We start from the raw sequence: 65808 nt of genomic DNA, 5'->3' as shown, positions 1-65808 counted from the left end.
TGGTCGGCTTCGATCGCCACCTTTACGTTTTTGGTGGTGCGGCAGATTCGGCTCTGTCCAACGACCTCCACTGCTACGACCTAGACACGCAAACGTGGAACGTCATCTTACCGTCCACCGACAGCCAGGTAGACAACCCGTCTACCTTTGCGAATATATTTTTCTTCGATACACACGGATTTTTCATCTCATATATAATACGTGTTGTATATTAGGTACCACCTGGTCGGCTCTTCCACGCTGCCGCCGTCATCGGAGAGGCAATGTTAATTTTTGGAGGAACTGTGGACAACAATATACGTTCCGCCGAGATGTACCGCTTCCAGTTCTCGTCGTATCCCAAGTGCACGTTGCACGACGATTTCGGCAGATTGCTCAATATTCGTCTCTTTTGCGACGTGGAGTTCATCGTAGGCGAGATGGAGACCAAAATACCAGCGCACATAGCTATGGTGGCGGCACGTTCACAATTTCTCCGGGCGCGCATTCGACAAGCTCGTGAGAAAAGGGACAAGCATCTGGAACAAGTGTTCGGTAACGCTGACGTAGCCATCAAAGTTCCGCCTTTGGAGGTAAATGATTTGATTGAAATATTGAATTATAATATCACATGTTATTCATTTTACTTTATGAAAATATAAAAATTTAGGAAGAACGAAAAAGAGATATATTATAATTAATATCAATATATATAAATGTCAGGGTTGAGTAAGATAATTATTTTTTTAAACTGAAGTTAAATTAAAGTTAATGGCTTATAAAATTAATTTAGTTACTTTAGTTAAAAGTGAACAAAAAACTACCTCAGTTAAAAGTTAAGTTAAAATTAAATTAACTTAAGTTAAATCAAAAGTTAATTTTTAAAAATATATTAAATTTTAAAATGTTATTACTTAAAAATTTTTTAATTTAATATTTTATTTATTATTTTTTAAAAATTTATATAAAATAAATAATGAAATAACAAAAATTTTGTTTTTTATATAGGAATGTATTTTTTTCTTTGTAATTATAATTGATATGACAAAAATCAAAACTAATAGTACTTTTATTTATTTCATAATACTTGTAAGAATGAAATACATCATAGAATAATGCTCTAATTAAAATTTAATTGTCCAATGTTTAAGATTTTATAGAATTTTATAGAAAAAAATAATAGCATTCAAAGATGAAAAAAATTTTTAATTTAAGAAAAGTTAATAAGTTTAAATTTAAAAATAACTAGTTTAAGTTAAAAATTAACTCATTTAAAATTAACTAAGCTAAGTTAAACTAAGTTAAAAGTTATTAACTTTTTAACTTTTTTATTTAACTTTTAACTAATTAACTAGTTACTACTCAACCCCTTGATATAAATATACATATATTTATACATATATGTAAATTATTACAAAAATATAATTGATCACGAAAATATATTTATAAAATTTTACTAGTTTTTACTTGTAGGCTTTGATGTGTCTATTGATTGTAAAACTTTTGAAAAACATGATACTTTTTGTTAATTCTTTGTGACATCAATTAAAAAGAATTAAAAAAAAAAATATATAATTAACGACTTTATAAAACCACTAAATTTGTATTATTATTTCGTAGGTGATATTGAAAGATGCCGTCCCGGAAGCCTTTGAAATGGTACTAAACTACATTTATACCGATCACATCGATCCCACTAAGAGGCCGGACGACAAAGTCGAGGATCCGCAGAGTAATCGCGTCGTACTTCTTATGATGGACGTGTATCGTCTCGCCGTGCAATTTAATATGGAACGCTTGGAACAGCTGTGCGTTAATTATCTCGAAGCGACCATAAGTCACGCTAACGTCTTGGAGGCCTTGCGCAACGCCGTGCATTTGAAGCTATATTTTATAAAAGAGTTTTGCCTCAGTTTCGTCGTCAAGGAGAATAATTACAATTTAATCGTAATGAGCCAAGAATTTGAGACTCTCGATCAGCCGCTAATGGTGGAAATTATTAGGAGACGGCAGATGCCGCAAGCTAGAACTTTCACAAAGTTTGAATACGAATCTGTTACTGGTATATATCTTTCATAATTTATATGTTTACATACTTTTACAGAATATTAATTATTATATAATTAATTAAGTTTCCTCGCTAGGAACCAGTCTAGAGCAAGACATGGAAGCGTTTTTGAAGAACGTCGGTCGGGAATTTTGTGACATCACGTTGATGCTAGACGATATGCCAATAACGGCGCATAAGGCCATCCTCGCGGCGCGATGTAGCTATTTTGAAGCAATGTTTCGATCCTTTATGCCTGAAAATAATATGGTGAATGTAAGTTTGGACAAATTATTATATTTTTATAGAGATATACTGCTGATATTTTAAACAATGAAAGAAGAGACTATATGTAGAGAATATTTTACAGTGCAATTAATAATAAAATATGCAATGTTATTTTTTATATAGATACAAATCGGAGAGATGATACCGTCGTTAGAATCTTTTTACTCGTTGCTGAGGTACATTTATTATGCGGATGTTTTGATGCCTCCTGAAGACTCCCTATATCTGTTTACTGCGCCAGTGTTTTACGGCTTTACGAACAACCGGCTTCAAGCGTTTTGCAAACAGAATCTTGAGATGAATGTTACTTTTGAGAATGTTATACAAATTTTAGAGGCAGCCGACAGGATACAAGCTACTGATATGAAGAAATATGCTCTGAATCTGATAGTTCATCACTTTAGCAAGGTAAAAAAATATTTTATAAAAAGATTTATAAAAAATTTATATTTTATAAAAATATAAACAATATGCATGTATCTATATAACAAAGTATCACTTTTATATAGGTTGCAAGGCTTCCAAGATTAAGGCAATTGAGCCGCGAGCTTTTGCTGGATATTCTCGAAGCATTGGCCGACGAACGTAGCGAGGCTAGAACGTGTCAAGATATGACGAATGATTGCTGACGGATTTCTACTTCAGATCGTCGTCCATGTAACTGGGATTTATCATCGCCGTGCAGTTTCCAGGTGAATACAAAAAATCTTATATTTAAAGAAAAAGTTTTCATTTTTATTTTCAGTATTGCCGAGTTTTGTCTCTATGAAATAACATGTAATACGAATAATGAAAATATTAAAAATATAGACACAATAAAACATACAAATTATATATGTTTAAATAAATTTCCATTTTAGGAATTGTGCCGGGTGAATTTCATTCTCATAGGACGAACGATTCTGTTCGTCGGTAACTGTTATCTCGATCATACAGCTAAATCGTGCTTGACATCAGACATACAGACTCTGCTGCCGTTGTCGATGACTACATCGTCTGCTTCGATTCATGAATCGTCCACTACGTGCAATGCCGATCATCCAGACACGTCGTCTCGTTGTAGCGACGACAGGAGGCAACACCAGTCTACCATTACTCGTCGCTGTTCCGTCAGTTGCAATGTATTGAGGCGCACTGTCGTCGCACTATCGGACTTCGGCCTTAGAAAGTTATTCCCATAATCGAGATTGTAACATTAAACGAAATGGCAATGACTTTTACCATGTTAGAACTGCTTGATATAAAATTGTGCGTTGTGCGAAAGATCTTGATGTATGATATTAATATAATGACTGTATAGTGTCTCTATGTGATGTAACGGAATATTAAATACATCATATGATACGTATACAAGATGAGAGGGGGGAAAAATATATTTTCCATAGGTAGATATTTTAATGGTAACATTTGGATAATGATGTATATTATTATACATGTTTTCTTAATTAGCGATTGTTATGATACTGATTTAATTGTACAGAGAGTTAAAATATGGATGTGAAAACAGAAAAATAAAAATAAGAAAAGTTCGCGAAAAACTAAATAATAAAAACACGTGTACAATTTTTTTATTAGGAGCAATATTTGAGTTTTTTAACATAAGAATTTACAAGGCTTTAAAGTTTAATCAAGTATAAACTATAATTAAATAACCATCTGTCTAAATTTTCTGCTTCTGAGTTCTTTCTGTGTATCATATAATTATATATTGTTCTGAAAGATCGCCATGAAATCGTAATTTTTAATTTGGATTTGTCACTTCAATTCTTACTCGATTAAATAAATGTATATATTATGCGAAAAATACGTTTCGAGATCTATCATCGCAAAATATGTATAATTACAAATTAATTGTAAAAACTCATTAATAATTTTATTAGTTTTCTTATATATATCGATCGCGTGTAGAGAAGGATCTTTTTATAAATAATGCGCGTAACTATATACATATATTTATATTCATTTATTTTGTGTGTTCGCGAATATTAAATTTGATTTCATTAAATATAACACATAGTGAATTATATGTAGCTGCAAAAAAAATCTATATTTTATTTTATCCCTTTCTAAAAAAAGGCATGTTATTAACATTGTTGTCGCTTTTCTGCGATACTAATTGGCTGTCTCGATTCGCGTTGTGACATTTAACTTTTTAATTTATGTACACATTTATATATATATATATATATACATTTATGTACACATTTATATATATATACATACATTTATGTACACATTTGTATATATATACATTTATGTACGCATTTATATATATATACATTTATGTCCACATTTATATTTTTATTGCATTTGTATTTAGATTATTTTAAGCATATCAATCATATTATTTCCTAGATCATTTTGTTAAAAACTTTATAATTATATATAGAATGTTCTATAACTTAATTGCGCAAACTTTTACTTTTTCGAAAAAAAATAATATAATTATTCTTTACATTATTTTTTAATTATTATTCTTATTTTTATCTGTTTAAATAATGCATAAAATATATAAAATAATAATAATGTAAAAATATATAACAAATAATATAAAGTAATAATGTAAAAATATATATATATATGTATAACTATAGAACAGACTGCACTATCTCTGCAGTAATATGTGTCATTTATGTCCGAAAAATCGTCTGAGTTAATAGGGGAATATAATTTGCAAAGAGGTAGTGTCGATAGTGCAGCAATAAATATATTCGAAAAATCATCCGCGTTAATAGGAGAATATAATTTGCAAAGAGGTAGTGCGGCAATAAATGTCTTTTAATATGTCCGAAAAATCGTCTGAGTTAATAGGAATACATGTTATGCAAAGAGGTTGTTCGAAGTAACGTCGGTAATGAAGGTTGGTAAATTATCGACGTTATTATCGATAAATTAGCAACTTTTATTACCGACGTTACTTCGATCTACCTCTTTGCATAATATGTATTCCTATTAACTCAAATGATTTTTCGGACCTGAAAAGACACATATTGCTACACTATACTTCTTCGCAAAATATGTTCCCCTATTAACTCAGACGATTTTTCGAGCGCAATAAGACATATTATTGCTCGTTAAATCTCTTCGCAAAATATAATCTATTAATTTAGATGAATTATCGAAGATATTAAAAGACTCATATTATTGCACGTTAATTGCATTAATAATTATCTGTAAATTAATAACAAAAATATATGAAAACTGATTTTTCTCGCAGATTCTGCCACTGAATAAGCGCAAGAGTCCTGAGATTATAAATCAAATAAATAAATAAAAATCGCTAATCGACAAGCCGTTAAATGAAAAATAGAATTAGTAAGAAATTAGTAGAATTAATGATGTTTTATTATTATTAAATGTATATTTTTCTGTTTTCTGTACAATTTATTGTAATCACGGTCTTGCATAAATAAAAATAAATTAAATTATATATTACAATAAAAAAATATAAATAATAAAAATAAATAATAGATATATATTTATATTATAAATAAAATATAAAATACATTATTATATTATTTTTTACGTATTATTAATCAATAATAATTTTAATAAATCGTATATTGGATTTCTCGCGCATGCGCGTGAAATTTATATCACATATTCATATATATATTGAATTTTAGAAAATATATTTATTAAATATAAAATATTTATTTCAGGTAACAATATATTTTCTAATATAAGATAATCAGAAATATCAGAACAATGGAATTATAAAAAATTAGTCACTCCCATTATATTTTCTAAAATTCTAGAATAATAATCTTAGAAAAAGTTATTTAATTTTGAAAACAAGCAATAGAAATATTTTTCTTCTAATATAATATTTTATATTTAATAATATAATATTTTATATAATATTTATATAATATATAATATAATATAATTTTATATTTATGATCACACTTATATTTTGTATTTCTTAGATATTTTATGTATCTATTTTGCTTGGAATCCAACTAAGATAATCGAGTTGAGTTGCAGCTTGATACTCTCCTTCACTAAATTGTGCGATGCTCATTGACAAATAAATCCTGACTGCTGTACACCTTCACCAGGGTAGAGATTATGTCAGACACCTTCTGCACTGTTTTAACTGAAAATACAAATTCTATATTTAATACTGACGCTATACAAAACTGAAGCCAGCCAGTACAACACACAGCTGCTTTTATAACGCGACTAATGAAATTTCGCGGTTTACTGGGATTAACGTTGTAAAATAAAACATTACATCATAGATATTACTATAATTATTATAATTATTATTATAAATTATATGAGATTAATAAAAAGAGAGAGATAAAAACGTTCACATACGTTTTCTAATGAAATCTATTATGACTTGTCAAATGTTGTCGCATGTTTTTTTAATTAGATGATTCTTGATACGAATATAAATTAATGATATGTGAGTGCAATTTCCTACGAGTCTCTCCAATAATTTCAGATCAACTAGTTTTCTATTAATTGATATATCTGATTTAAGACATATATTTCTGTATATATCTCATAAGTATTAGATCACAAAGTGATTATATTAAGATAAATATTTACCTTGAGAAGAGTTGTCTGAATTGCAGAATACATTAAAGGCAACTTTATAGATCTGGTCTATAGTACAATCGTGACACAATAGTAATTGGTTCAACAATGTAGCTCTGACAATGAGCTTGAATTGTGTCTCCATATCATTTTTGGTGCTTTGCGAATCCGTAGCCACATCCTTGTTCTTCTTATATATTCCAACATTTTTAGAACAAGTAGAAACTCCGTAAACATAATGTACAGATCGTCCACAGCATGCTTGAACAATTCCCTGTTGGCTGTATTCTGTATTCTCGAATTTTTCCCAGAACGCTGATGCCACATACCAATAAATGTATTGCTCTATAATTCCATATAATGAATAATAATGTTTTCGACGAATTATGACAGCTTTAAAATTCTCTCATCTTCGGCAAGATTCGCAAACTCTTCCTCAGTGCCTTCTTCTTCAGTCTGCGAAAGAGAAAATAATAAATTTTCAAAATAAAAAAATAGTCATTAAGTATTTAATCAAAACAATTGTGTCTAAATCCAGTTAAAAGAAAAGCGAAAATTGTTAATATATATTAATTACATGCAGCAGCTTCCTGGAAAAGCACGTTCTATGTGAACAAAATTAATAAATTGCAATTAAAAATCCCAAACAGAAGAAAGAAATGTTTTTGTTAATGCATAAAAGTAAAATTATATACTGATAAATATAAATATGCACATTTTATTTTTAATTTACGAATTTATCACATAAAATTGTGCATTACTGTAAAGTTCCACTGATCTCTTTGTAAAACATATTCTTCTAACTCAGAAATGAATTTTCAAGCATATTAAAAGATACATTACTGCGTTTGCACTATTCACATTTTTTCGCAAAATCTTCTAATAACTTTAATGTGTATTTTCGAAGATATCTAAAGGTGCACATTATTGCTTGTGTAAAGTGCATTACTTACTTCTTCGCGAAATGAGAGTATGAAAAGACGCGTATTACTGCACGTCAACAGCATTATCTGTAAATTAATAGAATATATGAAAATTAATTATATCTAAATATAAATATCTTAATAAATTTCCAAAGTTTGAAAATTGTATATAATAATAATCTTAATAAAATTGTATATAATAAAAAAAAACTTAATAAATTTCCAAAGAAATGAAAATTAATTTTATATATAAATATTATATATCTAAATAAATTTCCAAGTTTTCATATAAATATTAAAAATCATATATATGCATAATCATAAATGTACATACATATTCATATATATGCATAAACATAAATGTACATACATATTCATATATATGCATAAACATAAATGTACATACATATTCATATATATGCATAATCATAAATGTACATACATATTCATATATATGCATAAACATAAATGTACATACATATTCATATATATGCATAATCATAAATGTACATACATATTCATATATATGCATAAACATAAATGTACATACATATTCATATATATGCATAATCATAAATGTACATACATATTCATATATATGCATAAACATAAATGTACATACATATTCATATATATGCATAATCATAAATGTACATACATATTCATATATATGCATAAACATAAATGTACATACATATTCATATATATGCATAATCATAAATGTACATACATATTCATATATATGCATAAACATAAATGTACATACATATTCATATATATGCATAAACATAAATGTACATACATATTCATATATATGCATAATCATAAATGTACATACATATTCATATATATGCATAATCATAAATGTACATACATATTCATATATATGCATAATCATAAATGTACATACATATTCATATATATGCATAATCATAAATGTACATACATATTCATATATATGCATAAACATAAATGTACATACATATTCATATATATGCATAAACATAAATGTACATACATATTCATATATATGCATAAACATAAATGTACATACATATTCATATATATGCATAAACATAAATGTACATACATATTCATATATATGCATAAACATAAATGTACATACATATTCATATATATGCATAAACATAAATGTACATACATATTCATATATATGCATAAACATAAATGTACATACATATTCATATATATGCATAAACATAAATGTACATACATATTCATATATATGCATAATCATAAATGTACATACATATTCATATATATGCATAATCATAAATGTACATACATATTCATATATATGCATAATCATAAATGTACATACATATTCATATATATGCATAATCATAAATGTACATACATATTCATATATATGCATAAACATAAATGTACATACATATTCATATATATGCATAAACATAAATGTACATACATATTCATATATATGCATAAACATAAATGTACATACATATTCATATATATGCATAAACATAAATGTACATACATATTCATATATATGCATAATCATAAATGTACATACATATTCATATATATGCATAATCATAAATGTACATACATATTCATATATATGCATAATCATAAATGTACATACATATTCATATATATGCATAATCATAAATGTACATACATATTCATATATATGCATAATCATAAATGTACATACATATTCATATATATGCATAATCATAAATGTACATACATATTCATATATATGCATAATCATAAATGTACATACATATTCATATATATGCATAAACATAAATGTACATACATATTCATATATATGCATAATCATAAATGTACATACATATTCATATATATGCATAATCATAAATGTACATACATATTCATATATATGCATAATCATAAATGTACATACATATTCATATATATGCATAAACATAAATGTACATACATATTCATATATATGCATAAACATAAATGTACATACATATTCATATATATGCATAAACATAAATGTACATACATATTCATATATATGCATAAACATAAATGTACATACATATTCATATATATGCATAAACATAAATGTACATACATATTCATATATATGCATAAACATAAATGTACATACATATTCATATATATGCATAAACATAAATGTACATACATATTCATATATATGCATAAACATAAATGTACATACATATTCATATATATGCATAAACATAAATGTACATACATATTCATATATATGCATAATCATAAATGTACATACATATTCATATATATGCATAATCATAAATGTACATACATATTCATATATATGCATAATCATAAATGTACATACATATTCATATATATGCATAATCATAAATGTACATACATATTCATATATATGCATAATCATAAATGTACATACATATTCATATATATGCATAATCATAAATGTACATACATATTCATATATATGCATAAACATAAATGTACATACATATTCATATATATGCATAAACATAAATGTACATACATATTCATATATATGCATAAACATAAATGTACATACATATTCATATATATGCATAAACATAAATGTACATACATATTCATATATATGCATAATCATAAATGTACATACATATTCATATATATGCATAATCATAAATGTACATACATATTCATATATATGCATAATCATAAATGTACATACATATTCATATATATGCATAATCATAAATGTACATACATATTCATATATATGCATAATCATAAATGTACATACATATTCATATATATGCATAATCATAAATGTACATACATATTCATATATATGCATAATCATAAATGTACATACATATTCATATATATGCATAATCATAAATGTACATACATATTCATATATATGCATAATCATAAATGTACATACTATTCATATATATGCATAAACATAAATGTACATACATATTCATATATATGCATAAACATAAATGTACATACATATTCCAGATGCGTACTACCTTTGAATATGGAAAATTCATAATAATATGAATAACCCTGGGCTCTAAATCTAATAACACAGCTCGTGGTACGTAATGCTCATCATCTGCTTGATAAAAAAAGACATCCTTTCTATCCGTTCCCTCTATTGCATAATCTTCCAGGATTCCTTCTGGGCTGATTCCATGCTCTGTGCATAATCTCTTCCAAAACTCAAATCCAACTATAAATAAAATGTATAAAAATATATAAATTTTATTCTAAGAAAGAAAATATATAGGTTTTATTACAAATTATAATAAAAGAGAAATTTTAAGTTTGTAAAATTGAGGCATAATGTAAAAAAAAGACGATAAAGATATTCGTTATTTTCATATTTGCAAGTGTTTGGAAATATCATAGCATTTGTATCAAAAAATTATAAAACGTATGAAAAGGATTTATATTATATGAGACAAAATAACATGTAATACTTTGATTGCCACATTGGCCAAGCTGCAAAGTTATCACCTCGCTTGGCATTTTAACGTTCTAACAATTCAAATATAAATCACTTTATTTCAAATATAAATCACTTTATTTTCTTGATGAAAAAACCACACACAACTGTACAGGCTGCTTTCAGCAGAAGAAATGGCTCAGTGAGTGCTTTACGTTATGCTTTCAGCGGTTTACTGTTTCTACTGATCATTGTTATTGTTTTTTTCTTTTGACCTTTTAAAATAAATGCTTTCAGTCTCTACAGACTATCTCGCACTTTTATTACTAGAATATTACAAAACACGCGTTAATATTACAAAACATTTGTTTCTTTATGGTATTATTTAAATAAATTGCAATTAAAAATCCCAAACTTAAAAGAAAGAAATGTTTTTGTCAATGCATAAAAGTAAAATTATATACTGATAAATATAAATATGCACATTTTATTTTTAAGTTACGAATTTATCACATAAAATTTTGCATTACTGTAAAGTTCCACTGATCTCTTTGTAAAACTTTTATTCTTCTAACTCAGAAATAAATTTTCAAGCATATTAAAAGATACATTACTGCGTTTGCACTATTCACATTTTTTCGCAAAATCTTCTAATAACTTTAATGTGTATTTTCGAAGATATCTAAAGGTGCACATTATTGCTTGTGTAAAGTGCATTACTTACTTCTTCGCGAAATATATTTTCCGAATAATTCAGACGAACTTTTGAGAGTATGAAAAGACGCGTATTACTGCACGTCAACAGCATTATCTGTAAATTAATAGAATATATGAAAATTAATTATATCTAAATATAAATATCTTAATAAATTTCCAAAGTTTGAAAATTGTATATAATAATAATCTTAATAAAATGGTATATAATACAAAAAAAACTTAATAAATATTTCCAAAGAAATGAAAATTAATTTTATATCTAAATATTATATATCTAAATAAATTTCCAAGTTTTCATATAAATATTAAAAATACATTTTTAAAATACTTATCTTTATTTTATATAATTGATACTGTGCTATATAAATTGTTTTACTTTCTATTCTTTTTTTTACATAAATAATACTTTGTAGAAAAATTTTACATAATACTTCAAACAGAGATATACTTGTTTGAAAAATGAATACTTACGCATAAAATGAATACTTAAATAACTTTCATCATAAGGATCTTCTGGATCTCCTAAAGATCATTTTTGAATATGAACATTATGGGTTCCAATAATACTGAACAACTCAAGTTGAAACAAGCTCAAAGATGCTATTAAGCATTCATCGCCCACCTGTCGCATAAGTTTCGGTACAGTTTTATATATAAATTTGTATATTAGGGAAGAAAAAATATATATAACTCTTTTTATAAGAAAAGTGAAAAGAAAGATACCTGTATTCTTCCCTGTTTGTTGTTTTGGCTTTTTAACAATAAATGTTTTCTCCTACATACATTTAAATCCACATGACAGAAATATATCTTTATTTGAGAGATCCAAAAGCAACTCATCCTCCAATTTTTTAATTTGATTTGCACAATTTGTATGGAAACAGATTTTTGTAAAAGCCAGAAAAATGTCTGTGTGACATCTGCACTGCCATAATTCATATGTACATGTGTATCCTTAGGAGAAATTGCATCTTCCATATATGATATCTTCTGCGTTTCAACACCTATCATAAATCCAAACATGCAATCAAACAGTGCATCTACATGATCTTATCAATAATATAAATGTAATAGATTATATTTTAATTTTCAAATTATTTGTTTAAATATAACAGTTGATTAACAGAATTGTAAAGTGCTTGTGATATACCTGCAGCAGAGACTCGCTCGTGCGATCGCGACCACGATGTTGGTACACGATTTCGCGACGCGATCGGATTTATATGATAATTAAGCACTTAAAAACACTAAATTCACGCTCGTACTGTCGCGGATCGGCGATGAGCGCGCAAAGGTTGATCGCGCGTGCGAACAATCGAAAGTATACCTAGCAACAGCAATACTGACGTCGAGTGTCGGACTGCCGGACTGGCACTGCCAGTTACGGGACGCGCAACGCGCACACGTCACACGTTGCGACAAGATGGCCGAGTCGTAGTGGTGGGGGTCCAGCGTAAGTATGGCGCGCAACACGTGACACGTGCGACAAGATGGCCGAGTCCCAAATCGTAGTGGTGGGGGTCCACCGTAAGTATGGCGCGCAACACGTGACACGTGCGACAAGATGGCCGAGTCCCAAATCGTAGTGGTGGGGGTCCACCGTAAGTATGGCGCGCAACACGTGACACGTGCGACAAGATGGCCGAGTCCCAAATCGTAGTGGTGGGGGTCCAGCGTAAGAATGGCGTGCGCGCTCGGAGCTCGGCTTGGCTCGGCGTTCGGCGGTATATTATTATTTTAAAATTTATTTAGCAAATTAACGCTTTAATCAGCTAATTTCTTGTGAGAAAATATTAATCGTATTTAAACAAACTTTATAATTATTATTTTAATATACCATTTTTTTTAAACATAAAACCGAAGAATGGCAAGCGCGAGTTGTGTTGTTCTAATATATAATAAATATCTCGATATATTAAAAAATAGAAAAGAGAAATATAAATAAGAGTAAATTACTAATTTATTATTTTTTTATTACCCGTTCAAGAGCGGGTAAAATTAAAATATTATTTTTTAAATAAATTTAGAATTTTTCTCAATACAAGTATCATTCGAGCGTTTTATCATAGTTTTCGCCATTTTATTGCATTCTGCAAAAATAATGAAATGTCATTAATAAAATTAAAACGTTGATCACGAACAACCGAAAATGCATCTAACAACAAACAGGCTTGTGCCAGTTACGAAACGCGCAGCACGCCAAGGCCAAGGTCGTAGTGGTAGAAATCTCGGCGTACGTGCGAACTTTTTCGGCATAACATATTATTATTTTAATTTTTATAACATATATATACTTATATATATTATAATTAAAAAATGTAATTAGCAGATTGACGCTTTAATCAGCTGATTTCTGTATAAAATATTACTAAAGCGTTAATTTGCTAATTAAATTTCAAAGTAATAATATATGTTATAAAAATTAAAATAATAATAAAATGGTGTAAATAATATGTTATAATGCATTATCTGCAATTAATGTTTTTTGACAGATATCAGCTGATAACTGTCAAAGATATTTTAATCGAGTTTAACATATTAAAATATATAATTTAAAACAACACAAGTGCGCGATATGCGCGCGCCATTTCCTAGATTTTATATAAAAAGAATGATATTTTTATATAAAGTTTGTTTAACATTTTTTGTCATAAATCAGCAAATTAAAGCGTTAAAGGCGCAGACTTTTATTATGTCTATTAAATAAAAATATTTGCACGCTTGTATATGATTGGTATTAAAATAATCTGCGAACAATGTACTATCGAAAAAAACAAGCGATGAATTATTGGTTCTTTATATTAAATAAATATGAGCCAGCAAATTCCTTCATATCATATACATAATATAAGTCTGCGCCGTGTGGGGTTTGCGGCTACAAACTATCGATTTTTAATATATGTAACTGAGCTAAAAATTTATCGTCCGTTTTTTTTTAATACTACATTGTATGCAGATTACTTTTATACACCAAACAAATTCGAACCTACAAATTTTTTCGTTTAATACACATAATAAAAGTCTGCATTTATACATATAGCGTCCACGGCAATAAAGTATCGATTTTAAATATTATAAACTAAGCCAAAAATTAATCGTGTGTTTTTTTAAATAATATGTTATATACAGATTACTTTCATATATAACAGATTCCAGCGTACAAATTTTTTCGTTTAATACACATAATATAAGTCTGCGCTATATTGGGTCCGCGGAAATAAAGTATCGATTTTTAATACTTTAAACTAAGCCAAAAATTAATCGTGTGTTTTTTTAAATAATATGTTATATACAGATTACTTTTACATCTAATAGATTTGAGCCTACAAATTTTTTTGTTTAATACACATAATGAAAGACTGCGTTATATAGCGTCCGCGGCAATAAAGTATCGATTTTAAATATTATAAACAGAGCCAACAATTATACAGATTACTTTCGTATCAAACAGATTACAGCGTACAAATTTTTTCGTTTAATACACATAAAAAAAGTCTGCGTTATATAGCGTCCGCGGCAATAAAGTATCGATTTTATATATTTTAAACAGAGCCAAAAATTAATCGTGTGTTATTTTTAATAGTATATTATATACAGATTATGGGGTCCGCGATGACAAAATTTCGATTTTCAATATATTTAAAGCGCGCCAAAAATTAATCGTATATACATTTCAAGAGTACATAGTTAGTAGATAATAATGGCATCATTAGTACAAGAGCCTACAAACATTTTGATATAAAATGCGTAAAATTAATATGCGACATATGGGGTCCGCGGTGACAAAATTTCGATTTTCAATATATTTATGGCGCGCCAAAAATTAATCGTATGTACATTTCAAGAGTACATAGTTAGCAGATAATTATGGTACCATTAGCACAAGAGCCTACAAACTTTTTGATATAAAATGCGTATAATTAATATGCGACGTATGGGGTCCGCGGTGACAAACTTTCGATTTTCAATATAATTATGGCGCGCCAAAAATTAATCGTATATACATTTCAAGAGTACATAGTTAGCAGATAATTATGATACCATTAGCACAAGAGCCTACAAACTTTTTGATATAAAATGCGTATAATTAATATGCGACGTATGGGGTCCGCGGTGACAAAATTTCGATTTTCAATAGATTTATGGCGCGCCAAAAATTAATCGTATATACATTTCAAGAGTACATAGTTAGCAGATAATTATGGTACCATTAGCACAAGAGCCTACAAACTTTTTGATATAAAATGCGTATAATTAATATGCGACGTATGGGGTCCGCGGTGACAAAATTTCGATTTTCAATAGATTTATGGCGCGCCAAAAATTAATCGTATATACATTTCAAGAGTACATAGTTAGCAGATAATTATGGTACCATTAGCACAAGAGCCTACAAACTTTTTGATATAAAATGCGTATAATTAATATGCGACGTATGGGGTCCGCGGTGACAAAATTTCGATTTTCAATAGATTTATGGCGCGCCAAAAATTAATCGTATATACATTTCAAGAGTACATAGTTAGCAGATAATTATGGTACCATTAGCACAAGAGCCTACAAACTTTTTGATATAAAATGCGTATAATTAATATGCGACGTATGGGGTCCGCGGTGACAAACTTTCGATTTTCAATATAATTATGGCGCGCCAAAAATTAATCGTATATACATTTCAAGAGTACATAGTTAGCAGATAATTATGATACCATTAGCACAAGAGCCTACAAACTTTTTGATATAAAATGCGTATAATTAATATGCGACGAATGGGGTCCGCGGTGACAAAATTTCGATTTTCAATATATTTATGGCGCGCCAAAAATTAATCGTATATACATTTCAAGAGTACATAGTTAGTAGATAATTATGGTACCAAGAGCATAAGAGCCTACAAACTTTTTGATATAAAATGCCTAAAATTAATTTGCGACGTATCGGCCATAAGTCTGCGCTATATTGGGTCCGCGGCAATAAAGTATCGATTTTTAATACTCTAAGCCAAAAATTAATCGTGTGTTTTTTTAAATAATATATTATATACAGATTACTTTTATATCTAATAGATTTGAGCCTACAAATTTTTTTTGTTTAATACACATAATGAAAGTCTGCGTTATGTAGCGTCCGCGGCAATAAAGTATGGATTTTAAATATTATAAACAGAGCCAAAAATTAATCGTGTGTTTTTTTTAATAGTATATTATATACAGATTACTTTCGTATCAAACAGATTACAGCGTACAAATTGTTTCGTTTAATACACATAATAAAAGTCTGCGTTATATAGCGTCCGCGGCAATAAAGTATCGATTTTATATATTACAAACAGAGCCAAAAATTAATCGTGTGTTTTTTTTAATAGTATATTATATACAGATTACTTTCGTATCAAACAGATTACAGCGTACAAATTTTTTCGTTTAATACACATAATAAAAGTCTGCGTTATATAGCGTCCGCGGCAATAAAGTATCGATTTTATATATTATAAACAGAGCCAAAAATTAATCGTGTGTTTTTTTAATTAATATATTATATACAGATTACTTTTATATCTAATAGATTTGAGCCTACAAATTTTTTTGTTTAATACACATAATGAAAGTCTGCGTTATATAGCGTCCGCGGCAATAAAGTATGGATTTTAAATCCCCTTTCTAAAAAAGGCATGTTATTGACATTGTTGTCGCTTTTCCGCGATGCTGATTGGCTCTCTGTCGATTCGCGTTGTGTTATATTCGTAGCATCGAAAGGCTGTCATCGTGAGGGTTAGCAGTTAGCAGTTTGACAGTTAGTCCAAAATAAAATTAAATAAAATAATGACATGTTTTAAATAATATGTTATAATACTTTAAATTTTGATTAATATTTTTGCGGAAAAGAAGCAACAATATTTGCGAGAATCGAATTAATATGTCTTTTTTAGAAAAAGACTAGAATAACACAAGCGCGCGTTATGCCATTCCTTGATTTTATTAAAAAAAGTATGATGTATTTATATAAAGTTTGTTTAAACTTCATTAATATTTTTTTACAGAAATCAGATGATTAAAACATTACATTGCCAATTAAATTTTAAAATAAAAATGTTATAAAAATTAAAATAATATATAATTCCTTAAACTCGATTAATATTTTTAGACAGAAATCAGCTGATAGCTATTATAAATATTAATTGAGTTTAAGGAATTATATATTACATTATTTAAAACATATTATTTTAAATGTTATAACATATTATTATTTTAAAAATTAATTAGCAAATTAACGTTTTAATCAGCTGATTTCTGTAACAAAAATATTAATCGAGGATAAGATATTACAACATATTATTTACAATATATTGCTATTTTAATTTTTATAACATATTACTATTATAAAATTTAATTACCTTACTATATTAATATTTTTTAATATATTTATTTAATTAAGAAGTAGTATATTTATTAAGTTAAGAATAGAAGTGAGACATGAATACAAATTTACAATTAAGGTTTCGTAAATATAATTTTTAAAACAAAAATTATTTTCTTAATTAGAGTCACAAATATATTTCGTCCGACACTTTCCGATAATCTTGATATAATTCGAATTCCGAATGCGCAGTAGAAATGAGTTTCGACATATATTACCGCGATATATGCATGCAGTCACGCATAATTCGTAATAATGTGCAGACAATGTACTGTTAAAATGTATATAAGATTAATTTTTTGCACGTTTTGAAATATCGAAAATTAAAATTTTTAAGCCGCAAATCCCATACGGCGCAGATTTATATAACGCATATTAGACCAAAAAGGTAGTACGCTGGTATGCTTATGCTATATATACAAAGATAATCTGCAAACAATACACTATTGAAATATATATACGATGAATTTTTGGCTCGCCATAAAAAATTAGAAATCGATACTTTTTTACAGTTGACCCTATGCGACGCAATCTTATTCTATGTACATCAAGTTAAAACATTTGTACGCTGGTGTTTGTTTGGTACCAAATGATTCTGTAATCAATGTACTATTAAAATGTATAATCGATGAAATTTTGGCTCGTCTTAAAATATTAGAAATTGATACATTTTTGTCGCTGACCCTATGCGACGCATACCTATTATATGTATATCATATTAAAAAATTTGTACGCTGGTGTCTGCATGGTACCAAAAGATTCTGTAATCAATGTACTATTAAAATGTATAATCGATGAATTTCTGGCTCGTCTTAAAATATTAGAAATTGATACTTTTTTGCGGCTGACCCTATGCGACGCATATTTATTTTATGTTTACAATATTAAAAAATTTGTACGCTGGTGTCTGCATGGTACCAAAAGATTCTGCAATCAATGTACTATTAAAATGTATAATTGATGAATTTTTGGCTCGTCTTAAAATATTGGAAATCGATACTTTTTACCGCTGACCCTATGCGACGCAACCTTATTAAATGTATATCAAGTTAAAAAATTTGTACGCTGGTGTCTGTTTGGTACCAAATGATTCTGTAATCAATGTACTATTAAAATGTATAATCGATGAATTTTTGGCTCGACTGAAAATATTAGAAATCGATACTTTTTTACCGCTGACCCTATGCGACGCAACTTTATTTAATGTATATCAAGTTAAAAAATTTGTACGCTGGTGTCTGTTTGGTATCAAATGATTCTGTAATCAATGTACTATTAAAATGTATAATCGATGAATTTCTGGCTCGTCTTAAAATATTAGAAATTGATACTTTTTTGCGGCTGACCCTATGCGACGCATATTTATTTTATGTTTACAATATTAAAAAATTTGTACGCTGGTGTCTGCATGGTACCAAAAGATTCTGCAATCAATGTACTATTAAAATGTATAATTGATGAATTTTTGGCTCGTCTTAAAATATTGGAAATCGATACTTTTTACCGCTGACCCTATGCGACGCAACCTTATTAAATGTATATCAAGTTAAAAAATTTGTACGCTGGTGTCTGTTTGGTACCAAATGATTCTGTAATCAATGTACTATTAAAATGTATAATCGATGAATTTTTGGCTCGACTGAAAATATTAGAAATCGATACTTTTTTACCGCTGACCCTATGCGACGCAACTTTATTTAATGTATATCAAGTTAAAAAATTTGTACGCTGGTGTCTGTTTGGTATCAAATGATTCTGTAATCAATGTACTATTAAAATGTATAATCGATGAATTTTTGGCTCGTCTTAAAATATTAGAAATCGATACTTTTTTACCGCTGACCCTATGCAACGCAATCTTATTTTATGTATATCAAGTTAAAAAATTTGTACGCTGGTGTCTGTTTGGTACCAAATGATTCTGTAATCAATGTAGTATTAAAATGTATAATCGATGAATTTTTTGCTCGTCTTAAAATATTAGAAATCGATACTTTTTTACCGCTGACCCTATGCGACGCAACTTTATTTAATGTATATCAAGTTAAAAAATTTGTACGCTGGTGTCTGTTTGGTATCAAATGATTCTGTAATCAATGTACTATTAAAATGTATAATCGATGAAATTTTGGCTCGTCTTAAAATATTAGAAATTGATACATTTTTGTCGCTGACCCTATGCGACGCATACCTATTATATGTATATCATATTAAAAAATTTGTACGCTGGTGTCTGCATGGTACCAAAAGATTCTGTAATCAATGTACTATTAAAATGTATAATCGATGAATTTTTGGCTCGTCTTAAAATATTAGAAATCTATACTTTTTTACCGCTGACCCTATGCGAAGCAACCATATTTTATGTATATCAAGTTAAAAAATTTGTACGCTGGTGTCTGCATGGTACCCAAAGATTCTATAATCAATGTACTATTAAAATGTATAATCGATGAATTTTTGGCTCGTCTTAAAATATTGGAAATCGATACTTTTTACCGCTGACCCTATGCGACGCAACCTTATTTAATGTATATCAAGTTAAAAAATTTGTACGCTGGTGTCTGCTTGGTACCAAATGATTCTGTAATCAATGTACTATTAAAATGTATAATCGATGAATTTTTGGCTCGACTGAAAATATTAGAAATCGATACTTTTTTACAGCTGACCCTATGCGACGCAACTTTATTTAATGTATATCAAGTTAAAAAATTTGTACGCTGGTGTCTGTTTGGTATCAAATGATTCTGTAATCAATGTACTATTAAAATGTATAATCGATGAATTTTTGGCTCGTCTTAAGATATTAGAAATCGATACTTTTTTGACGCGGACCCTGTGCGACGCATACTTATTTTATGTTTATCGTATTAAAAAATTGGTACGCTGGTGTCTGCATGGTACCAAAAGATTCTGTAATCAATGTACTATTAAAATGTATAATCGATGAATTTTTGGCTCGTCTTAAAATATTGGAAATCAATACTTTTTACCCCTGACCCTATGCGACGCAACCTTATTTTATGTATATCAAGTTAAAAAATTTGTACGCTGGTGTCTGTTTGGTACCAAATGATTCTATAATCAATGTACTATTAAAATGTATAATCGATGAATTTTTGGCTCGTCTTAAAATATTGGAAATCGATACTTTTTACCGATGACCCTATGCGACGCAACCTTATTTTATGTATATCAAGTTAAAAAATTTGTACGCTGGTGTCTGTTTGGTACCAAAAGATTCTGTAATCAATGTGCTATTAAAATGTATAATCGATGAATTTTTGGCTCGTCTTAAAATATTAGAAATCTATACTTTTTTACCGCTGACCCTATGCGAAGCAACCATATTTTATGTATATCAAGTTAAAAAATTTGTACGCTGGTGTCTGCATGGTACCCAAAGATTCTATAATCAATGTACTATTAAAATGTATAATCGATGAATTTTTGGCTCGTCTTAAAATATTGGAAATCGATACTTTTTTGCGGCTGACCCTATGCGACGCATACTTATTTTATGTTTACTATATTAAAAAATTTGTACGCTGGTGTCTGCATGGTACCAAAAGATTCTGCAATCAATGTACTATTAAAATGTATAATTGATGAATTTTTGGCTCGTCTTAAAATATTGGAAATCGATACTTTTTACCGCTGACCCTATGCGACGCAACCTTATTTAATGTATATCAAGTTAAAAAATTTGTACGCTGGTGTCTGCTTGGTACCAAATGATTCTGTAATCAATGTACTATTAAAATGTATAATCGATGAATTTTTGGCTCGACTGAAAATATTAGAAATCGATACTTTTTTACAGCTGACCCTATGCGACGCAACTTTATTTAATGTATATCAAGTTAAAAAATTTGTACGCTGGTGTCTGTTTGGTATCAAATGATTCTGTAATCAATGTACTATTAAAATGTATAATCGATGAATTTTTGGCTCGTCTTAAGATATTAGAAATCGATACTTTTTTGACGCGGACCCTGTGCGACGCATACTTATTTTATGTTTATCGTATTAAAAAATTGGTACGCTGGTGTCTGCATGGTACCAAAAGATTCTGTAATCAATGTACTATTAAAATGTATAATCGATGAATTTTTGGCTCGTCTTAAAATATTGGAAATCAATACTTTTTACCCCTGACCCTATGCGACGCAACCTTATTTTATGTATATCAAGTTAAAAAATTTGTACGCTGGTGTCTGTTTGGTACCAAATGATTCTATAATCTATGTACTATTAAAATGTATAATCGATGAATTTTTGGCTCGTCTTAAAATATTGGAAATCGATACTTTTTACCGATGACCCTATGCGACGCAACCTTATTTTATGTATATCAAGTTAAAAAATTTGTACGCTGGTGTCTGTTTGGTACCAAAAGATTCTGTAATCAATGTGCTATTAAAATGTATAATCGATGAATTTTTGGCTCGTCTTAAAATATTAGAAATCTATACTTTTTTACCGCTGACCCTATGCGACGCAACCATATTTTATGTATATCAAGTTAAAAAATTTGTACGCTGGTGTCTGCATGGTACCCAAAGATTCTATAATCAATGTACTATTAAAATGTATAATCGATGAATTTTTGGCTCATCTTAAAATATTGGAAATCGATACTTTTTACCGCTGACCCTATGCGACGCAACCTTATTTTATGTATATCAAGTTAAAAAATTTGTACGCTGGTGTCTGTTTGGTACCAAATGATTCTGTAATCAATTTGCTATTAAAATGTATAATCGATGAAATTTTGGCTCGTCTTTAAATATTAGAAATCGATACTTTTTTACCGATGACCCTATGCGACGCAACATTATTTTATGTATATCAAGTTAAAAAATGTGTACGCTGGTGTCTGTTTGGTACCAAAAGATTCTGTAATCAATGTACTATTAAAATGTATAATCGATGAATTTTTGGCTCGTCTTAAAATATTGGAAATCGATACTTTTTTACCGCTGACCCTATGCGACGCATCCTTAATTTATGTATAGCAAATGAAAAAGTTTGTACGCTGGTGTCTGTTTGGTACCAAATGATTCTGTAATCAATGTGCTATTAAAATGTATAATCGATGAATTTTTGGCTCGTCTTAAAATATTGGAAATCGATACTTTTTTACCGCTGACCCTATGCGACGCATCCTTAATTTATGTATAGCAAATGAAAAAATTTGTACGCTGTTGTCTGCTTGGTACCAAAAGATTCTGTAATCAATGTACTATTAAAATGTATAATCGATGAATTATTGGCTCGTCTTAAAATATTGGAAATCGATACTTTTTCCGCTGACCCTATGCGACGCAACCTTATTTTATGTATAACAAGTTAAAAAATTTGTACGCTGGTGTCTGTTTGGTACCAAATGATTCTGTAATCAATGTGCTATTAAAATGTATAATCGATGAATTTTTGGCTCGTCTTAAAATATTAGAAATCGATACTTTTTTGACGCGGACCCTGTGCGACGCATACTTATTTTAAGTTTATCGTATTAAAAAATTTGTACGCTGGTGTCTGCATGGTACCAAAAGATTCTGTAATCAATGTACTATTAAAATGTATAATTGATGAATTTTTGGCTCGTCTTAAAATATTAGAAATCTATACTTTTTTACCGCTGACCCTATGCGACGCAACCATATTTTATGTATATCAAGTTAAAAAATTTGTACGCTGGTGTCTGCATGGTACCCAAAGATTCTATAATCAATGTACTATTAAAATGTATAATCGATGAATTTTTGGCTCGTCTTAAAATATTGGAAATCGATACTTTTTACCGCTGACCCTATGCGACGCAACTTTATTTAATGTATATCAAGTTAAAAAATTTGTACGCTGGTGTCTGTTTGGTATCAAATGATTCTGTAATCAATGTACTATTAAAATGTATAATCGATGAATTTTTGGCTCGTCTTAAGATATTAGAAATCGATACTTTTTTACCGCTGACCCTATGCGACGCAACCATATTTTATGTATATCAAGTTAAAAAATTTGTACGCTGGTGTCTGCATGGTACCCAAAGATTCTATAATCAATGTACTATTAAAATGTATAATCGATGAATTTTTGGCTCATCTTAAAATATTGGAAATCGATACTTTTTACCGCTGACCCTATGCGACGCAACCTTATTTTATGTATATCAAGTTAAAAAATTTGTACGCTGGTGTCTGTTTGGTACCAAATGATTCTGTAATCAATTTGCTATTAAAATGTATAATCGATGAAATTTTGGCTCGTCTTTAAATATTAGAAATCGATACTTTTTTACCGATGACCCTATGCGACGCAACATTATTTTATGTATATCAAGTTAAAAAATGTGTACGCTGGTGTCTGTTTGGTACCAAAAGATTCTGTAATCAATGTACTATTAAAATGTATAATCGATGAATTTTTGGCTCGTCTTAAAATATTGGAAATCGATACTTTTTTACCGCTGACCCTATGCGACGCATCCTTAATTTATGCATAGCAAATGAAAAAGTTTGTACGCTGGTGTCTGTTTGGTACCAAATGATTCTGTAATCAATGTGCTATTAAAATGTATAATCGATGAATTTTTGGCTCGTCTTAAAATATTGGAAATCGATACTTTTTTACCGCTGACCCTATGCGACGCATCCTTAATTTATGTATAGCAAATGAAAAAGTTTGTACGCTGTTGTCTGCTTGGTACCAAAAGATTCTGTAATCAATGTACTATTAAAATGTATAATCGATGAATTTTTGGCTCGTCTTAAAATATTGGAAATCGATACTTTTTCCGCTGACCCTATGCGACGCAACCTTATTTTATGTATATCAAGTTAAAAAATTTGTACGCTGGTGTCTGTTTGGTACCAAATGATTCTGTAATCAATGTGCTATTAAAATGTATAATCGATGAATTTTTGGCTCGTCTTAAAATATTAGAAATCGATACTTTTTTGACGCGGACCCTGTGCGACGCATACTTATTTTAAGTTTATCGTATTAAAAAATTTGTACGCTGGTGTCTGCATGGTACCAAAAGATTCTGTAATCAATGTACTATTAAAATGTATAATCGATGAATTTTTGGCTCGTCTTAAAATATTGGAAATCGATACTTTTTACCGCTGACCCTATGCGACGCAACCTTATTATATGTATATCAAGTTAAAAAATTTGTACGCTGGTGTCTGTTTGGTATCAAATGATTCTATAATCAATGTACTATTAAAATTTATAATCGATGAATTTTTGGCTCGTCTTAAAATATTAGAAATCAATACTTTTTTACCGCTGACCCTATGCGACGCAACCATATTTTATGTATATCAAGTTAAAAAATTTGTACGCTGGTGTCTGCATGGTACCCAAAGATTCTATAATCAATGTACTATTAAAATGTATAATCGATGAATTTTTGGCTCGTCTTAAAATATTGGAAATCGATACTTTTTACCGCTGACCCTATGCGACGCATCCTTAATTTATGTATAGCAAATGAAAAAGTTTGTACGCTGGTGTCTGTTTGGTACCAAATGATTCTGTAATCAATGTGCTATTAAAATGTATAATCGATGAATTTTTGGCTCGTCTTAAAATATTAGAAATCGAAACTTTTTACCGCTGACCCTATGCTACGCAACATTATTTTATGTTTATCGTATTAAAAAATTTGTACGCTGATGTCTGTTTGGTACCAAATGATTCTGTAATCAATGTGCTATTAAAATGTATAATCGATTAATTTTTGGCTCGTCTTAAAATATTAGAAATCGATACTTTTTTACCGCTGACCCTATGCGACGCAACCTTATTTTATGTATATCAAGTTAAAAAATTTGTACGCTGGTGTCTGCTTGGTACCAAATAATTCTGTAATCAATGTACTAATAAAATGTATAATCGATGAATTTTTGGCTCGTCTTAAAATAGTAGAAATTGATACTTTTTTGACGCGGAACCTGTGCGACGCATCCTTATTTTATGTATAGCAAATGAAAAAGTTTGTACGCTGTTGTCTGCTTGGTACCAAATGATTCTGTAATCAATGTACTATTAAAATGTATAATCGATGAATTTTTGGCTCGACTGAAAATATTAGAAATCGATACTTTTTTACCGCTGACCCTATGCGACGCAACTTTATTTAATGTATATCAAGTTAAAAAATTTGTACGCTGGTGTCTGTTTGGTATCAAATGATTCTGTAATCAATGTACTATTAAAATGTATAATCGATGAATTTTTGGCTCGTCTTAAAATATTAGAAATCGATTCTTTTTTACCGCTGACCCTATGCAACGCAATCTTATTTTATGTATATCAAGTTAAAAAATTTGTACGCTGGTGTCTGTTTGGTACCAAATGATTCTGTAATCAATGTAGTATTAAAATGTATAATCGATGAATTTTTTGCTCGTCTTAAAATATTAGAAATCGATACTTTTTTACCGCTGACCCTATGCGACGAAACTTTATTTAATGTATATCAAGTTAAAAAATTTGTACGCTGGTGTCTGTTTGGTATCAAATGATTCTGTAATCAATGTACTATTAAAATGTATAATCGATGAAATTTTGGCTCGTCTTAAAATATTAGAAATTGATACATTTTTGTCGCTGACCCTATGCGACGCATACCTATTATATGTATATCATATTAAAAAATTTGTACGCTGGTGTCTGCATGGTACCAAAAGATTCTGTAATCAATGTACTATTAAAATGTATAATCGATGAATTTTTGGCTCGTCTTAAAATATTAGAAATCTATACTTTTTTACCGCTGACCCTATGCGAAGCAACCATATTTTATGTATATCAAGTTAAAAAATTTGTACGCTGGTGTCTGCATGGTACCCAAAGATTCTATAATCAATGTACTATTAAAATGTATAATCGATGAATTTTTGGCTCGTCTTAAAATATTGGAAATCGATACTTTTTACCGCTGACCCTATGCGACGCAACCTTATTTAATGTATATCAAGTTAAAAAATTTGTACGCTGGTGTCTGCTTGGTACCAAATGATTCTGTAATCAATGTACTATTAAAATGTATAATCGATGAATTTTTGGCTCGACTGAAAATATTAGAAATCGATACTTTTTTACAGCTGACCCTATGCGACGCAACTTTATTTAATGTATATCAAGTTAAAAAATTTGTACGCTGGTGTCTGTTTGGTATCAAATGATTCTGTAATCAATGTACTATTAAAATGTATAATCGATGAATTTTTGGCTCGTCTTAAGATATTAGAAATCGATACTTTTTTGACGGGGACCCTGTGCGACGCATACTTATTTTATGTTTATCGTATTAAAAAATTGGTACGCTGGTGTCTGCATGGTACCAAAAGATTCTGTAATCAATGTACTATTAAAATGTATAATCGATGAATTTTTGGCTCGTCTTAAAATATTGGAAATCAATACTTTTTACCCCTGACCCTATGCGACGCAACCTTATTTTATGTATATCAAGTTAAAAAATTTGTACGCTGGTGTCTGTTTGGTACCAAATGATTCTATAATCAATGTACTATTAAAATGTATAATCGATGAATTTTTGGCTCGTCTTAAAATATTGGAAATCGATACTTTTTACCGATGACCCTATGCGACGCAACCTTATTTTATGTATATCAAGTTAAAAAATTTGTACGCTGGTGTCTGTTTGGTACCAAAAGATTCTGTAATCAATGTGCTATTAAAATGTATAATCGATGAATTTTTGGCTCGTCTTAAAATATTAGAAATCTATACTTTTTTACCGCTGACCCTATGCGAAGCAACCATATTTTATGTATATCAAGTTAAAAAATTTGTACGCTGGTGTCTGCATGGTACCCAAAGATTCTATAATCAATGTACTATTAAAATGTATAATCGATGAATTTTTGGCTCGTCTTAAAATATTGGAAATCGATACTTTTTTGCGGCTGACCCTATGCGACGCATACTTATTTTATGTTTACTATATTAAAAAATTTGTACGCTGGTGTCTGCATGGTACCAAAAGATTCTGCAATCAATGTACTATTAAAATGTATAATTGATGAATTTTTGGCTCGTCTTAAAATATTGGAAATCGATACTTTTTACCGCTGACCCTATGCGACGCAACCTTATTTAATGTATATCAAGTTAAAAAATTTGTACGCTGGTGTCTGCTTGGTACCAAATGATTCTGTAATCAATGTACTATTAAAATGTATAATCGATGAATTTTTGGCTCGACTGAAAATATTAGAAATCGATACTTTTTTACAGCTGACCCTATGCGACGCAACTTTATTTAATGTATATCAAGTTAAAAAATTTGTACGCTGGTGTCTGTTTGGTATCAAATGATTCTGTAATCAATGTACTATTAAAATGTATAATCGATGAATTTTTGGCTCGTCTTAAGATATTAGAAATCGATACTTTTTTACCGCTGACCCTATGCGACGCAACCATATTTTATGTATATCAAGTTAAAAAATTTGTACGCTGGTGTCTGCATGGTACCCAAAGATTCTATAATCAATGTACTATTAAAATGTATAATCGATGAATTTTTGGCTCGTCTTAAAATATTGGAAATCGATACTTTTTACCGCTGACCCTATGCGACGCAACTTTATTTAATGTATATCAAGTTAAAAAATTTGTACGCTGGTGTCTGTTTGGTATCAAATGATTCTGTAATCAATGTACTATTAAAATGTATAATCGATGAATTTTTGGCTCGTCTTAAGATATTAGAAATCGATACTTTTTTACCGCTGACCCTATGCGACGCAACCATATTTTATGTATATCAAGTTAAAAAATTTGTACGCTGGTGTCTGCATGGTACCCAAAGATTCTATAATCAATGTACTATTAAAATGTATAATCGATGAATTTTTGGCTCGTCTTAAAATATTGGAAATCGATACTTTTTTACCGCTGACCCTATGCGACGCATCCTTAATTTATGTATAGCAAATGAAAAAGTTTGTACGCTGTTGTCTGCTTGGTACCAAAAGATTCTGTAATCAATGTACTATTAAAATGTATAATCGATGAATTTTTGGCTCGTCTTAAAATATTGGAAATCGATACTTTTTCCGCTGACCCTATGCGACGCAACCTTATTTTATGTATATCAAGTTAAAAAATTTGTACGCTGGTGTCTGTTTGGTACCAAATGATTCTGTAATCAATGTGCTATTAAAATGTATAATCGATGAATTTTTGGCTCGTCTTAAAATATTAGAAATCGATACTTTTTTGACGCGGACCCTGTGCGACGCATACTTATTTTAAGTTTATCGTATTAAAAAATTTGTACGCTGGTGTCTGCATGGTACCAAAAGATTCTGTAATCAATGTACTATTAAAATGTATAATCGATGAATTTTTGGCTCGTCTTAAAATATTGGAAATCGATACTTTTTACCGCTGACCCTATGCGACGCAACCTTATTATATGTATATCAAGTTAAAAAATTTGTACGCTGGTGTCTGTTTGGTATCAAATGATTCTATAATCAATGTACTATTAAAATTTATAATCGATGAATTTTTGGCTCGTCTTAAAATATTAGAAATCAATACTTTTTTACCGCTGACCCTATGCGACGCAACCATATTTTATGTATATCAAGTTAAAAAATTTGTACGCTGGTGTCTGCATGGTACCCAAAGATTCTATAATCAATGTACTATTAAAATGTATAATCGATGAATTTTTGGCTCGTCTTAAAATATTGGAAATCGATACTTTTTACCGCTGACCCTATGCGACGCATCCTTAATTTATGTATAGCAAATGAAAAAGTTTGTACGCTGGTGTCTGTTTGGTACCAAATGATTCTGTAATCAATGTGCTATTAAAATGTATAATCGATGAATTTTTGGCTCGTCTTAAAATATTAGAAATCGAAACTTTTTACCGCTGACCCTATGCTACGCAACATTATTTTATGTTTATCGTATTAAAAAATTTGTACGCTGATGTCTGTTTGGTACCAAATGATTCTGTAATCAATGTGCTATTAAAATGTATAATCGATTAATTTTTGGCTCGTCTTAAAATATTGGAAATCGATACTTTTTTACCGCTGACCCTATGCGACGCATCCTTAATTTATGTATAGCAAATGAAAAAGTTTGTACGCTGTTGTCTGCTTGGTACCAAAAGATTCTGTAATCAATGTACTATTAAAATGTATAATCGATGAATTTTTGGCTCGTCTTAAAATATTGGAAATCGATACTTTTTACCGCTGACCCTATGCGACGCAACCTTATTTTATGTATATCAAGTTAAAAAATTTGTACGCTGGTGTCTGTTTGGTACCAAATAATTCTGTAATCAATGTGCTATTAAAATGTATAATCGATGAATTTTTGGCTCGTCTTAAAATATTAGAAATCGATACTTTTTTGAAGCGGACCCTGTGCGACGCATCCTTATTTTATGTTTATCGTATTAAAAAATTTGTACGCTGGTGTCTGCATGGTACCAAAAGATTCTGTAATCAATGTACTATTAAAATGTATAATCGATGAATTTTTGGCTCGTCTTAAAATATTGGAAATCGATACTTTTTACCGCTGATCCTATGCGACGCAACATTATTTTATGTATATCAAGTTAAAAAATTTGTACGCTGGTGTCTGTTTGGTACCGAATGATTCTGTAATCAATGTGCTATTAAAATGTATAATCGATGAATTTTTAGCTCGTCTTAAAATATTAGAAATCGATACTTATTTACCGCTGACCCTATGCGACGTAACATTATTTTATGTATATCAAGTTAAAAAATTTGTACGCTGATGTCTGTTTGGTACCAAATGATTCTGTAATCAATGTGCTATTAAAATGTATAATCGATGAATTTTTGGCTCGTCTTAAAATATTGGAAATCGATACTTTTTTGACGCGGACCCTGTGCGACGCATCCTTATTTTACGTTTATCGTATTAAAAAATTTGTACGCTGGTGTCTGCATGGTACCAAAAGATTCTGTAATTAATGTACAATGAAAATGTATAATCGATGAATTTTTGGCTCGTCTTAAAATATTAGAAATTAATACATTTATGCCGCTGACCATATGCGACGCATACTTAATTTATGTATAGCAAATGAAAAAGTTTGTACGCTGTTGTCTGCTTGGTACCAAAAGATTCTGTAATCATTGTACTATTAAAATGTATAATCGATGAATTTTTGGCTCGTCTTAAAATATTAGAAATCGATACTTTTTTGACGCGGACCCTGTGCGACGCATTCTTATTTTATGTTTATCGTATTAAAAAATTTGTACGCTGGTGTCTGCATAGTACCAAAAGATTCTGTAATCAATGTACTATTAAAATGTATAATCGATGAATTTTTGGCTCGTCTTAAAATATTAGAAATCGATACTTTTTAACCGCTGACCCTATGCGACGCAACATTATTTTATGAATATCAAGTTAAAAAATTTGTACGCTGGTGTCTGCTTGGTACCAAAACATTCTGTAATCAATGTACTATTAAAATGTATAATCCATGAATTTTTGGCTCGTCTTAAAATATTAGAAATTAATCTATTTATGCCGCTGACCCTATGCGACGCATCCTTAATTTATGTATAGCAAATGAAATAAAATGTACGCTGTTGTCTGCTTGGTACCAAAACATTCTGTAATCAATGTAATATTAAAATGTATAATCGATGAATTTTTGGCTCGTCTTAAAATATTAGAAATTAATCCATTTATGCCGATGACCCTATGCGACGCATCCTTAATTTATGTATAGCAAATGAAATAAAATGTACGCTGTTGTCTGCTTGGTACCAAAACATTCTGTAATCAATGTAATATTAAAATGTATAATCGATGAATTTTTGGCTCGTCTTAAAATAATGGAAATTGATACTTTTTTGACGCGGACCCTGTGCGACGCATCCTTATTTTATGTTTATCGTATTAGAAAATTTGTACGCTGGTGTCTGTTTGGTACCAAATGATTCTGTGATCAATGTACTATTAAAATGTATAATCGATGAATTTTTGGCTCGTCTTAAATTATTAGAAATTGATACATTTATGCCGCTGACCCTATGCGACGCATCCTTAATTTATGTATAGCAAATGAAAAAGTTTGTACGCTCTTGTCTGCTTGGTACCAAAAGATTCTGTAATCAATGAACTATTAAAATGTATAATCGATGAATTTTTGGCTCGTCTTAAAATATTAGAAATTAATACTTTTTTAACGCGGACCCTGTGCGACGCATCCCTATTTTATGTTTATCGTATTAAAAAATTTGTACGCTGGTGTCTGCATGGTACCAAAAGATTCTGTAATCAATGTACTATTAAAATGTATAATCGATGAATTTTTGGCTCGTCTTAAAATATTAGAAATCGATACTTTTTTACCGCTGACCCTATGCAACGCAATCTCATTTTATGTATATCAAGTTAAAAAATTTGTACGCTGGTGTCTGTTTGGTACCAAATGATTCTGTAATGAATGTACTATTAAAATGTATAATCGATGAATTTTTGGCTCGTCTTAAAATTTTAGAAATCGATACTTTTTTGACGCGGACCCTGTGCGACGCATCCTTATTTTACGTTTATCGTATTAAAAAATTTGTACGCTGGTGTCTGCATGGTACCAAAAGATTCTGTAATTAATGTACAATGAAAATGTATAATCGATGAATTTTTGGCTCGTCTTAAAATATTAGAAATTAATACATTTATGCCGCTGACCCTATGCGACGCATACTTAATTTATGTATAGCAAATGAAAAAGTTTGTACGCTGTTGTCTGCTTGGTACCAAAAGATTCTGTAATCAATGAACTATTAAAATGTATAATCGATGAATTTTTGGCTCGTCTTAAAATATTAGAAATTAATCCATTTATGCCGCTGACCCTATGCGACGCATCCTTAATTTATGTATAGCAAATGAAATAAAATGTACGCTGTTGTCTGCTTGGTACCAAAACATTCTGTAATCAATGTAATATTAAAATGTATAATCGATGAATTTTTGGCTCGTCTTAAAATATTAGAAATCGATACTTTTTTGACGCGGACCCTGTGCGACGCATTCTTATTTTATGTTTATCGTATTAAAAAATTTGTACGCTGGTGTCTGCATAGTACCAAAAGATTCTGTAATCAATGTACTATTAAAATGTATAATCGATGAATTTTTGGCTCGTCTTAAAATATTAGAAATCGATACTTTTTTACCGCTGACCCTATGCGACGCAACCTTATTTTATGAATATCAAGTTAAAAAATTTGTACGCTGGTGTCTGCTTGGTACCAAAACATTCTGTAATCAATGTACTATTAAAATGTATAATCGATGAATTTTTGGCTCGTCTTAAAATATTAGAAATTAATCCATTTATGCCGCTGACCCTATGCGACGCATCCTTAATTTATGTATAGCAAATGAAATAAAATGTACGCTGTTGTCTGCTTGGTACCAAAACATTCTGTAATCAATGTAATATTAAAATGTATAATCGATGAATTTTTGGCTCGTCTTAAAATATTAGAAATTAATCCATTTATGCCGCTGACCCTATACGACGCATCCTTAATTTATGTATAGCAAATGAAATAAAATGTACGCTGTTGTCTGCTTGGTACCAAAACATTCTGTAATCAATGTAATATTAAAATGTATAATCGATGAATTTTTGGCTCGTCTTAAGATATTGGAAATCGATACTTTTTACCGCTGACCCTATGCGACGCAACCTTATTTTATGTATATCAAGTTAAAAAATTTGTACGCTGGTGTCTGCATGGTACCAAAAGATTCTGTAATCAATGTACTATTAAAATGTATAATCGATGAATTTTTGGCTCGTCTTAAAATAGTGGAAATTGATACTTTTTTGACGCGGACCCTGTGCGACGCATCCTTATTTTATGTTTATCGTATTAGAAAATTTGTACGCTGGTGTCTGTTTGGTACCAAATGATTCTGTGATCAATGTACTATTAAAATGTATAATCGATGAATTTTTGGCTCGTCTTAAATTATTAGAAATTGATACATTTATGCCGCTGACCCTATGCGACGCATCCTTAATTTATGTATAGCAAATGAAAAAGTTTGTACGCTCTTGTCTGCTTGGTACCAAAAGATTCTGTAATCAATGAACTATTAAAATGTATAATCGATGAATTTTTGGCTCGTCTTAAAATATTAGAAATTAATACTTTTTTAACGCGGACCCTGTGCGACGCATCCCTATTTTATGTTTATCGTATTAAAAAATTTGTACGCTGGTGTCTGCATGGTACCAAAAGATTCTGTAATCAATGTACTATTAAAATGTATAATCGATGAATTTTTGGCTCGTCTTAAAATATTAGAAATCGATACTTTTTTACCGCTGACCCTATGCAACGCAATCTCATTTTATGTATATCAAGTTAAAAAATTTGTACGCTGGTGTCTGTTTGGTACCAAATGATTCTGTAATGAATGTACTATTAAAATGTATAATCGATGAATTTTTGGCTCGTCTTAAAATTTTAGAAATCGATACTTTTTTGACGCGGACCCTGTGCGACGCATCCTTATTTTACGTTTATCGTATTAAAAAATTTGTACGCTGGTGTCTGCATGGTACCAAAAGATTCTGTAATTAATGTACAATGAAAATGTATAATCGATGAATTTTTGGCTCGTCTTAAAATATTAGAAATTAATACATTTATGCCGCTGACCCTATGCGACGCATACTTAATTTATGTATAGCAAATGAAAAAGTTTGTACGCTGTTGTCTGCTTGGTACCAAAAGATTCTGTAATCAATGAACTATTAAAATGTATAATCGATGAATTTTTGGCTCGTCTTAAAATATTAGAAATTAATCCATTTATGCCGCTGACCCTATGCGACGCATCCTTAATTTATGTATAGCAAATGAAATAAAATGTACGCTGTTGTCTGCTTGGTACCAAAACATTCTGTAATCAATGTAATATTAAAATGTATAATCGATGAATTTTTGGCTCGTCTTAAAATATTAGAAATTAATCCATTTATGCCGCTGACCCTATGCGACGCATCCTTAATTTATGTATAGCAAATGAAATAAAATGTACGCTGTTGTCTGCTTGGTACCAAAACATTCTGTAATCAATGTAATATTAAAATGTATAATCGATGAATTTTTGGCTCGTCTTAAAATATTAGAAATCGATACTTTTTTGACGCGGACCCTGTGCGACGCATACTTATTTTATGTTTATCGTATTAAAAAATTTGTACGCTGGTGTCTGCATGGTACCAAAAGATTCTGTAATCAATGTTCTATTAAAATGTATAATCGATTAATTTTTGGCTCGTCTTAAAATATTGGAAATCGATACTTTTGACCGCTGACCCTATGCGACGCAACATCATTTTATGTTTATCGTATTAAAAAATTTGTACGCTGATGTCTGTTTGGTACCAAATGATTCTGTAATCAATGTGCTATTAAAATGTATAATCGATGAATTTTTGGCTCGTCTTAAAATATTGGAAATCGATATATTTTACCGCTGACCCTATGCGACGCAACCTTATTTTAGGTATATCGAGTTAAAAAATTTGGACGCTGGTGCCTGTGTGGTACCAAATGATTCTGTAATCAATGTACTATTAAAATGTATAATCGATGAATTTTTGGCTTGTCTTAAAATATTGGAAATCAATACTTTTTACCCCTGACCCTATGCGACGCAACCTTATTTTTTGTATATCAAGTTAAAAAATTTGTACGCTGGTGTCTGTTTGGTACCAAATGATTCTGTAATCAATTTGCTATTAAAATGTATAATCGATGAATTTTTGGCTCGTCTTAAAATATTAGAAATCGATACTTTTTTACCGCTGACCCTATGCGACGCATCCTTAATTTATGTATAGCAAATGAAAATGTTTGTACGCTGGTGACTGTTTGGTACCAAATGATTCTGTAATCAATGTGCTATTAAAATGTATAATCGATGAATTTTTGGCTCGTCTTAAAATATTAGAAATCGATACTTTTTTGACGCGGACCCTGTGCGACGCATACTTATTTTATGTTTATCGTATTAAAAAATTTGTACGCTGGTGTCTGCATGGTACCAAAAGATTCTGTAATCAATGTTCTATTAAAATGTATAATCGATTAATTTTTGGCTCGTCTTAAAATATTGGAAATCGATACTTTTGACCGCTGACCCTATGCGACGCAACATCATTTTATGTTTATCGTATTAAAAAATTTGTACGCTGATGTCTGTTTGGTACCAAATGATTCTGTAATCAATGTGCTATTAAAATGTATAATCGATGAATTTTTGGCTCGTCTTAAAATATTGGAAATCGATACTTTTTACCGCTGACCCTATGCGACGCAACCTTATTTTTTGTATATCAAGTTAAAAAATTTGTACGCTGGTGTCTGTTTGGTACCAAATGATTCTGTAATCAATTTGCTATTAAAATGTATAATCGATGAATTTTTGGCTCGTCTTAAAATATTAGAAATCGATACTTTTTTACCGCTGACCCTATGCGACGCATCCTTAATTTATGTATAGCAAATGAAAATGTTTGTACGCTGGTGACTGTTTGGTACCAAATGATTCTGTAATCAATGTGCTATTAAAATGTATAATCGATGAATTTTTGGCTCGTCTTAAAATATTAGAAATCGATACTTTTTTGACGCGGACCCTGTGCGACGCATACTTATTTTATGTTTATCGTATTAAAAAATTTGTACGCTGGTGTCTGCATGGTACCAAAAGATTCTGTAATCAATGTTCTATTAAAATGTATAATCGATTAATTTTTGGCTCGTCTTAAAATATTGGAAATCGATACTTTTGACCGCTGACCCTATGCGACGCAACATCATTTTATGTTTATCGTATTAAAAAATTTGTACGCTGATGTCTGTTTGGTACCAAATGATTCTGTAATCAATGTGCTATTAAAATGTATAATCGATGAATTTTTGGCTCGTCTTAAAATATTGGAAATCGATACTTTTTACCGCTGACCCTATGCGACGCAACCTTATTTTATGTATATCAAGTTAAAAAATTGGTACGCTGGTGTCTGTTTGGTACCAAATGATTCTATAATCAATGTACTATTAAAATGTTTAATCGATGAATTTTTGGCTCGTCTTAAAATATTGGAAATCGATACTTTTTACCGCTGACCCTATGCGACGCAACCTTATTTTATGTATATCAAGTTAAAAAATTTGTACGCTGGTGTCTGTTTGGTACCAAATGATTCTGTAATCAATTTGCTATTAAAATGTATAATCGATGAATTTTTGGCTCGTCTTAAAATATTAGAAATCGATACTTTTTTACCGCTGACCCTATGCGACGCATCCTTAATTTATGTATAGCAAATGAAAAAGTTTGTACGCTGGTGACTGTTTGGTACCAAATGATTCTGTAATCAATGTGCTATTAAAATGTATAATCGATGAATTTTTGGCTCGTCTTAAAATATTAGAAATCGATACTTTTTTGACGCGGACCCTGTGCGACGCATACTTATTTTATGTTTATCGTATTAAAAAATTTGTACGCTGGTGTCTGCATGGTACCAAAAGATTCTGTAATCAATGTACTATTAAAATGTATAATCGATGAATTTTTGGCTCGTCTTAAAATATTGGAAATCGATACTTTTTACCGCTGACCCTATGCGACGCAACCTTATTTTATGTATATCAAGTTAAAAAATTGGTACGCTGGTATCTGTTTGGTACCAAATGATTCTATAATCAATGTACTATTAAAATGTTTAATCGATGAATTTTTGGCTCGTCTTAAAATATTGGAAATCGATACTTTTTTGACGCGGACCCTGTGCGACGCATCCTTATTTTACGTTTATCGTATTAAAAAATTTGTACGCTGGTGTCTGCATGGTACCAAAAGATTCTGTAATTAATGTACAATGAAAATGTATAATCGATGAATTTTTGGCTCGTCTTAAAATATTAGAAATTAATACATTTATGCCGCTGACCCTATGCGACGCATACTTAATTTATGTATAGCAAATGAAAAAGTTTGTACGCTGTTGTCTGCTTGGTACCAAAAGATTCTGTAATCAATGAACTATTAAAATGTATAATCGATGAATTTTTGGCTCGTCTTAAAATATTAGAAATTAATCCATTTATGCCGCTGACCCTATGCGACGCATCCTTAATTTATGTATAGCAAATGAAATAAAATGTACGCTGTTGTCTGCTTGGTACCAAAACATTCTGTAATCAATGTAATATTAAAATGTATAATCGATGAATTTTTGGCTCGTCTTAAAATATTAGAAATCGATACTTTTTTGACGCGGACCCTGTGCGACGCATTCTTATTTTATGTTTATCGTATTAAAAAATTTGTACGCTGGTGTCTGTTTGGTACCAAATGATTCTGTAATGAATGTACTATTAAAATGTATAATCGATGAATTTTTGGCTCGTCTTAAAATATTAGAAATCGATACTTTTTTACCGCTGACCCTATGCAACGGAATCTCATTTTATGTATATCAAGTTAAAAAATTTGTACGCTGGTGTCTGTTTGGTACCAAATGATTCTGTAATGAATGTACTATTAAAATGTATAATCGATGAATTTTTGGCTCGTCTTAAAATTTTAGAAATCGATACTTTTTTGACGCGGACCCTGTGCGACGCATCCTTATTTTACGTTTATCGTATTAAAAAATTTGTACGCTGGTGTCTGCATGGTACCAAAAGATTCTGTAATTAATGTACAATTAAAATGTATAATCGATGAATTTTTGGCTCGTCTTAAAATATTAGAAATTAATACATTTATGCCGCTGACCCTATGCGACGCATACTTAATTTATGTATAGCAAATGAAAAAGTTTGTACGCTGTTGTCTGCTTGGTACCAAAAGATTCTGTAATCAATGAACTATTAAAATGTATAATCGATGAATTTTTGGCTCGTCTGAAAATATTAGAAATTGATACTTTTTTGACGCGGACCCTGTGCAACGCATCCTTATTTTATGTTTATCGTATTAAAAAATTTGTACGCTGGTGTCTGCTTGATACCAAATAATTCTGTAATCAATGTACTATTAAAATGTATAATCGATGAATTTTTGAAGTGCAGGCAATGTACTGTTGAAATATATGAAAGATTAATTTTTGGCTCGCTTTAAAATATTGAAAATTAAAATTTTTTACCCGCGAACCCCATACGGCGCGGATTCATTTTACGTATATTAGACCAAAAAGGTAGTACGCTGGTATGCTGATAGTACCAAAATAATCTGCAAACAATACACTATTGAAACTTATATACGATTAATTTTTGGCTCGTTTTAAAATATAGAAAACTAAAATTTTTAAGCCGCGGATCCCATACGGTGCACAATTATATTACGTATATTAAATCAAAAAGTTTGTTTGCTGGTATGTTAATGGTATCATCATAATGTGCAGACAATGTACAGTTAAAATTTATGAAAAATTAATTTTTGGTTTGTTTAAAAATATTGAAAATTTAAATTTTTTTACCGCGGACCCCATACGACGCGGATTCATTTTACGTTTATTAGACCAAAAAGGTAGTACGCTGGTATGCTGATGGTACCAAAATAATCTGCAAACAATACACTATTGAAACTTATATACGATTAATTTTTGGCTCGTTTTAAAATATAGAAAATTAAAATTTTTAAGCCGCGGATCCCATACGGCGCACAATTATGTTACGTATATTATACCAAAAAGTTTGTAGGCTGGTATGGTGATGGTACCATCATAATGTGCAGGCAATGTACTGTTGAAATATGTAAACGAATAATTTTTGGCGCGTTTTGAAATACTGAAAATTAAAATTTTTAAGCCGCGGATCCCATACGGCGCACAATTATATTACGTATATAATACCAAAAAGTTTGTAGGCTGGTATGGTGATGGTACCATCATAATGTGCAGGCAATGTGCTGTTGAAATATGTAAACGAATAATTTTTGGCGCGTTTTAAAATACTGAAAATTAAAATTTTTAAGCCGCGGGTCCCATACGCCGCGGATTCATTTTACGTATATTAGACTAAAAAGGTACTACGCTGGTATGCTTATGGTACCAAAATAATCTGCAAACAATACACTATTCATGCATTTATAATTTTATGTTAATGATTAAATGTTGCGCGACGAAAAGGCGTACTGAGAAATTGTTGACTCGTACTATTTAATTTCTCTACATTCTTACTTTGCGCATAATAAAATTACGATATATAAAGTGCGAGTTATTATTTTATTATTTTTGACTCGAATTTAATATTTCATGCTCATGGCAGAGTAATTGCGTGACAAAAAGGTTGAATTATTTTCTTTTCTAAAAAAGATATGTAAAATCGATACTCGCATATATCAAAGCTTATTGTTGTCGCTTTTCCGCGATGCTTATTGGCTGTCAAGATTCGCGTTGTATGTTATATTCGTAGCATCGAGAGGCTGTTATCGCGAGAATTAGCAGTTTGATAGTTTGTTCAAAATAAAATTTAAAAAAATAATAATATTAGTTTTAAATATGTTATAATACTTTAAACTGGATTAATATTTTTGAAAGTTATCAGCTGATTTCGATCAAAAAATATTAATCGAGAATAAGATATTATAACATATTATTTACAATTTGACAACATTTTACTATTTTAATATTTTAACATATTATTTTAAAATTTAATTACCAAATTAACGCTTTAATCAGTTGATTTCTATGAAAAAGTATTAATCGAGTTTAAACAAATTTTATATTATTTTTTAATAAACATAAAACCGAAGAATGGCGCGCGCGTAGCGCGCGCTTGTGTTGTTCTAGTATTTTAAATAATATGTTATAATACTTTAAACTTGATTAATATTTTTGAAAGTTATCAGCTGATTTCTATCAAAAAATATTAATCGAGAATAAGATATTATAACATATTATTTACAACATATTACTATTTTAATTTTTTATCATATTATTTAAAAATTTAATTAATAAATTAACGCTTTAATCAGCTGATTTCTATGAAAAACTATTAATCGAGTTTAAACAAATTTTATATTATTTTTAAAAAAATATTTTTTTTAACATAAAACCGAAGAATGGCGCGCGCTTGTGTTGTTCTAGTATATATATATATAATTTTTAGCTGCGTTAATGAATGATAGATTTGTAACTTAAATTGGAAAATCTAAATTATCATAATATAGTGCATAATTATACAAGTATAATAAAAAATTCATAGACTATAGGATGAACGGATAAATATTAACGAGGGCAATTAATAAATTATGTATTATATTTTAATTTCAATTATAATTGTACATATATGCAATTCGTATCTTTATGGAAGTAATTTATGTTTCAAACTCTTAAGGGCAAATAATACGAATCGAGGAAACGAGAGGAATACCAGACAACAGGAGCTCGTATAAAATCATTGCTCTATCTCTTCCTATCTCTCTCTTTCTTTTCTACATATAACGTTATCTCTATATAGATGGCATTTATATTGTATCTAATGTTATCTCTAGATAGGTGGCATTTATTTTTTGAATACACGTGTCCAATGTCCAATTAGCAACGCATTTTAAGAATCGGTCTCGATATCGATTCTTTCATCTTGGAATAAAATCGTCCAGACAGATTTGTACTTGTAAAGTAAATATCTCTTCTGCATTTCTCCCATCTTTTCGTTCCTTCGTCCTGCCTCATCAAATTGTGCTGTTTTAGGAAATAACGCAACGTTTACAAACCGTTATAGCTCGCTTTTCATAATTTTCGTTGAACCACACACGTTGACATGTTGATAATACACAATACTTGGACAAAGTCATCAAATTTTCATGAATGTAACGAAATGACTAAACGGAATGCGAGTTTGTAAGCAAAGAGTATACCTAGTCAAGTGTAAAAAGAATATGTTGATCTCTCTGACCACATATATATGCTATATATTATTATATTCTCATTTCGAAATATAGGAAAGTGTGATCGGTTATTGTATCTGCATGTTACATTGCTATGCACGGCAACAACATTAAATATATGATTTAATGTTCCTCTCTTACATTTGTTATTTACACTTCATACGGATAATATTCTAAGTAGCGAAAGTAGTTCTTTTGTCATAATTTGACGTCATTGACGTCTAAGTTACATCGGGGCGTATTCCATTCGATCATTTGTTACACTCAAGGTTGTTTCAAGTAAAATCTCTCGAAAAGTTTATTACTTTTCATTTATTCGTTTTTGAAATCGTTAAGTTCTAACATCCACCAGAGCCGCCGCGAGACAATGTGTAACTTGTGCATTGCATAAAAGCGCGAAGGGAAAGAGACTAGTTTTAAATCTAAAAAAATTGAAATATTATGTGTATTTAAAAAATATTTTCCGAAATCTAGTTTCTTTTATTAAATTCAAGATCCGCATTCAAACTTTCGCAAACAAGTATGATATTATTTTATTCAATAACAGTTTTGGAGAAGGGTGTGTCTTCGAACGTCGAATTCGATATGCGATTCTAAAATGATTTTTTATCCTTATTTGGAATAAACAAATACAGAGGTTCGAAATTTCATTTATCTTAAAATATCTTGACATCTTCCTATATTTTTCTTACTTCATTAATTTATTCGTTGAACCTGAAAAAGGCAATTGTACTTGAAATCCTTTTCTTAGATTATTAGAAAATATTTAATGCGTCAAATTGTTTCCATAATTTCGATAAATATCGATTTCTTATTCTCTAAAAATTTTTCTTCGCTAAAACATTAAATAAATTATTTTATAAAGGCGTCTTAAAAGTCAACGACGGCCCTACACACTCACTATATAATCTTAATATAATTACGCTAAGTAGGCCTTCTTGTTCGTCGCTTAAAAATCTAAATCGTCTACATGTTAAATATTACATATTGACTGTCCAACATCGCAATGCAATATTAAACATAGACAACTCGGACTTGGATAAATATTACAAAGAAACATCTATTATTACAAGGATAACGAGATAAAGTAGCAATACGGTCGTGGTACAAACTTCACGTTGATTTCGAATGGCCCCAATCTGAAAATGCAGAAACAACGATATGGGCAATTGTGGCTCTATATCGTTTTACACGGTGTGACGCGGTCTTACCGATTGTAAAATTGCTTGATTCGTTTCCAGATAGAATTCTAGAGAGTGCGAGACAATCAATCCTCGAAGATCAATGCTTGCTGCTCGAGTTTTTTGTTTTTCTTCTATGTGAAAGTGTGTGCAGCACCCGCACATAGAGTTAAAGAGAAAAATGCATCTCGTCGAGCATTACATATCACGTATATCCACGTCGAGCTTTATATATCACGTACATCCATGTCGACGGTATGGTCCATACCATACATTCTTTGGGAAATTCTTCTTGCAGGTCAATTCACAGGTCATTTCTGCGAACAATAATAGCAATCTTTAAAATATTAAACGAGAAAATTTAAAGCAACATCGACATATAATATCATTTTGATTTACTTATCTTATCGAACATTTAGAACATTATCATTCTTATTTTGTCACATTTTTGTTTATACAATCAAGTCGCACATAATAAATTATTTATAATAATAACATTTTGAAATAATAATTGGAGAAGAAGCATTTTAATAACAAAATTGATATAAATACAGGTTTGCTATATTATTTAAAAAAAATATATAATAATATAAAATATATTATTTAAAAAAATATATATTTAATATATTAAAAATATATTACACATATTTAAAAAAATATATTAAAATATATACTAAGAAATGTGCAACAACAGCGTTACTTTTTCTTCGACGATGCTACTCGTCGATGGCACTCTCTGCGAAGGATCCAACCTTCTCCGTCTCTCCTCGATAACTTCGGTGTCGGAATTGCCTATCGTGGTTGCCTGCATCACCGGTTGCGTCAGGGACGCATTCACGTGCCTCGTTTTGATCAAGGGCGGATTTCGGGATTGCGGTAACGCGAACGCTCGTCTGAGAGCACCTCGCGGCGGCGACGGCGGTGGATAAGATATACCTGACAACACATGATCGGTACATGAATATCCGTTTAAAGTACCTTTTTACAGACATATTCTTATTTACAAATATTTTCGAATTCTATAAAAGAGCAATCGAGATCGAATTATGGATAAAATAAGTATCGAACAAAATTCTGAAACATATTTTTCTCTAAAGTTACTATTAAAGCGATATTTATCCAAGCTTTCGAATGAAATATTTGGGAATGTTTAGGAAATAATATCTGTAATAAACGAATCTATACCAAACGATTCATCAACGCTTTTATGTCTAATAAAATCTACATTAAACTATATATTACAACCTTTCTCTCATGTTTGCGTCCTGGATGACAACTCCACTATTTCTAATAAGCAAATGGCATTAAGACATGTGGTTTTGAAATAGAGAAGCTCTAAATAAGAAGTACTCGTGATATAGTAATTTACATGTTACTATGATCTAATCAGCGTGCAGAGTTAGAGAGTGTGCAAGACTACGTTAGTGCGTCTTTTATTGAAATTCGGTCCCGGAAAAGTGCGACAAACGCAGGCACAGAGATCCGCGTCGGTAATTGCTACCTCGGTGTCCTGGTGAGAGCAGGGTGTCTTTGCTCTTTGTCATCTGCGGCACGATGAGCAACGAGTTCGGTGGCGTCGGCGACACGGTAGAAGTTTGCGGTGAAGTAGCCAGTGTTAGATTGGGTAGCGATTGACCCAGACTCGAATACGGTACTTGGACACTCAGCGTGTTCGGCGTCGGTGATTTACTCAATAACGAACGCCTGATTCGGACAATGAGTTTTAATAGAGATGTTATTACAGTTCATTTACTTTGCGATTCATCAATGTGAAATCGCGAAAGTTTGATATACGTTTCAACATCGCGCTCACCTTATGTGCATGGATCTGTGATTATGCCCGGAACTCGATTCGCCACCTTCCTCCGACGACAACGAACTCGACGCTCGCGGTTGTTCGTTCGTCTCCACGCTGACGTTTCTGCTCGGATTATAACTGGGTAGAAAGCTGCTACTTCCCTGAGACGCGCCTTCCATCTCCATACTACCGCTAGAAATGATGGAACGCATTTTATAGGCATTTTAAATACAACAAGACTTCGAGATTTCTTTTTTTTTACTTTTCGAAACTTACCTATGACTATGAGCGAGACTGCTAACATGTGAGGCTCTGCTACTGCCACGCGGAGTTCTTGGAAAGGTCCCCTCGCACTCTTCCGTCTCGAAATCGCCGTCGCCCAAAGTACTCGGTTGCCTGCTAACTGGTGCCAGATTCATTACTGGCTCGGCACCGAGCGACGGTGCTTTCATCAATACGAATTGTTGCTGAGCGTGTCTCAAGGATTCCATCCACGACTGAAAAAGCATGTGGTACTGTTAGTTTAAAACAACTTCCGCTCGTAAACTAGAAACCGCATTAGCTAAAAACATGAAGGTTTGCGGTTTCACCGACATCGACCAATTTTAACTTTAAATTTAATTAATTCAATCTTCTCTAGATTATTAAAAAATTGCATTATGTATATACATGTGAGTTACAAAGAAAGATAAAAATTTAATTTCAACTATAATTATAGCTAGTTAAGCGACATTAGTGAAGACCGTCGTTAATGAAGGTACACTACAAACGCGGAATCTAAATCGAACGGAACAGTGAATCAACATTCCGCGAACTTTGTCGTAATTCGTGATGTTTGTCGAGTCACCTTGGCTAGTTTCGGGTCACCGGCGCTCAGGATTAAAGCGGCCGAAACTGTCCCGTACTCGTTAAGATAAACCAATCCTATACTGGACGGTTCTTTGACCTCGTGTATTCGTATGCGGTCGACAACATACGGTTGCCTAATGATCTTAAACATTTTTTTCGTTGTAGATTTGCAAATCAATAGCATGTCGGTCAATAATAGTACGTGCACTTCCATCTGTAAAGGATAATTAATAGACCGTAATTTCTTATTTCAACACAGTGAGAATTAAATAATTGCTACCTTTAAGATATAGAAAAAAATTAGCTATAGAAACTACTTCATAAAATAAGTCAAATTACAACAGAATTATTTTCAATTATTTCGCTTATTATTGACAATCATGGATATTCTCTTTTAATCTCATATATTTATATTTCTGAATATAGTTTCATTTTATTCATATAAAAGTAATTTTGATCTGACTAACAATAAATAACATTGTCGCATACTTTGCTGGTGGCGTCTCTGAGTTTCAAATCCCCCTCTCGAAGGAGGGTTCTCAGGCTGCCCTTCGGACACCCGGGCATCGGCGTCGTGGTAATGTCGAGATTGCTGTACAGTTTGATCAGTTTCTCCACCTCCTCATCGAGACCTTTAGATTCCACGACGTCGTAACTCTCTAGACGGGAGGCTGCGCTGTCCAGCTGAGCAGCCTCCTCGTTTTTCCTCAGGGCCGCGTTCACAGACGCTACGAAACCGTCGACGGACTTGATCTATGTGCGAAATGAATCTTTCAAATTAAATTATCGCTTTTGTGAGTTTTCCTTATCACGCTTTCTTTTGGTATTAACTAAATTAAAAATTTATAGGATTCGCTTTATCTTTACGGAACGCACCGTAAAATCTAGGCAAATTTTTGGATCCAATTCTCCTTTGCGATCTTTATCTGATATATTAATAAGAGAAAAAAAATTGAAAATTTGTTATTTTACCATATGGACTAATTCCGCACGTTGCTTCTCGTTCTCGGTATTTTTATAAACGGCTTTGAGCAGAAGCGAATACCTAGTCAGCCTCTGCATCGGCATCACTAATATGTCCATAAGTTTCAGTCGATTGCAGTCCTTTTGCGTTTCGCACCACTGTAATAATAATTGAGATATTAATACAATTTGCATTATTATTTTCATTTTTATAATTTATTTCTTACAATATTGGTTATTACTAAAAGTTTATGTTTACCTACATATTAAATGAAACTTATTAAATTAAAAAGTTTGTCTATTAAGAAATTGTTGTAGTGTGACATGTCGTTATCTTTATGTATACGTATAATGTGTACGTGATGTTTCGATTAAAATCACTTTCCTAATAATTCAGATTAAACCTCAAACTTCCTGACCACTTCCGTAGTAAATTGGCCGATAATTGACTCTGTGAAGCTTCATAACATATATATAGGAACAGGTAGGAAGGATTAACAGAGAGTGTGTATGTACATACCACTAGATACGCCGTGAAAAGCTGATTATCATTTAGCCGGTCCTTACAATATTGCTGACACTTGCTTTGCTCGGCGCAGTATCTCGTGTAAGGCGCGAACGTCTGCTCGAAAGTTTCAAAGCCCAACAGAAGATGACCGGGATCGAGCGGCTGTCCGCTCGATCTCGACGTATTCACCATCGTGAGCAGATACTCGGTCCAGAAGTAGCGATTAGCGGCGTAGATATCGGGTATATTGCTGAAGAGCTTCGACCTGTCAACCTCGTTCAGGATATTCGAGGCTTGCAGGCTACAGAGGCACGCCATGAAGAGCTGCGATATTAGAGGCGATGATCATCATATTTTAGGGAGATTAAAAGCTTTAATCTCAACAATCCTCTCTGAATTTTAACTGCAGTGAGTTTTAATTTTCAGATATTCATGATACATTTCGTCAATTTAATTAATTCGATTATATTTAATTCGATACGACGGATTCGGTTGCACGAAATAGTGCAATAGGATAGCATGTAAATTATCGAAATGTAAATTGAAATTAAATGTTTTACTCACATCGGTTACGACCTTTAACGTTTTAATGTAAGCCACTTCGGTTTCGGCCAACTCCCAGAGAGCGGTTTGTTGCTGTGTTTGTTTCTCCGAAAGTAGGTGAGTATTCTCGACGATATTGCGCCAGTCATCTTCTAAACTGTAGAGCGCTGAAACAATATGAAGAGTAATGACGCTTACATTACAATGGTATACCTGAGGCTAGAGCAAACTACGTGATTTGTTCAGATTGTTCTTTGTAGATCATAAAAAAAAGTCATAAAGACATAAATTCTTTAGAAAGATCATAAAGAAAATGAAAAAAAGGAAGGTTCCCCTTTAAGTCGCGCTCTCTTGTGTAAAATCACGTCGATCGGACGACAAAATATTTTGTTTAAAACATACAGGAATGTCCCTTATTCATCGACTTTCGATTTTCGATACTGCAAGCGCTAACAGAGGGATGCTATTAGTAATTTAAATTACTACAACGTTGCCGACCGCATTTCATGTATATATATATATACACGATACCTTAGAATTAATTTTGCCCGACTCAAACAATCGCGCAAACATTTGCACTAGAACAAAAACATTTTTCCGAGAAGCGGAGGTAAAAAAGAAGATTAACATAACTCTCTTCGACAACAGTCATTAAGCAGAGTTTTTCAAACTTTGCCAATTCTGTTTGTATGTAACCAGATGGTAGAAAAAGAGAATTTAAACGTTCCTTCGAGATGAAGATGTTTTTCGAAGAGAGAAGAAACACACGTTAAACGGAAACGGACGATTTCGCGCAGCAACGACGATCATTGAGACAATTCCCTCCCGAGTTTCTCCAGCGTTCTGTTACTTCCGAGATTTCGAGGGAGTAAGATGCGCACGAGAGAAGAGCAGGGTAGAATTCGAACCTTCCTCGTTGATCGTCAGATCACATTGAAGATTCGGGAGTTTCGGCACGCCGTGCTTGTTGTACTCGTCCAATTGGGCAGTTAAGAGGTCCATCTTGATACCCTTGGTGTTGGTGAAGAACCCGCTCCAGCGCTGCTTGCTGGCTTTGAGTCCCGCAGCCCCAGCGGAACTTCGGCCAGAAGCGAGCGTCGTGCAGGCACCGCCAACCTCGGAATCGACGTTCGTATCTTCGGTGGAAACGCTGAAGAAACGACCGCTTCGACCTCGATAATTCTGTGGTAAAAAATTTATTCATTAATTATTAATTAATATTTTATCTAATTAGCAAGTCTAAAATTGAGAGATTTAATGCAACACTATAAATAATAAAATTATGTTTTCTCTCTTTATATTTATATATTATACAGGGTGTCTGATAATTAACTGACCAACACTTAAGGGTAGATTCCTGGGATCATTTGGAGACGATTTTTCCTTAGCGAAAATGTCGAGAGGAGGCCATCAATTTTTGCCATCATGTATCTTTGTCTAAGCCTCAAATTAAAATTCTATTAAAGTAAACTCTACTTGAAATTAACTGAAGAATGTGATTTTGTTAATATTTTATTTCTACAAAGTTTAGTTTGCGAAAAACCCTTATTTTCAATCTCTTATAACTCGAAAGTTATTGGTGCCTCGACATTTTTGCTGAGAAAAAATCGTCTCCAAATGATCCCAGGAATATGCCATTAACAGATGTACCACTAATTCTGGGACATCCTGTGTTAATAGAAAATATATTTCTTCGATATTCTTGCGAATATTTATATTGTGTTAATGTAAAGAGTGAAGGAAGAGGAACGCGAAGTGCGTCTAACGTGAAATGATTTGTGGACAAACTATCGATTGTCAGAAAAATTATTAAGCTCTTGAACGGAAGCTCGTTCACTTTGTCAAACGATTATGTCGCGATGAAATCGAAGGCTCCTTGAAATGAAGGCAACATTTTAGAAATTGCTCGTTGAGTTATCGCGCTCCATAATCCGCTATCGAATGTGTTGGTAACGCCATGAATAATGTATCGCCCAATGCGCCAACCTGTGTCAAGAGAAGCTTTCCCAGCATTTTATTAGTTATCCTTTCCCTGTGCAACCGCGACAAATCGCTCTCGTTACGCTACCATCGCATCGTACATTACGTCGTACATTACTGTATTTATGAAAACGCTTGCTCATACGTTCATACACATCAATGCGATTACAGGCTTTCATCGATTTTACATTTAACGCAATTTTATTTCTATTTCTTTTCTTTCAAATTCTACGAAAGAAGAGAGTTGCGCCGCTAATAAAGTATTATCCGATCTAGAGAGATAGAAATTTATCCTCCTAATAAAGAACGAATGAAGAACAATATTCGATTGATATGTACAAGTCCCAGAATTAGCGGATCATCTGTTAATGACAGATTCCTAGGATCATTTGGGGACGATTTTTCCTCAGCAAAAATGTCGAGGCACCAATAATTTTTAAGCGATGAGCGATTGAAAATAAAGGATTTTTCGCAAACTAAGCCTTGTGGAAATAAAATATTAATAAAAAATCACATTCTTCAATTAATTTCAAGTAGAGTTTATTTTAATAGAATTTTAATAAAGCTTAGTTACAAAAATACATGATGGCAATAATTGGAAATGCAAAAAATGATAGCCTGCCTCGATATTTTCACTGAGGAAAAATCGTCTCCAAATCCTAAGAATTTATCAGATGATCTGCTAATTCTGAGACACCCTGTATAACTTGCTTTTTGAATATTCGATAAATAATGTAATTTCGATTTTAAAGATGTTTTAGTGCCCATTTTTAAGATGATTTCAAAACAAGTCGAATTTCTTGCTCGATTACGCAAAAATCGCAATGTTTCGTTTTAATTTTTACAATAATTCAAATTCTCCTGCGACGATTAAAGTTCCAAGGACGATAAAAACAAGCGAAATATCATTGTAAACTAGTAAATTTATTGCACGGCGATAAAAGTCTTTCTCCCCAGCGTAAATGTATTGTGTATTTCAATGTATATGCGTTAATGTAGCGTAATCAATGCTTTGCCTGCTCGTTTCACGTGACGCAAAACGTGGGCAGATTTCATCTATAAAGTGTACCGTAATAACAGCGATAGCGGATCTTTATTGCAATCTATCGTGTCTTTAATGCGCTGTCCGTCACGCCGAAAATACAACGACGATCTCTAAAGCGCACCCTTCGTGTTAATTTTTCCAGTAGCAGTTACAATCGACTGCAAAAAAAAAAAAATAAAAAAAATATTTTCAAACCAAAAAAAAAAAAAAAAGAGATATCAAGTAGTTAATAATGAGATATACCAGGTGTCCCATTTTAAAGGACCCACTCAAATATCTCATTGTCAGAAACACTGCGTTAAATCGAAAAATGTTTCCTACAAAAGTTGTAGGGTTTCGAGGGGGACATAACATAGTAATATTCATTTGACCTTGGGCGGCGTCTCCAAGGTTAGTGAAGGTTAACCTTAAGTGAAGGTGAGAATGAATTTTGAAGAAAATAAAAAAATGCTCGGATAAAAGTTGTTCAAATTAATTAGTAGAAAAAGATGTTATAATAAAAAAATATGGGTTTCCATTTAAAAAATTCATTCTCACCTTCACTTGATCTTGGAGGCGCCGCCCAAGGTCATATGAATATTACTATGTTATGTCCTCCTCGAAACCCTACAACTTTTGTAGGAAACATTTTTCGATTTAACGCAGTGTTTCTGAGATATTTGAGTGGGTCCTTTAAAATGGGACACCCGAAAGCTTTAGAACTGATATTTTTATCCTTAGTGCATTGACAAAATTTTTGAATAATTATTTGATCAATTTTTCGCGTCTTTTAATTCTGATAAAATTGCAATTACAACAAAAATAAAACTTTGATTGCAATATGTCATAATGGAAGATGAAAGTCGAAAAATGAATCGTCGGAGCGGTGTGTCGGATCGAAAACGCGCTTATTCTACTGGAGCCTGGAACCCGGGGCTTTGCCTTTGACACTCAGGATTAAAACTTGTTGGTTTTATTTGTGTCTGGATTAGAGCTACGCTGAATCGACGGGAACACGAGAGATTACACTGCTGACCAAGTGGATTCATCCGGTTGTTGTATCCGGCATGGATGAGGCAGCTGCGTCGGGCGAATCAAGTTGGAATGCTGACGTAATTGTTGCGCGGACAATAGCGCAACGTTCAACACACATACACAAAGACAGTAATTACCAAGACACTGGAATTCGGATATAATACTAGAATAATATCGAATTAAAATTATGGATTATACGAATTTTTTTTCTGAACAGTAAGCAAAGACTTTACGTTTGTTTATTTTGCGCTTTTCTTTTCACCGCAAATATAATATATACAAAGTGTCTATTCAAATCTTGATGTAAAAAAATTCCCGGAGAGTTCCCTGATCTTCCAGGTATTTTCGCTCAAAATTCCAGGTAAAATAAGAAAATTTGTATATACATAGATGCAGTTTAAAAAAATAAGTTTCTTTATTGTATGCGCTTTTTAATGCGTTTCCTATTCATACGATTGCAAAATTATCAAGAATACAGTTTTTCTAGCATTTAATATTGATTCATTATAAATGTAAAATTAATTTGGACAATAACAAAGTTTGATATATCACTATTTGATATATCACTCACTTGATATATCACAGTTTGATATATCTAAACGTTAAAAAAATATGCAAAAATATAAAACAAATAATTTAAATTAAAACATCTTAAGGAATATTAATTTATTTAAATTAATTATATTTATTAAGTTATTTATTAAATAAATAAGGAATGCTAATTTGTTTAAATATTACCTATTAAAACAATTTTCTATGAAACTTACAAAAGATTTTGATGCTAAAAAGATGGTCAAATAAAAAATCACAAAATTTAACTATTGTGTTATGTTTCTTAAGTGCTAAATAAGAGTAAATCATCAAAGGACACACAATTTTTTAAAAATACTCTGAATCCTGATATCAAATTCCATGAGAATTGCCTGATTTTTCAAGATTGAACGAAATTTCCTGAGAATACCAGGTTTCTCCCGGGAATATACACCCTGTATATAATTATATTTACCAAAATTGCAGTTATTTAAATTCAATTTTTTTTCCAAATAATATTTAACGGACAATATTGTCGCGCAAATTTTGCCGCGAGAGGATCTCGTTCCCGATATCGACGAGTATTAACCGATATGACGCGCCGTCGTGCCTAGTTGGACGTGGCTTTGTTCGCGCCCGGCGAATCGTTTCGCGATTTGTCTCTGTCAGCTCGGCCGTATTGTTGCTCCCGTATCAATGGATCAAGGCTCGGAAAAGGACTACAGCGTTATTGTTCGCAGATGCTAAAGCGCTTCTTCATCTTCTTCGTAGAGCGCGCCGCTAAAAGAAAATGTTTGCGAGACAAAGTGCGTTCGCGTTTGACGAATGATGATATACGTGCTGGATATATACAGAGCACTGAACAAACATACACGAAGCGCATCAGCAAATTCTCTGGCCAATTTGGAGACGACTTTTTCTCAGCGAAAATGTCGAGGCATCAATAATTTTCAAGTTATTGATGATTTAAAAAAAAGAGCTTCTCACACAAATTAAACTTTGTAGAGTTAAAAGATTAACAAAACTACATTCTGCAATTAATTTCAGGTAGAGTTTACTTTAATAAAATTTTATTAGTTATAAAGATAGAAGATGGCAAAAATTGGGAACATGCAAGAAATGACTTGTTCGACATTTTTGTTGAGGAAAAATCCTTCTAAATTGGCCACAGAATCAAATAGTGTGTTCCATATATGTTTGTTCAGTTACACTCTGTATACTTTTTGCAAACTATATTCCGAAGTATAGACTGTCTTTCGCGTTGATGTGATGTACTTAATCGCATTACAAATGTGCGACACAGAAGATTATATTTAAATCTCTTTAATAAGAGATCTCTTTAATCTCTTAAAAGGATTTCTTCGCGACGAAGTCGAGTTAATTAAACTTTAATTTGTGAGAAAGTTAAGCTGGGAAATTTATCACTTACACACATGTGTGTCGTGAGAATCAATTTAAAATATTACTTTGGCGGAAGTGAGCTACTTACTCCACTGGTTTTCCGCAACGGCACATTCTGGTTTCCTCTTTGACTCGACGTTCGAGAATTCAATCTTTCATCCTTAACTGAAATGAGAAAACGAGAGTTACTAAATTACGTATCTCTTTATGTATCTATGTAATAAGTTTCAATTAATCAGATATTTTTTTGTAATTATATATTCTCCAATAAAGTAATTTCTGTCTAATAATAATTATATATATAATATTTATATTTATATATATATTATATACATATATGTATAATATTTATTATATATATAATTATATTATATACACAGAGAGAATTTTCTCTTAGAATTTACCCTGAAAATCATGATAATCGTGGGACAATATGGTATGGAAAGAATTTTATGCATGAGAATTTCTCTGATTAATATTTATCACAATAAAAATAATAATATCTAATTACAATAAAATATAAAATATGTTTGATTAATTTTACTATGCAATTTAGTAAAATTAATTAAACATGTTTTATATTTTATTGTGATAGATATTAATCAGAGATTCTCTATGAGAAAGCTTAACTTGCACATTGCCATAATTGAAAAACCATCTTAATGAGTAAAATAAAATGGTGAAGAAGCAATATGCAAGTTAAGCTTCCTCTATGAGGAAGCCATAATTGAAAAACCATCTTAATTAGCGAAATAAAATGGTGAGGAAGCAATGTGCAAATTTCCATTTGTTATATATTATATATATAATTATGTATCTAATAATAATTATAATTAATTTACATTATTATAACTTTTGTTATATAAATAATATATAATATATAAATAATAATAAATATAATAATAATAATAATAAATAATCAATATATAAATAATAATAAATATAATAATAATAATAAATAATAATCAATATATAAATATATATAAATAAATTACAAATATTCAAAATAATGCAAATTGCGTAATAGATTGTGCAATATATTAACGAGATATTACGCTTAAAAAAAAATCTTTAATTTAAACAAATCTCACATACACACTTTGCGACATATTATTGCGCAAAATATGCGAGAAAATTCAATTCTCAGTCGCAATACTTTTTTTTCCGGCGCAAATGTCATTTTCAGCATGCACGGGGCGAATTTGTTTCATATTTAAACGCCTACAAAGCATCGTATAGTTGAAAATCGCATGGCTGAGAATCGCGAATTGAACGCCTTTGTTGCTGACACGCGTAATATCTTTATAATGCGTGAGAAAATCGAGGGGGAGTCCGTTTAAATCGTACGGATGCCCGGGGCATCCTAATTTTGAAAGCTTTTCTACGGCTGATATGCCGATAGTTGGCGTTCGCATCTGAACTTTACCTTTATCGAACGCAAAAGGATCAAAGGATCAAACGCATTATAAGGGTCGCTGTTGGCATTAACTCCACCATTATCCAGGGATAACTTATGCTCGTCTATTGACCCTATTAAAACTTCATTATCGCTTTGTGAAAATAAAAATGTAAAATGGATCGCGTATCTATATAGCTGTTTCTTTTTTGTTTTTTAAAAATATACGTATTAAAATTTTGCAGAGAGAAGAGAATTCAATTTTGAAGAGCAAAGTTCTCAATTTCGATTTATTTTTCGCATGTTATCGTCTTCCTGTTTGCATCATTGTATTATTATAGATTATAGAGAATTTATTTATTAGTAATTAAAGTATTACATCTATAGTATATGAACGTATGTGCGTATATTAAATTTTATTAAATTATATAATATTCTGAATTTCTTAAATATATACAAGAACAGAAATCCCCCCCCCCCTCCTATTAATAATTATTATATGCAAATAAATAAATATATACATATGTATCGTATGAACTAGAAATTTATTATCGACATTATTTTTACGATATATTTATATAATTTAATAATTTATATAAATTTAATTTATACAATTTAGCAAAATTTACTACGTTCACACACATAGTATTATAGTATACTATAGTTATGATGCTTTAATTACAGTCCGTTATGCTTGTATCGTCGCAATCGCCTTGTTACGGATTTAGTTAGTTTCGAATTTTAATCACTCCAAGTTGCATCGTCCCTATATTGGTTCCACTATGCTCGTCTGTATCGACATCTGGGTCCAGACAGTGACCAGTTATTCCTATCGCGGTTCCTTGAGCGTACAAGGGCGTCCTGCAGCTAGTTCTGGTTTAATTTCGTTGCGGTGTGGCAGCTTTTCAATCGGTCTCGACAAAGCGGGCGACCGAAAGAAAATCGTTACCCATTTGCCGTCGAAGACATGTATTGCAATTTCGTTTCCGTCCGCGCGGAACGGAAGTCAATTTTCTACGTGGCGCTTTATTTTCCGATAAGCAGCGATAAATTTTGACATTTCCAACGCGGACGAAAACTTTTCACGATAACTTTTTTCACAAGTTAAGGCTCCTGGCTCCTTGCTGACCATGTCGAAATCGTGACGTCAGAGGCGAGAAAACACACGCTAAAATTTCTTAGATGCCATTTCGAAATAAAAAAATATTTCGATGAAACAGCACTTTAGATGGCTTTAGCACATTCTTAAAAAACCGCGAAAACTATCCTTTCCCCTTTATAATCAATCAACAGCTGTAAAATGTAATATTATGAAGCCCAGTCCGTCTGGTCTTTGCACATGCGCAGTCATTCCGCATGTCAAAGTCTGATATCTCGATTATTTTACAGATGTTGATTGATTATAAAGGGAAAAGGATAGTTTTCGGGATTTTTTAAGAGTGTGCTAAAGCCATCTGAAGTGCTGTTTAATCGAAATATCTTTTCATTAAAAAATGGCATCTAAGAATTTTCAGCGTGTGCTTTTTCGCCTCTGACGTCACAATCCAATATGGCCGCGGTGAGCATCCAGTAGCCTTAAAGAATATTTTCAAGAATCGCCAGGCGCGCGAAGCGCGTAAAGAATATCAATGTCTTATTACATATATATATATATATATATATGTAACAAAAAAATTCTAACTGCAATAAACTGATATAATATATTATTATAACAATTTTTTTATGTTTCTTGTAAATAAAAGATAGATTTTATTATGCGGGACAATGTATTTTCAATTTCTCTGCAATATTCAGTAGTAATATCTGACATTAATCGGACATTAGAGATTATTACTATTTGTCGGTCGTAATGAGCTTGAAAATAGATAGCAGCATTGCTTTATTTAAATTATGATTAACGAATCAAATATTAACAATATCGCAAAACAAAATCGTTTTAAATAAAAATATATGTATTATATATATACATATATATAATATATGTACAATATATATTTTAATTTAGATTGATTTTGTAGTAATATCTGACATTAATCGGTAGTAGTAATATCTGACAGTAAGTAGTAATATTTGACATTAATCGGACATTGACGATCATTACTACTTGCCGCTCGTTATGAGCTTAAAAAATAAATGATAGCAAAAATGCTTTATTTAAATTATGATTAACCGATCAAATATTAACAATATCGTAAAACAAAATCGGTCTAAATAAAAAAAAAAATATATATATTTTATTATAATATATATATAATAAAATATACATATATATATATAATATATATTTTTATTTACATAGATCGATTTTGTTTTGCGATATTGTTAATATTTGATCCGTTAATCATAATTTAAATAAAGCAATTTTGCTATTATTTATTTTTTAAGCTCATAACGAGCGGCAAGTAGTAATGATCATCAATGTCCGATTAATGTCAGACATTACTACTGAATATTGCAGAGAAATTGAAAATACATTGTCCCATAATAAAATCCATCTTATTAAATTTACAAGAAATTATCAAGAACTTGTTATAATAATATCGCATCAATTTATTGTAGAATTTTTTAAAATATATATATATATATAATATAAATTTTTATTTACATAGATCGATTTTGTTTTGCGATATTGTTAATATTTGATCCGTTAACCATAATTTAAATAAAGCATTGCTGCAATCACTTTTGCTATCATTTATTTTTTAAGCTCATAACGAGCGGCAAGTAGTAATGATCATCAATGTCTGATTAATGTCAGATATTACTACTGAATATTGCAGAGAAATTGAAAATACATTGTCCCATAATAAAATCCATCTTATTAAATTTACACGAAATTATCAAGAACTTGTTATAATAATATCGCATCAATTTATTGTAGAATTTTTTAAAATATATATATATATATATAATATATAATATAAATTTTTATTTACATAGATCGATTTTGTTTTGCGATATTGTTAATATTTGATCCGTTAACCATAATTTAAATAAAGCATTGCTGCTATCACTTTTGCTATCATTTATTTTTTAAGCTCATAACGAACGGCAAGTAGTAATGATCATCAATGTCCGATTAATGTCAGATATTACTACTGAATATTGCAGAGAAATTGAAAATACATTGTCCCATAATAAAATCCATCTTATTAAATTTACAAGAAATTATCAAGAACTTGTTATAATAATATCGCATCAATTTATTGTAGAATTTTAAAAAATATATATATATATATATATAATATAAATTTTTATTTACATAGATCGATTTTGTTTTGCGATATTGTTAATATTTGATCCGTTAACCATAATTTAAATAAAGCATTGCTGCTATCACTTTTGCTATCATTTATTTTTTAAGCTCATAACGAGCGGCAAGTAGTAATGATCATCAATGTCCGATTAATGTCAGATATTACTACTGAATATTGCAGAGAAATTGAAAATACATTGTCCCATAATAAAATCCATCTTATTAAATTTACAAGAAATTATCAAGAACTTGTTATAATAATATCGCATCAATTTATTGTAGAATTTTTTAAAATATATATATATATATAATATATAATATAAATTTTTATTTACATAGATCGATTTTGTTTTGCGATATTGTTAATATTTGATCCGTTAACCATAATTTAAATAAAGCGTTTTTGCTATCATTTATTTTTTAAGCTCATAACGAACGGCAAGTAGTAATGATCATCAATGTCCGATTAATGTCAGATATTACTACTGAATATTGCAGAGAAATTGAAAATACATTGTCCCATAATAAAATCCATCTTATTAAATTTACAAGAAATTATCAAGAACTTGTTATAATAATATCGCATCAATTTATTGTAGAATTTTAAAAAATATATATATATATATATAATATAAATTTTTATTTACATAGATCGATTTTGTTTTGCGATATTGTTAATATTTGATCCGTTAACCATAATTTAAATAAAGCATTGCTGCTATCACTTTTGCTATCATTTATTTTTTAAGCTCATAACGAGCGGCAAGTAGTAATGATCATCAATGTCTGATTAATGTCAGATATTACTACTGAATATTGCAGAGAAATTGAAAATACATTGTCCCATAATAAAATCCATCTTATTAAATTTACACGAAATTATCAAGAACTTGTTATAATAATATCGCATCAATTTATTGTAGAATTTTTTAAAATATATATATATATATATATAATATATAATATAAATTTTTATTTACATAGATCGATTTTGTTTTGCGATATTGTTAATATTTGATCCGTTAACCATAATTTAAATAAAGCATTGCTGCTATCACTTTTGCTATCATTTATTTTTTAAGCTCATAACGAACGGCAAGTAGTAATGATCATCAATGTCCGATTAATGTCAGATATTACTACTGAATATTGCAGAGAAATTGAAAATACATTGTCCCATAATAAAATCCATCTTATTAAATTTACAAGAAATTATCAAGAACTTGTTATAATAATATCGCATCAATTTATTGTAGAATTTTAAAAAATATATATATATATATATATAATATAAATTTTTATTTACATAGATCGATTTTGTTTTGCGATATTGTTAATATTTGATCCGTTAACCATAATTTAAATAAAGCATTGCTGCTATCACTTTTGCTATCATTTATTTTTTAAGCTCATAACGAGCGGCAAGTAGTAATGATCATCAATGTCCGATTAATGTCAGATATTACTACTGAATATTGCAGAGAAATTGAAAATACATTGTCCCATAATAAAATCCATCTTATTAAATTTACAAGAAATTATCAAGAACTTGTTATAATAATATCGCATCAATTTATTGTAGAATTTTTTAAAATATATATATATATATAATATATAATATAAATTTTTATTTACATAGATCGATTTTGTTTTGCGATATTGTTAATATTTGATCCGTTAACCATAATTTAAATAAAGCGTTTTTGCTATCATTTATTTTTTAAGCTCATAACGAACGGCAAGTAGTAATGATCATCAATGTCCGATTAATGTCAGATATTACTACTGAATATTGCAGAGAAATTGAAAATACATTGTCCCATAATAAAATCCATCTTATTAAATTTACAAGAAATTATCAAGAACTTGTTATAATAATATCGCATCAATTTATTGTAGAATTTTAAAAAATATATATATATATATATAATATAAATTTTTATTTACATAGATCGATTTTGTTTTGCGATATTGTTAATATTTGATCCGTTAACCATAATTTAAATAAAGCATTGCTGCTATCACTTTTGCTATCATTTATTTTTTAAGCTCATAACGAGCGGCAAGTAGTAATGATCATCAATGTCTGATTAATGTCAGATATTACTACTGAATATTGCAGAGAAATTGAAAATACATTGTCCCATAATAAAATCCATCTTATTAAATTTACAAGAAATTATCAAGAACTTGTTATAATAATATCGCATCAATTTATTGTAGAATTTTTAAAAATATATATATATAATATATAATATAAATTTTTATTTACATAGATCGATTTTATTTTGCGATATTGTTAATATTTGATCCGTTAACCATAATTTAAATAAAGCATTGCTGCTATCACTTTTGCTATCATTTATTTTTTAAGCTCATAACGAGCGCCAAGTAGTAATGATCATCAATGTCTGATTAATGTCAGATATTACTACTGAATATTGCAGAGAAATTGAAAATACATTGTCCGATAATAAAATCTACCTTATTAAATTTACAAGAAATTATCAAGAACTTGTTACAATAATATAATATCGTATCAATTTATTGTAGAATTTTTTACAATAAAGATCGCATCCCGAAAATGATATAGCCGTTGTTATATTCGTACTCTATTATTTGCACCATATGACGATGAAGAGCTCCGTAGCTCTTTTCGCTTTTGAATGATATTGCGCGCATCTTTTCCCTTTCCCTCGTATGGCACACAACGATTACAAAAGAAAGCCGGATACTTTTAGCTCTCGGCTCTCTCTCAAAGAATATTATTGGCGATCTGTCGATCATGGGCGAACGTATCCTGATTACCCGTTTTTGCTCGAGCCCGACGTCGAGGAAATTGAACATTTTTCCGACACGCTCGCTTCGTGTCGTTGTCGTCCCTGAAATTACGCTTGCTCGTATTGCTCGGATACGTGTATTTCGGTCCGAGCTCATTCTTGAAGGTATTCACGAGAGTATTCAATGTATAGAATCGTTTCGTGCGCGGCACAAAAGAATTACATTATTAGAATCAGCGTTACATTTAATAAGTATTATATTTAAGATATAAAATCATAATAACATACAGACGTGTGCAGCTTATTAGACTCAAACATATTTTTATGTTGAGATTACTTCACAGTTGTTTTTTTGCGGTTTTTAATAGACACATTTATTTAAGTTTTATTTTTTTTTATAAAAGATTGAAGATTTTTTAATATAATTTGTTGACCTGCAGATTAATCGGAAACATCTTTTTTAGCGATAAAAACTCATATTGAATCAGCAAAGGGTCATTATGTCACGTTTTGACAATTAAAATTATTTGGTCTGTTTTTGGGTCAAATCATTTAAGAAATTTACCCGAGATTAGACCTCGTTTGTGTTAATTAATTTTTAAAATTTTATTCCGGTCCGAATAATTCACGAATTTTATATATTTTGCGTCGAGGATCGGATTTGTTAGTAGTTTTATAATTAGAATAATTAATTTTAAAATGGATTGGAGTTAATTTATATTTTAATATTACTGAGGTTTGATAAAGATTTAAGTTTTATTTTTTTTTTATAAAAGATTGAAGATTTTTCAATAATTTGTTGACCTGCAGATTATTCGAAAACATCTTCTTTAGTGATAAAAACTCATATTAAATCAGCAAGGGGTCACACTGCGTGTCCATGATGTTTGTGTCATATTATCTTTGATATTGATTGGTTTTATCGTGTTAGTTTTGTACCAATGAATAATGTTCACTATAAACAATAATTTATCTTTAATATTAATTAAATTTTAATCGTAAAAATTTTGGAGAAGAAAAATGATTTATTCACATACGTCTGTTTAAATGATAAAACTCAAACATTTTTACTGTTTTAATGATTTATTTGAAGAAATAATTTTAATTGTAACATACAGAATACCCAAAATTATATTTTAATAAATAGATAAATTATATTTTAATAAATCGATCATTTTTCTTCTCCAAACCTCAAAATTCTACGATTAAAATTCAAATAAAATGAAAAATAAATTATTATCCACAGTGTATATTATTTATATTTGTATAAAACTAACACGATAAAACCACTCAATATCAGCGATAATATGGCACAAACATCACGGACACGCAGTGACCCCTTGCTGATTCAATATGAGTTTTTATCACTAAAAAAGATGTTTCTGAATAATCTGCAGGTCAAAACATTATTTAAAAAATCTTCTATCTTTTATAATACAAAAAAAAAAAACTTAAATAAATGTGTCTATTATAAAACGCAAAAAGACATAACTGTGAAGTAATCTCAACATAAAAATAGGTTTGAGTCTAATAATCTGCACACGTCTGTATATCTGTAGAATGTTTTATTTCATATACATATATATATTTTTTAATTGTTTCTTAAAAATATAAACTTGCTTAATTCTCAAACAAGCGTGTACCAAGTCAGATGCTATTTCATGTTTACCCGTTTCATGTTGGGACTACTGACGGAAAAAGTACGCCAAAAGTTAGATAGAGACAGACAGAGAGAGTGGGGAATATACTCGGAGAATCACACGCACATGCGAGACTCGGCCTGACTGACTGAGAATGTCGACTGAATCTGCCGTCTCTTTCCTTTCCGCGATTCTCTTCTCGTCCCCGTTCACCGCTTTGTTGGCCGACGAGCTCTGGGCTTAACTCGAACAGAGTTGTGTCACCGCGACGCGCCGTGTTACGAGGCTGTTATCCAACGCGCGCGCGAAAATATGCGACGAGCAGCGACGTATGCGTCGACGATGGTGCACGGTTATTATTACACCGACAAGTCGATCGAGAAATTAAAAATCGTTGATTAAATTTTCTTCTATCTAAGTCGAGATAAAAGTAGAAACTCTCGTGGCTTTTGGCCAAATTAAATATCAATCGATATACTAATTTAATTAATATATACCTTTTTCTAGAGTTTTTTTTTTTAAGCTTCATGGATTCTTTCGAAGAATCAATTTTAAGAATTTCTGTGATAACGCGTTCGAGCGTGTGTTTCGAATTTTTTTTCATCGCGGCAACACTTTGCGCAGTTTTATTTACAAATTCCTTCGGTCTCGTCGAGAGTCCACCGACGTGTCCGTTACTGTAATTCCGCGAACTGCTTTAACAACGTCATGAATCACGGAATGACTCCGTGCGTCGTAATATATGCGCGCAGAAACGAGAGATAACAGGCGCTGCCATTATTTTCGTATGCGATTATTATTCCGGACGTGACGCGGCTGTGCCGTTCGTGTGAGTCGCTTCCACCCCGATAATAATACATATCGATAACGATAGCAATAAGGGCGGGTGAATTATATTAAGATTAAAAGAAATTACTATTCTAAAAAAAGAATATTTAAATATAAGATAAACTTCTCTAGAGCGAGATCAGTAGAATTGCTTTAGTCAAAGTGATAGGGAGCATTTAATTTGTTTATTTTAAATCAAAAAAAGTTTTTATTGTTTGAACACTCCAATATCGTAATAAAGATCAGCGCTTCTGCTATGCATGTACTATAAAATGTCTCATGCTTATCGAATCATCTTCTATCTATGGATTTTTTTTATCGAATTAAACTTAATTTTATATGATCAATTGTTGAAAATAAATCTTGAAAATTTTGTTACAAAATAATATGTGCATGCAGAATGTATTATTAAAAAGCTAGAATTTTATTGGAGTTTTCTCAATAAAGAATTGAGTTAAAATTGATCAAACAATTTTCATAAATGTGTTGTTTAAATCCTGCGATCCTATTTTGAATTGCAAGTTTGACGTTTGCCTTATCTAATAGGAGAGAACAGAGAGGGTCGTGAATAGAGTACTCCTTTTCCGTCCGCTATGAACACGAGCGATGTAAATCTCTCTCCCGGGAATAGTTTTAACAGTAGTGCGCTCACTTGAAGAGGGACGATCTCGAGCATAAGACATGCGTTCTCGAAACAAAGTTCGTTTCGCGTGCAAGTACATGGGCCGCGTGCGTGTATATGTTTGCATGTGTGTAAAATAGGGTACGTATATACAGTAAGCGCAGTAGACCATCCCGTCTCGTCGCGGCTCAGACCTTAATGACGTCATTATCTCTAATTAGAATTCTCATAGTGGTAACCGCCGGAACGCCCCGTTACCCACCTTTCACGATACTTGGATAGTGTATCGATGCTCCGTTCGCGAGATACCGGGAGTATTCTTGCGTGCCTCGATGCTTCACTTCCGGCTAAGCTCGACACGCTGATTTCACTTCCGAAATGTCGAGTAATCGAAGTAATTCTGAAATGCATCTTTTATCGCAGCGTACATTATATACATCGATCTTTATTGATTGTTGCAAAAGAAAGAAATATGTAAGAATACAAATCAATATGTTGCGCAATGTCTTCAGTTTGACACGATATATTTTGTCATATTTATTTTTAACGTGCTCGCTAAATTTCGCGATCGTCAGTTTAGCATAATTTTACCGGGAATTTCGAGAAGTCAAAATATCGGCTAGTTAGCGAATTCCCTCTCGTCGGATTATAGATCGTGTAAAACGAACCGCCGAGCATAGTCCGCGCGTGATAGCACGCCGGTAACGAGAATCATGTATAGGATAAACTGCGGATGAGCAATCTGACTGTGTGACCAATCGTCGACGTGCGTCGTGCGCTCGAAGTTACGTCATCGAAAATGCCATCCTCTTTTTCTCTCTCCTTGCCTCTCTTTCTCTGCAGGATGTGGCGATAGAAGTGGATCATCGCGGAAAATATTCTTCTCTTCCTCCAGCCCTCTCTTGCCACGCGCGCAGAAATTCATTCGCGAGTCGTCGCCGCCGCCGCGAAGGTCGCCAGCAGAAATTAATTTTGGTCGCGTTCCTCCTTGGTCTCTCTCGTTCCGCTAATTCGATCCGCCTGATCCGATAACGAATGTCGCAAGAGCGAAAAAACGCAGGCTGCAGCTTAGAGCCGATACGCATATGTAAGAGAAACTATAGTAT

General features: G+C 30.9%; 2 protein-coding genes and 1 long non-coding RNA gene across 12 annotated transcripts in view; 1 reads left to right on the top strand and 2 right to left on the bottom strand.

Moving 5' to 3' along the window:
• Nucleotides 1-3991, top strand: part of Lztr1 (Leucine zipper like transcription regulator 1) — a 5891-nt gene extending 1900 nt beyond the window's left edge. The window contains exons 5-11 of one of the 2 annotated variants that reach the window (XM_083042272.1): nucleotides 1-128; nucleotides 216-572; nucleotides 1600-2041; nucleotides 2112-2302; nucleotides 2438-2722; nucleotides 2824-3006; nucleotides 3175-3991. The exon at nucleotides 1-128 is cut by the window's left edge and continues 74 nt beyond it. In XM_083042272.1, coding sequence (XP_082898398.1) covers nucleotides 1-128; nucleotides 216-572; nucleotides 1600-2041; nucleotides 2112-2302; nucleotides 2438-2722; nucleotides 2824-2943 — 1523 coding nt within the window. In that variant the 3' untranslated portion in view covers nucleotides 2944-3006; nucleotides 3175-3991. The remainder of the gene's footprint in view (nucleotides 129-215; nucleotides 573-1599; nucleotides 2042-2111; nucleotides 2303-2437; nucleotides 2723-2823; nucleotides 3007-3174) is intronic. The other variant, XM_083042273.1, reaches the window with a different exon arrangement.
• A 2242-nt stretch (nucleotides 3992-6233) lies between these two features.
• On the bottom strand, nucleotides 6234-13002 carry LOC145938509 (uncharacterized). The gene is made up of 7 exons (XR_014425719.1): nucleotides 12662-13002; nucleotides 12410-12560; nucleotides 11946-12032; nucleotides 10803-11005; nucleotides 7816-7872; nucleotides 6875-7318; nucleotides 6234-6413 (listed from the first exon to the last, which is right to left on the bottom strand). It is a non-coding gene; the product is annotated as an uncharacterized LOC145938509 (long non-coding RNA).
• Nucleotides 13003-41722: 28720 nt separating this feature from the next.
• The window catches only part of LOC145939131 (pleckstrin homology domain-containing family G member 5), a 169292-nt gene continuing 145206 nt past the window's right edge, over nucleotides 41723-65808 (bottom strand). For 7 of the 9 annotated variants that reach the window (XM_083043316.1, XM_083043317.1, XM_083043310.1 and 4 more), the window contains 13 exons: nucleotides 54269-54345; nucleotides 49118-49391; nucleotides 48231-48376; nucleotides 47679-47990; nucleotides 47168-47317; nucleotides 46685-46948; nucleotides 46194-46409; nucleotides 45623-45843; nucleotides 45362-45538; nucleotides 45047-45252; nucleotides 44249-44484; nucleotides 43579-43865; nucleotides 41723-43506 (listed from right to left, as the gene is read on the bottom strand). In XM_083043316.1, coding sequence (XP_082899442.1) covers nucleotides 43860-43865; nucleotides 44249-44484; nucleotides 45047-45252; nucleotides 45362-45538; nucleotides 45623-45843; nucleotides 46194-46409; nucleotides 46685-46948; nucleotides 47168-47317; nucleotides 47679-47990; nucleotides 48231-48376; nucleotides 49118-49391; nucleotides 54269-54345 — 2285 coding nt within the window. In that variant the 3' untranslated portion in view covers nucleotides 41723-43506; nucleotides 43579-43859. Of the gene's footprint in view, nucleotides 43866-44248; nucleotides 44485-45046; nucleotides 45253-45361; nucleotides 45539-45622; nucleotides 45844-46193; nucleotides 46410-46684; nucleotides 46949-47167; nucleotides 47318-47678; nucleotides 47991-48230; nucleotides 48377-49117; nucleotides 49392-54268; nucleotides 54346-65808 lie in introns of all 9 variants that reach the window. The other 2 variants (XM_083043313.1, XM_083043312.1) reach the window with 2 other exon arrangements.

The sequence above is a fragment of the Prenolepis imparis genome, unplaced genomic scaffold (assembly GCF_030444845.1).
Source record: "Prenolepis imparis isolate NDT839.2.m4 unplaced genomic scaffold, iyPreImpa1.0 SCAF_7, whole genome shotgun sequence".
NCBI lineage: Eukaryota > Metazoa > Arthropoda > Insecta > Hymenoptera > Formicidae > Prenolepis > Prenolepis imparis.
Note: the sequence above shows the minus strand (reverse complement) of the source record. Positions and strands in the feature narration are given on the sequence as shown.